At 36.9% G+C, this 72089-nt stretch overlaps 2 protein-coding genes and 1 long non-coding RNA gene across 5 annotated transcripts; 1 reads left to right on the top strand and 2 right to left on the bottom strand.

Annotated features, from left to right (window-relative positions):
* Positions 1-32678: 32678 nt before the first annotated feature.
* On the bottom strand, positions 32679-33862 carry LOC108492188. The gene is made up of 2 exons (XM_017804232.1): positions 32972-33862; positions 32679-32861 (listed from the first exon to the last, which is right to left on the bottom strand). The coding sequence occupies exons 1-2, from the start codon at positions 33835-33837 to the stop codon at positions 32849-32851; spliced, it is 879 nt and encodes a 292-aa protein (XP_017659721.1). The 5' UTR covers positions 33838-33862; the 3' UTR covers positions 32679-32848.
* Positions 33863-33946: 84 nt separating this feature from the next.
* LOC108492189 lies at positions 33947-45783 on the top strand. 3 transcript variants are annotated; one of them, XR_001873032.1, is made up of 3 exons: positions 33947-34050; positions 37322-37533; positions 45623-45783. It is a non-coding gene; the product is annotated as an uncharacterized LOC108492189 (long non-coding RNA). The 3 variants fall into 3 exon arrangements; XR_001873030.1 differs by lacking the exon at positions 45623-45783 and adding an exon at positions 37958-39443; XR_001873031.1 differs by lacking the exons at positions 33947-34050; positions 45623-45783 and adding exons at positions 35214-35363; positions 37958-39443.
* On the bottom strand, positions 35777-55909 carry EPYC (epiphycan). Its single transcript, XM_017804231.1, has 6 exons — positions 55742-55909; positions 42850-43003; positions 40047-40205; positions 39100-39302; positions 37418-37513; positions 35777-35947 (listed from the first exon to the last, which is right to left on the bottom strand). Exons 1-6 carry the CDS (start codon positions 55907-55909, stop codon positions 35777-35779), a joined length of 951 nt encoding a protein of 316 aa, XP_017659720.1.
* Positions 55910-72089: the final 16180 nt, after the last annotated feature.

A 72089-nucleotide genomic window follows, 5' to 3' on the forward strand; every position in this document is an offset into this window, starting at 1 on the left:
TTAATAGCAAAATTTTTATGCACCACATACATACACAGAAAAAAAAAAGCCCATCCTCTTTGCAATTAAAATTGGCCACTACTTTGCATAAAGAGCTGTAGATCTTCAGGTGGGTTTTCAAATGAACTTCTAAAGTTTCTGCTCTTTTTTTTTCCTTAATCATTAGTGTCTGAAACAATACATTGAAAGATGGGAGAGAAAAAAGGGAACAGCTAAATTTTACCTGCTCCTTTCATTCACTTTTTATCATCTAATTTAACAATCACATGTAGCAGAGCTATGCCAGTCATGAAAAACAATGTAATAAATAACTGAAATGACAAGAACCCTCCTGGAAAAGGTCTTGGTCCTTTAGGGAAAAATAGGGCTTAAGTGTGACTTCAGGTGAGGTTGATTGGAGTTTTGGGACCCAGCATTTTAAAATCCTAAAGAAGAATATAGAAGTCTAACAACTGGCTTTTAATTTTGAAAATTTTGCTTTTAACAATACAATCTTCTCTTATGTCTTTTCAAAGGAAATGTTGTGACATCTTACTGTGTCTTTGGCATAGGTTTTATAGTGTATTGTATGGCATCTATTTCAGGCACAGCTAAATATGAAAGAATAGCAGAGACCACAACCTTATTAATGCATTTCTTTTGAAGAAAACCATAGTTTGATGAAGAAAATAAGGAAAATTAACAGTCCTATAAATCACATATTATGATGCAGCCCTGTAAGTCATGTTGGATGACAGAAGACAGTGTCTGGCAATTCAGTAATATCTTTTTTTTTTGCTTTCCCTATCAAGCAGGGACTCAGGAAAGACTTGCTCCTCACAACTTTTCTGGTTGGCTTTGATGCTCTTACTTTTAGCTCTCCAGTCTTGTAAAACATGATCAAATGTATAGGAGGAATTATTTCCCATTGAATGTTCATAAAACAGTAACCATTGGTGTTGTACAGTATATATTCCAGGTTGACCTGTATTTCTTGAAAGTTAAAGATTCCATTATAAGAATGTGCGTGATATATAAAAGAGCTTTTCACAAGTGACTGGGTGAGGACACTGAGAGGAAAGGTTGTGTCATAAAAGAATGTGAAGTGAAAAAATAAAAGGGACTATAGATTGTATTTCTTCAGTAGAATTTGTTTGGAGCATTGACCTGATGAACTGCAGTGATAGCATACAAATGAATGCCAGAAAAAATACAACAAATCCTTAAAGAATATCTGTATCTGTGCGGCAGATTTTAAATATTCTAGAAACTGATGCTCTGGAAGTTGAGTTTAGGAGAGTTTCACATTAGAAAAGCAAATCGTTCTATGAGTTTACAAATGTGTTCTAATTTTCAGTGGATTTTTTATTAATTGGTTATTTTTTATAATTACGAATGCAGCTATTGTTTCAATCTATTAATCCCTAACTAGGTATTAGAAAATGTACATAAGGATAATAATAAAATTATTTTCTTCCTTATAAGAAAAATGTGGTTGTATTTTGGATCTCTAAATCTTAAACAATTTTATACATAGGAACTCTGTTCATCCCAGACATCCTTATATCTACTTCCTTCAAGAGAGGGAGCCCATCAACTCTTATAATAAGCTAGTGCTGCCACCTATAGCAAAAGAGTCCTTGCCTTTTAGCCTATGTCAAGGATAGTGGAAATTGAATTATATTAGGAAGAAAAGAATTTACAAAATTACAATTGGGAAGCAGAAAATGGATGAAAATGGATGACAATTCACTGAAAACTGTAAATGAAATCTATGTGTAACAAGATTATTTTTATACATTACTCTTCTTCAATTCATTTCCTGTCTGTGTCACAGAAGTAATAATAGTTGGCAAAGTCATAAATTACATTCCTCAACACAGTGGTTTTTTAATATCTGATCTTGATCATGTCAAAAATATCCTTAACATTGAGCTAAACCTTACTTTTTTAACTACATATTTCAGATGTTTTCTTATTTACACAAAAAAGACTTTTGTCATGGTCAGTCCTTCAAATTAGCAGGCACCAGGCAGCTAGTAGATTTAGAGTGTTTATTTGGAAAACCACTCTTGCTTTCACACTCGTGCTGTAGAATGTCACCTACCCCCGCAGATCCTAAGTTACTGAGCTACAGGACTGTCCTGTTAATGATTGTTTCAACAACAAGCTAACAGGTAGCCTGTTGCCAAAAGCAACTGGCAACTAGGAAAACACACTGAAATATGGAATTCTTCCATGCTTCTGGAAACTTCAGAGATTTTAGTGATTCTTTAAAAGAAAAATTTGTAGAAAAAGTGCATCAGTAGCACTGTGAGATAGAAGCGTTCTTGGCATAAGCCAAGCAATGAGTCATGGAATAGTTTCTCACCTGGTTTTGTAACTTATGATGCGACAATTTATTGGTCGGACATTTCCTTCAGAGATGTGACTTCTCTTCACAAAAGGAAACAGAAAAAGAGGGATGAGAGCTCATATTAATGACCCAGTAACTGTAGCTAATGCCAATGAGAAGATTAAGAAATAGCACTTCCTATTGCAGAATAATAATAAGGAACACAGGCTGGAGTTGAAAAGAATCAGTCTCGAATGCAGTAAGAATATATACATGCTTTATAGGGAAGATGCAAATGACTAGTCTTCAGTTATGTGACATTATTCCAAAGCCCACAATAGTTTTTATGAGGCTTTAAATGAATTGTATAATTTCTGAATTTTATAGCAAATAAAAGAAAAATATCCAGAAAATATGCAGGTTACTAATGAGCACTCACTAATTAATATGTATGTATTTTGCAGGGTAAATATTATATTTATTTATACAATTGAAATAGATAACTATATTTTATATATATATAATTATGTATCAAAAATTAGCAATGTTCCCTGTTCCAATGCTCACACTTATTTTAAAAATAAGGACTCTTAAAGTAAAAACAAAGAGAATTACGATTGTTACTAACAGTAGTAATAATAGAAATACTAGCATTTGATGCATATTAATTTTTTTCTCTATATTTCCATGAAGCGAAAGATAATCATAGGAGTAGATTACTTACTCCAATCTCTACTATTTTGAGTCTTTAAAAATAAGCTAGACAAACATCTGTCAGCATGATCCTATGTTGAAGAAAGGAATAGACTCTGTAACATTTCTAGGTTTTCTGTAGCCTTAGTTTATGATTTCACAAAATTACCACCAGCAATATCAACTCAATACCCTTCAGTTCTGCTCCTCTGCCTCTTCCCTTCCTTTCTCTTTCGTGTTCCTTAGCCACAGCTTACTCTGCTCAAGTGTTTGTATGATCATACTCTGAACAAACACAAAAAGCCCTGAAACAAAAATAAATCTAAAAAAAATTAATTTTTTTTTAAAGGAGATGCACTTTAGACTGCTACTGTTATTGAATACTTTTTCTTTCAAAATCCTGGCCTTATTTTCTGTGATATTGTGATTTTCTATAACAATTTCATAGGAGTATAGGCATTTTGAATTTCTGAAATGTATTCTGAGCCATCACATTGTCCTAGCACGTGGTTCTCACAGAGCTATTTACTCTGAAAACATCATGGCTATTAACAACAAAATCCAGCCTATATCCAGCCATAAAACAGAAACTATAGCTTGTCATTTGTACAAAGAACATTTATTATATAGTTCTTCTTACAAACTGAAAAGATAAGCAAAATGAGACAGCAAGTCTTGTTCAATAAGACCTTTCAGCAGATGTCTAATTTAAAGCATATGAGCAATTCCAAAGTCAAAGCACCTGCTTGTATGCATAAGGATTTTGTTGAATCTCCTGCAGTTGTGGGAATGAAGTAAGTGAAGTAACATAGCAACAGTAACTCAGAAAACTCTTTCTGAGGAAGGGGGAATTCACAGAACTTTTCCATACTTAATGAAGGTCTCTATGTTTATTTTGCAAACAAAATTTGCAAGAAATTGACTGTCTTTTAATTAGTGCATTCAAAAGTAGTGTTCCCCAACACTGGAAACGGGAGGTCATAATCATTCCATTGATTTTGTGCATTAGTTATAAAGCAAGAGAATAAAGAGGGGTTTTGTCTGAGTAAGTAAGCAAGGTACATCATCTGACCAGTAACTGCCATATTAATAGGTGTTTATCTTATCTGGTTACAAGAAGAAAAAGCACAGAATATTCCTTGGAAATTTGCAAAATCTGGGAAGACAAGATACTCAATGTATCTTTTAACAGTGACTGAAAGAGCACCATGCATATATATCTCTCTCACTATAATTTTGTGTATATTTATGTGGGAATAGAAAGATACTTATCTTGTACACTTGTTCACTACAACATTCTTATAACTCTTGAAGTCAGTAACAGATACTTTGCTTTCTTTTGGTAAAAGCATAGAAGAAAAAATATTTATCTGTAACATATATTGCTGATCATACATTGAACCTGAATCATCCCTCTATAATAAGTGGAGAGGGATGGGAAATTTCAGTCCATCTATATATGTGTCTTAGATGGGATGATATCTTCTATCTGTTCCTCTGCACAGACTGTTGAAGAAAACTAGATAACTGCCTAAAAATAGATTACTAAATTTTAGGCCTAGGCAAAAAAAATGGATTTCAATTAACAAAAATTTCTTAATAAGTAAGCAATAAGGACCATGAGGTATAACTTTGTCTTCACTAACAAAGAAACTGACAACACACCTCTGTGAAACAAGATGCTATTTATCTGTAAACGTCTGAGTGTGTCAAAGGCGTGAAAACAGCACTACCACTGTTCAAAAAATTAATGGAAGAAAGCTCTCACAATGTATTTTTGTTTGATTTTTCCACTTCAATCAATGTGTTATTTTCAAGATTTATTTCCTCTTGAAGCAGTTACCCACACAATTAAGTAAGAAATATAGGTGAAAAAGTGTTAATTTACTAACAATAGATGTGAAGTTCAAATAAAAATTTCATTCTGTTGAAATTAACACTGGAATTGTAGACAATATGATAAAATAAACTTAATGACATTATATTGCAGGAAAAAGGAGTGAAAAAAAAGGCAGCCACATTTAGCTGAATGTAACTAAACCCAGACCTGCAGAGACTTATGTGCCCACTTCTTGTCAGACGTGTGAGAGTACTTTGACTGTCCATGTGAGTTGAGTGAGCCTATGAGCAGCTTCAGAACATTAAAGAGTGCCTTAGTTAAATATTTACAAGTGCTGTTCATTCTTCAGGTTAGCACTCGCACCACTTAAGTCTTCAAAATCTATCTCAAATGCTGTGTGGAGCTAGGCAGGATTTTATTTGAGAAGAGCTGGAATTTAGCTTTTTTCTTCTGCATTAGTATCAGAAGAATGATTTGCCCCACATTTCTAAAAACGGGCGTTGCCATGCCATTTCCATTTCTGCTGAGCAGAATTTTCTTCTAAAGCCCCCTCCACTAGTTCCTTGTAGATAATTTTGTTACAGTTTTGAAAATGCAATAGATACAACTTCTTAAAATGAAACAGAAACTCAAAATTAGCCAAGCTTAACACTGATTTGACAAGCGTTGCTCTTGAAACAGATGAGTGACGCAGAAAAATGCCTGCTTGTATGTCTTACCATAGATCTTGTCTTGCAAAACCTGCAGTTTTTTTATTTATTTTAAGAACTGACTTAAGTGGTCAGCATTTCTCCTTTCATAAAAGCATTTTCATTTTGTACCAAGGTGTGGGATCTCTGTCTCTCTAGTTCCTTTTATCTTTGTCAAACAAGGTTTGACAGTGCTTATGTGAAGGTGTAACATGGAATGATATCAATTAGTCTGCATTCTAAGACTGGAGACACGAACTGTGATTAATCTGTGTCAGAGATTAAGTTTACAAACACAAGTAAATACATTAACCACAGGTAAATACTGGTTACTGTGTCCCTGTATGGACTTACTAACAATAGTGCTCATTTAATAGAGAAAATGAAGTGTATTACAGCAAAGTTGTCCTGAATCACACAAGTCAAACATAGTGATGTTCTGATCATAAAATGAAAAGAACTCTTTTTTGAAAAGTTTCTCCACAAATACATCTTCCTGATATGTTACATGTGCAGATGTTCTCCCTAAAAATCACACTGTCAAGTAGTATCTGAGTCTGTTGGAACTTCTGGAGTCCAGTTAGAAATTTTTTGAACCAGCTTTGCCATTGTGTAAAGGACACGTGACAGGTATTTGCAGAACTGTCTGCTCTGAGGGGAGATTACTGTTATTTTTAAATAAAGTCAATTTTCTCAATGGAATCATAATTTGGAAGCACTCTTTCAAGTTACAAGTCCTGTGCGGAACAACTTGTCTACTCAAAGATGATACGCATTCAATTTTATGTGTGCTGATATTCCCCCTCCATTCTCTTTATAATGATTATGCCAGTTTCTGAGACAGATCAATTAGATGTGCAAAGTTAGATTGGATGAAAAAGAGTGTGTTTAAATAATTTGATGCAAAGCACTCTTAGACAGTTTCGCTTCTTTTGTCTTTGATAGTTTCTGATTGACTATCTATTTTTTAATAATAATAATAATAATAATAATAATAATAATAATAATAATAATAATAAATTTTGTCAGAAATATGCTTCAGTGGTGGATGAGTTAAACCTTAAGACTGTCAGAATTATCACACTAAGAAAAAACAATACTGCAAGTTTTCTGACATTTATTCCACATGGTTAAGTGAACGTATTCAAATCTTCTCTGTGTATCCAGAGAACAACATTTTTCTTCTAAAAAGAGAAAAATAAGAGACTGTCATGGTTTAGTGTCTTAAAAACTCTTTTCTAGAAACTTGGCTTTATATTTTCACATCAGCACAGTGTGAAAACAAAATATGAATCATATTACTCTTAGCAGACATATCTTAAGATCATAAAATCACCATATAAACCATTTGTGAGGAAAGATCTGATAAAACAGGGAGTCAGAAATACACAGAGGACAACTTGCAACACCATCTGCCCTAAATGTGAATGAGAATTCTCTATGTAATAAGATTTACTATTTCTCTTCTTAGCTCTATGAATTTACTATAAAATAAAATCTAAAAAAAAATGTGAGATGAAACCCCACAATTTTTTTTCTTGCTCACAAATAGTCAGAATGTTGTTCAAAATGTTCTGTTTACGACATTGAGGTTTTTAAGATTCTGTGCATTTTTTATGAATGCAATACTATATTTTTGTGTACATCCTACTTTAATTCATTTTTGTCTATTAGCTTGTGAATGCAGACCTCAGTTTCAAATCTATTGCCTAGTTTGGGTGCGGACTGGCACTCATTCTAGTAGTTAGGTTTATTTGAGCAAATACATGACAACACATGAGAATTGCATATTCAGCATTTGTATGCTGCATAAATGAAGTACAGCATACATTTTAATGATATATTATTTTATCTTTAGGTTAATTTATCTCCACAAAAACAGCAAAATAAAATTAGTAAGATATACAACTATTATCCAGATCCATCCAGACTCAATCCTGCAAACATTGCTTTCATAGCATTTAACTTAACTCTCACATAATTTAATTGAGATGTGAGCTCAAAAGTTGTTGACAAGTCAAGTTAAAAACTGCTATATGCAAGTTTGAAGACTGAAACACTGTGTGTTGGCAGGGTCAGCATGGTACTTTCACTATGTAGACCTGTGACTATATGCTGTTGACTATGTCTCAAAAACACACACATTTTCCAGTCAGAGCAATGGTAAGGGCAGGAAAGACAGGGATCAAAGTTGTCTGATGAGTGCCTGTATGAAGGAAACCACCAACGTAAAAACCTCCTTCCCTGCACTGAGTCAAGAGATGCTGTTCTGGATCCTTTCCACCTACTATGTAGGGGCCTTCTCCTCCATGCTTAGGCTTTTGGTAAAATGCTTGATTCAGAGAAATAAAGTCTTTTCTGCTTTCTGATGGACTTCTAATATCCCAAGACCTACAGTCCCTGCCCCGAGGGTCCTCAAAGCCAGATCTCATCCCTCCAAGTTGCACGATCTCTGCTCATTCAAAGCACACAGACCCTACTCCTTATTACACCTTGTGTCCTTACCCTTTGTGCACCCCTTCCAACTTATTACCTTGTACGTTCTTTCTGCTCCGGTCAGTGCTTTTACCTGATACTTCGACTTCTGCAATGTTCAATAGGATATCAAATCTATTTCTCTTCTCATGTTGTCCAAAAAAGGGGATTTGCACTAACTCATAAGACTGATCTGTCAAAATTATTTATTGCTTTGATTTTATTGCAAACACAATCAGAGAACTGTCTTTTAATGATGCTGGTGAGGTCTTTGTTCCATTTCTAAACTACTGATGGAATATGCCTGTTAATACTAGTTAGATGTATTTATAACTCTTCACACTTGAAACGCTCATGATGGATCATCAGTTAGAATTTTCATTTCTCAGTTCTTTTGGCTTGTGGCATTGATGCTGCTGATACTTCTGCCATTTTTATTATTATTATTAAAGCAAGCTTCTGCCACAGGAATGAAATTCTGTGATCAAAACGTCTCTAGAAGAATATCTAATGAATTCAGCTGATGACTGAGAGTAGGTGAGCTATAGATGTGTCAAAGGAAGGCAACAGTGCTTGATTCTCCTGATTCATTCAGTGACAGATGTTAAATTCAAGGAGGAGGGAGATGTTAGAAATAAGCATTTATTTATTCATTCCACAGTCTCCTGCAGCAAAAACCTACAGTAGTGACAGTGTTCACCCACACTGAACAGATTAGAACTGCCAATTCATGATTAAAAAAAAGCTGATTGTTCTGTTAACATGGTAACCTTTCAGAACACAACAAAGCAAAAAATAATATACCTTCAGGCCCTTACTGGCACAGTGTGATGTGTTTGATAGCACATTACTGCAAGTTTTATTTATTCCAACATGAAGGTCAGGATGTCAGACATTTTTTCAGAACTGTAAGCCTAGAACTCATGCTGGCCCTTTTCAAAGAGCTGATTGGGGCCCAGTATATGAAAATTCTTTACAAATAAAACCTAGGGTTTCTTGGCAAAGGGGTTCATTTCATCCTGAATATGGACATTACTTCTAGATGAATGACACTCTCACCCCTCCAGACTCTTCCTGGAATAAAAGCTGCCACAGGAGGGTGTCACTAATAAAATTACATCAGTGAAAGGTCAATTATAGTTCTCTCTCTCTCCTCAGTCTCTGAAGAGCCAAGAAAGGATGGTCACACAGCTTTAGCATTCAATAGCTCCTTTCCTTTGTATATTTTGGGATATCAAAGTTCCATTTCCACTGTGATACTGTAAAATTTATGATCTTTGGGAAGGATGGGGGAGAGAATGGTACATTTGAGAGAAAGCCTAACCACCATGATCATTCTTTTTTTTTCCCCAGGATTTTTTTCAAAAGATGAACAAATGTTTGGCAGAGAGAAAGGATCTAAAATCTCACATATCAGAGCTTTCAGGAACCTTTTCTTTGCTGGTCAGTCTTGCCTTCACCCTCATCTGAAGCTCTAGACACTCTGCTGGTGTTGGCATGGCACATGAGCTGTGACTGCATATGTGGCTTCCACTGTAGCTCTTAGCCATAGACAGACAGCGTTATCCAATCTTCTGCTTCCAACAGTTGTGAGAAATCTATTATCTGTTAGATATAATCTATTACCTGTTTAGATCATTACACTACCTATAAGCTACGTTATAGTTGATAATGACAACTGACTGTGACCTCCTTTGCTCTTCCTTCCCAGGCCTTACCTGACTTCCTTCACCAGCCACGAATGTGTAGTAGCATCCTTTCTAGTGGTATCCTTTCAGTGTGTAGTGATATCCTTTGGGTGTGTATCCCCAAACCATAATCTGCTGGGGAGTTGTGAATGTGTTCCCAAAGCAATAGCGTCCTGTTTGTATTTAAAAAATCTAAAACCTTTTTCTTCCTGTGCTTTTCAAAATCAGTCACTTGATCCATATGAAAGTACCCATCTTTAAATAGGTCATTATGAGTGTGACTTTATTGTGTTTTAGGAATGGTACTCCCCAGTTCAGTGTTCCCACTGAAATCCCCAACAACAGGCTGCTTGCTTGCTCCTCCACTTTTCCAGTCCCCCTCCCCACTGCAGCTGATTGGAGAAGCTAATCGGAGGCACAAAAGGCGAAGATCACAAGTTGAGATAAGAACAATTTACTGGAAAACAGCAATGAGATAGATAAGGAAACTAACAGTAACAGCAACTACATTAATAATAGAGTGCACAAAAGAAAGAGTGCTGAGCTCAACCTGACCACAGCCACTTCACCTTGATCACTCCTTCTGGCTTGGCACCAATGTTACCCCATTGCTCTGTCCACCATGCTTGCTCAACCTGAAAGTATCCTTGCTCCCTGGAACAGAGTCCTTTTACTGTCCCCTTGGCAATGAAGTGAGGTGGTATAGAATAGCCTCTGTGTCCTAGTAGGAATGCCCCCTCTTGAGTACTGCAAAAAAATTAACCCTGTCCTGGCCAGAACCAGGACAGAATTCTTACAGAAAATCACTATTTTTAAATCTAGGCAACATCCCTTTGTATATCTGAGTATTTCTTTCTATTATTGTTGGAGGGCATATACAATGGCTGTATCCTGTTAGCTATGTAGCTTTATTCCTCTGTTATTTGCTCTGTAGCTTTATATATTAATTAAACATCTGTGAACCATGTCAAAATGTCAAGCCCCTTGCAGATCTGATTCACATCTGCTCAGAATTCAGGAATTAGCTCCAGCAAACCCTCTGTGAACTTTTAATTGCTGCTGGTACAAACTTTGTGCTCTCCTGCCTGTCTCCAAACGTCTTTTGATACTGTTCTGTGGTGAATTTGAAAGCTGGAACTTTTCCTATAGAAAATCAACATTATTCTTTCCATTTCCCTGACTGGCTGAAAGTGCTGTCAGTGCCTCAGAGGATCAATTAGAAACTATTTCACTTCTGTGACTAAAGAAAGATAATCTGAGCTCTTTTTCCAATGTAAAAAAACCCCAAACTAATCAACCAAACAAAAAATTTAAAATATTAATTTCTCTGAGTCTTTCTTTCTGCACTAACCAGAGTGATGAACTAGTAGAGTTCTATTTTCAGTCTCTCAGTGAGCCCACATGCAGTCATTGCGGTATGACAGTAGGGCCACAAATGGTCTATCCTTTAGATCACCAGTCTAAATAATGCTCCACAGTTGGTTTGCAATAGTAACCCTAAACCATGTCTGATCTCAATACACAAGCAACAAAACATCACTTACTATATATGACTATGTGACATACTGCCATTGGTGTACAAGTGAAAAATCCCATGTCTCTTATCCCTTAACATGGCTTTTTGGTTTTAAACTCATTGTGTCCCATCATCTACATCTACCTTTTGTGAGGAAAAAAATATCTGATTTGTGTAACGGTCCGATAAAGCTATCACGATCCCAGATATAGAGGCAAAAACTGGAATACTGTCCTAGTTAGAACAGCTGGGACCAGTTCATCACTGTATGGATGTAACCCAAAACTGTGTATTCTGTAGCCTTCCGTGCCATTTCCCAGAAACTGTTATCAATAGACTATTTACACCCTCTGCCCAGAACAAACTGACTCCTCAGGCTACAAACTAGGTGTTAAGAGGCCTGAGAGATAGGAGGGTGCCCCCTGTCCTCACACCTCACATCCATTGTGGAACTCCTTGCCCTGAGGGAAGTACTGGGCATTCCTGCCTAAACTGGAGAATATATAATCTTGGAGTCTTGGAACTTTTTTAACCACTCGTGGGATCCAGAGGAAGACTGCAGATCACTGCTCTCAACCAAACTGCAGACCACCACTCTCAACCAGACTGCAGACCACCACTTTTCAACCGGACTGCAACCACCACCTTCGACCAGACTGCAATCACCACTCTTGACCAGACTGCAAGAGCACTCTCACCAACAGGTTTTCCCCTCTCCTTTTACTTTGGACTCAGGGGGCCCAATGAACACCACTCTGTTCATGCCTCAGGGTGCTGGGTTATACATTTGGGTTTAGTGGGTTAAAACTAATTGTTTGTCTGTATAATCATATTTATTGTATTATTTTATTAAATTGTTATTCTGACTTATGATCTCTTTTTTGAGTTGGATTCATTTCCCCTGCCGGTTTACCTTTAAACCAGTACAAATATCTTTACTGAACACGCAAACCACTATTTAAGGGTCTCAGGGGCTTAACATGCTAATAAGGAGGCAGGATTATGCCAAATAGAAGATTCCACAATCTATTAGCATTTCCAGTAACAGGGGTGACATAAGGGAAAAAGGGGATTTACATTTCTCGGATACAGTATTTACATTTTGGGAAAAAAGATTTGATATTTCCAGTAAGCAGGGTTACATTGTGGAAGGGTGATCAGCTTTTACCTGAAAGAAGGATATACACAGGGAGGGAGAAAAAAATGGGGTATCTAATAGAATCATGCAAAGTCTCTCTACATCTTGCTGGGGGAGATCAGGACAGTGGATCTTGTCTGGTCTTTTAGATATTTTTTGTTCCCCAGCCTCTGTGGTCCAAGGTTTCCTGTTTAATCCTAGCAGTTCCTTTTCTGCTGGTATTCAAATTTTGGACTGCATCAGATTTGTACTTGGTTGCCATGTTCTTTGCTGTCCAGTTCTGGTCCATCCAGATCTCCTTGCTACAGTACCACTGCATAGCAGAAACTCAAAATGTGTGTTTGTCTCAGGTAGGTAGCTATGACGCTGTATCACCAAACTCCATCTTCAAACTTCCCATTGCTCCCAGATCTGTCATATACAAAGTATCTATGTTAGTGACAGGCTTTGTGTATCCTCAAGCATTTAACTCACCCTGGCCATGACTGCAAGAATCCTGGGACTGCCATACACTTGCAGACATAACTCCTCAGAGCTTTGGACATTAGTCTTCAAAAAGGAAAATAATTTCCCACCTCACAGCAATACTGAGTTAGCCTCTTCTTGTAGTTTCTCAAATGAAGTGTCTCAAACTGAAGGTCTAATTACATAGCTTCTCTTTCCATGAATCTACCTTTATTTTTGTTTGCATGAAAGCAGAAATTTAACTATGTCTAAGAATCATCAGATCTAGGTGAAGCAAAAACCCCTCTGTAGTCGACTGCTACTTTGAAAAGGTCTTCTTACACATAAAGCATTTAGAGTGAAATCCAAGCCTTGGCAAGTCTCCTACTGGAGATTTATTTCAGATGAATATGCTAATCAAAAAAATCCACTTTCAATGAGGAAGGAAGTGAACTAGAAATGTAACTTTATGAATAAAAGTATTACATATTCTTGCTACAAGATTTCCCTTCTGTATTTCAGGTTTTAGATGGAAATTTTTTTTCTTCTCCAAGGAAAAACGTATTTATTTCACCAATGCCACTTTATGGCACTTTCTTCAAAGCTAGCTTCTATATTGGAAAGAGTCTCCCTGCAGACATTTTAAGTTCTAACCTGATTAATTTGGTCCTTTTGATTTATTTTTTGATTGCCTACAGGTACCTGACCTATTCCAATTAAATACTACAGATGATAAAAATAATCATCTTATTAGCTGGCAGCCACAGCTACCACAGTAGTAGTATGCCACAGTAGTATACTAGAAGAAAGTCATGCAGAAATCAAAAACTTTAGAGAAGTTTTAAACATACACAAATTTTCAGAAATATGAGATTAACTCCCAGCTCTACAAAATCTCTTTTATAACTAACTTGAGCACTAGGATCTCCCAGGGTAGATCAGAATTTGGAAAGGAGATGTGCTACTGTATTTCATTGTTATGAGTAAAAAAGCCTAGAACAAAAAAACCCTACAGCTAAAAGTAGAAAGTCAGACAAGTTAGAGTACTTTTGAACCACCATGTGCCACCTAAGTGTACTGAAGAGTACCTGTGTTACTTCTACTATTATTAGAAAAACTTAAACTGCAAAAGACTCATTTGTATATGATATTTCTACAAAACATATTTTTTAGTTCAAAAGTAAATTTGTAAGACATTAAAGTTGAGTTCTTCATATGTTTCCATTTAATTTGGGGAATGGCTTGGAAAAGGAGGTAGGTATATCCTCTCCATCGGACTGGGGGAAAATTACAAGGTCTCTCAGACAATGAACATCACTCTATTTCAGAATCAGCTAAAAAAAGAATTGATCTATATAAAAATTTGGAAATGTCGTAGCCTTTTTGTTGTTGTTGTTATCTTTGGAATGAGTCAGTTCTGAAGGTTTTTCATTTACAATTGAAAATGTGAGAGAAAAGGTGAGAAAAGTTTTGAGAAGTGTCAAACACTTTGAATACTAAGAGAAATCATTTTCGTTTGACTACACAACATTTACAAAAATATTTTCACCAACTAGAAATATCAACTATTCCCAAAGCCTTTTGTGCAGCAGAAAAAAAAAGGTAGTTAGAAAGTCAGGGTAATGCTCCTGAAGTGGGAGATAGTGTCTGTCAAAGAGCTCTCTCAGTGCTGCTGGAGAATTGCTGCCTGTTCACTGGAAGTACATGCCTGTCTAAAAATACAGGCAGCCATAAAGGAGATGCTTTTCAAAGTTCTAAAGCTATTCACTTTTTCCCTATATATACAAGTTGAAACTGTCGCCTCTTGTTTGTTTTGAAGGAACTATAAATCTATCTATTAAGCAAACTATCAGTTCTGCTTTAACTTAATTTCCTTTTTCTAATCATAATACGTATCAAGATGACAACAAGTATTCCTCAAAAAAGCAGGGACCAAATCCTTCATCCTCTGAGGAAAACTGCTTGACATTTGTGACATTTAAACCCCACTGTTAAATGTAGTCTAGGGATGTGGTGAGACATGATAGCTCTCAGTTAAGCAACACAGCATATCACAGAAATGTCTGTAAGACAGTGCAGGGATGTTCTATCTCACACAGTGTGTCTTGTATTGCTGATAGTCACATTTTGCACTGGTGAAAGACTATAAACTCTTCCCCTTTTTTTTCCCTTTTAATCATTAACAGCTCAGAACACAGTAACCTAAGGGTGTTCCTCTCTTGCATAGACTGAGGATGATGCTGTTTTCCACTTTTCACAGGTCTTCTGAGGGAACCTGTAATGAAATAAATCTGAATTTAGATGCATATCTGTAGGTTTGGGGCTGCAGTTGCTACAGGCTTGCTTCACAACGACAGTGCAATATCGAAAATTATGTCAGTTTTAGCAGTTTCTTGAAAAGCCTAGCCTTCTTAAGCCATATGACTACAACAGGAGATAGCAGCAGATTTTTAGAGAAGTGAATTCTGTCTTGTGTGCAAAGAGACAGTGAAGGGGCATGTCTCTTCTTGAGGGCTGGAAGTGGTTACACCGGTGATGTGATTTCAAAAACGGTACATGGAAATTTTCAGATCTCTTGGCCAAGAATGCATGCTATGACTGCTGGACCACCTTAGATAAATACCTCTCCTTCTTGACAGGCTTAAAAGATCAGTTGATTGCTGTCAATTCTAGGAATAAATATCTACATCCATCATGTAGATATCTACATCTATCATGTAGATATCTACATCTATCATGTAGATATCTACATCTATCATGTAGATATTTTTCCTATTTACAATCATAGATTTAATTATGTTACATTTAATTACACTGAAGTACAGTCATGCTGTTTTATAGAGGTTACTGATCTTGAAGCTGAATGTGATCTTTTGAGATGGTCATGCAAAAAGTCTCTGGTTCATTTAAGGAGGGGTAAATAAAAGATTGCATGAGATTCTTGTGCTGATCTCTCTGAGGCTGAATTTAATAATATTTGGCTGTAATGAGATTGCCTACTTCATTTTTTTCTATGACCAAGAAAAAAGTAATTGACAAAGTGCTTGTGTATTGATGGAAGGACTGGCTTTCAGGCTCTATATCAGACTTTCAAACTACAGCTATTGAAAGACTATAGACAGTATCGATCTGGAGTAATGAGTTGAATGTATTTGAGCTTTTTCCCCAGACTATTAAACTCTTCTAATGAGAGTAGCCTAGTATTCAACCCATGCTAGCCCCTGAATAGCACTCAGGTGATGTTTGGAGCAGTGCTAGCTGAGTTGGACCAAATCTCCACAGGACCTATTCTAACAATTTAGCTTTATAAACTGATTGCTTCAGGGCTTGGGAATAGATCTTTGTACTCTACAGTTTATTACTATAAATATAGCTTATATATTTCTCTAGCAATGTATTTATAGCGATGTATAAAATCATGAGTTTTCCTATGCTATGGTTGAAGACATGTATTTGGATGTAATAAAACGAGCACACCAATAGACATTTCAGATATTCTTTAAAGAAAATGAGCAAGTTTGAGACCCTATTAAGATGTAAAAGATTAAATATTGTAGAAAAAATGCTGCAGATGAGGATTAAAGTTACAGAGAGACCAGGGAACAAAGTTTTGAAGGAAAGTGTTGGGAGAGCAGGATTGTGTGAACAATTTCTCCTGCATTTTTGTAGGCCTTGCCTTGACATGGCCAGGCACAGGCAGTAAAAAGAACTGCATAGTAAACATGGCTTCAGGCTCTGAGGCTGAAACAAAAAAGGATCTGTGCCAAGATTAAGGAGGAGTCCCAAAAGTTAAACAAATGTTCTCATCTGGTATGAACACCTGCCATAGTCCAATTAGAAGTGGTCAATAGGGCATATTTACATCATGAACACTTTCATGTAACCAATAATGTGGAAGAGAAATCACGCGCCGGGGTGTAGAAACAGTATTTAAACAGCATCTTTGTAAATAAATGCAGACATTTTGTGGATCACATTGATCGTGTGCAGTTTGTCCCAAGCCTCTCTGCTGATAGGAAAGATCTTGGAAAATATCTAATATTCAGTTACTTCAGCAAAGTCAGGATAGCACTGCTATCCTGCACAGTTCTTTCCATAGTCCTAAACTGATGAGAAATAGAAGATGCCTGATATGTGCATACTTCTGAATTGAATTTTCCTTTTAAAATATCCAGTAATGTCAGGAATTTAATTTATCAAATTTTTCACATTGGTTATTTTTTTTATCCTCATGTGTCTCCTCATTTGATTGGTTTGAATTATCTTTTTTAGTCTTTTAGTACTTTCTTTTTCAAGTTGTACTTAGTTGGAAGGATAACATACTTCGTAATGTCTATTTCTGTTCTCCTGAACTAAAGTAATTAAAACTTGCTGCACTTTCAGTTTGTGTGTTGAGTAGATATCTGTCAACATTCCCTACCCACATTTTCTTTTTCTCTCCTGCATATTTTCAGTGTATATTTGCACTTCTGCAGAAATTTGAGCAAGACCTTAATGTTAAGGGGGGAGAATGTCTGTCACAAAATCAGGGTAATGGAATGGTTGAAGTTGGAAGGGATCTCTGGAGGTCATCTTGTCCACACTCCCTTCTCAAGCAGAGTCACCTAAAGCCAGTTGCCTAGGACCATGTCTAGATGGCTATTAAATATCTCCAATGTAAAAGACTCCACTACCTCCCTGGGCAACTTGTGCCAGTGCTCTGTCACCCAAGTGTTTCCTTGAAGTTCAGAGAAACCTCCTGTTTTTAAGTTTGTGCCCATTGCTTCTGGTCCTATCTTGGCTCACAGCACTGAATAAAGGGGAAGGATCCCCTCCCTTGGCCTGCTGACAATACTATCTAATGCAGGTGGGGAAACATTTGCCTTCTTTGCCACAAGGACACATGACTGGCTCACATTCAACCTGGTGTCCACCAGGACTCCTAGGTCATTTTCTACCAGGCTGCATTTCTGCTGTGTGACCCATGGCACATATGGGTACATGGGGTGGTTCTTCCTTAGCTGCAGGCCTTCAAAATTCCCTTTGTTGAACTTCAGGTGGTTCCTGGCAGCCCATTTCTCCAGCCTGTCAAGGTCCCTCCAGATGGCAGCACAACCCTTTGGCATATTGGCCACTTCTCCCAGTTTGGCATTTGAAAAGTTGCACTCTGCCCCGTTATCCAGATCATCACTGAAGAATGTTAAACAGGATCGGACGCAGTATTGATCCTAGGGGTACACCGCTAGTCACTGGGTTCCAACAAGACTTTATGCCACTGTCCATTATCCTCTGGGGCCATTATGGCAGTTTTCAATCCATACTGTCTGCTCATCCATCTGTGACTTCACCTTGGTGAAGCCACATTGATTACTTCTGATTACTTTCTCCTTCTTAAGGTGCTTGAAAATAATTTCCAGAATTACCTCCCCAGAGATCGAAGTGAAATTAACTAGCTGTAGTTCTTCAGGTCCTACCTCTTACCCTTCTGGAAGATGTTGGGGACATTTGCTTTCGTCCTTTCTTCATGTACTTCTCTCAGCCACCATGATCAATTCCCAGCTTCTTAAGTATTCCCTGACCTGATCTTTTTTCACCAAGGATCCAGCTTTCTAGCTGTAAACTTTCCCCCTGGGATTCCTGAAGGCTAGTCTTGCTAGTAAAGACTGAGACAAAGAAAGTATTCAGTACTTTCATCTTTTCCATGTCCTGAGTCACAAGTAACCAGACCCCCAACTCATTGATAAATGGGCCCACATTTCCCCTAGTCTTCCTTTTATCTTCTGTGTTTTTCAGGTTTCTGAATTCCAAATGGTGAAGGCTATACCTATAGGGCCCTCTTCACTATCATAAATCTTGTCTTAGGAAAGGTTTAACATGAAGGAATGTATTTTGGGTTATCAGAGTGATGGCTATAGCACAGCCCTGGAGTCCTGTTTCTTGCTTTCTAAAAACAGGTTCTAGATCCTGCTGCATCAGTTGTAATATCCTGCACAAGAACAGATTGTGGCATTGGAAATGGTTACATGTCCTGCTGTCTGAGGCCCAGAGCAAACTGGCAGACCTGTGGAAGTTGTGGGAGTTCTGGCAGTGATAAATGACCTCACCTCAACACACACAGGTCCTCATGTGAACCACTTGATAATACTCTACTGTAAGACTCAGCACCATCATGGATACTGGAAGGCTTAGTGGAGGACCAGACCAACAGGCTTCCTGGGTGGCAGGTCCTGGACATGTTTGTCTTCTCTACCCTAGTTTGGGGTCAGCTCTTGGCTGAGGCCAGACAGGACATACAGTTGGGAGGGATTACCCAAGACCTATAGCTTGTTCTGGAAAACTCCTGTATTATAAATACAGTGGCTTATGAGTAGTACAGACTTGAAAGAATAGCAGGAGAGGAGCTTAAAATAGAATGTTTCAAAGCATTTTACTTTGGTGAGCCTGTTGTGGCAGGAGGCTGGTGATGTCAATATATGGGTTTCTATAACCTGAATTTGACCAGAATTTATTTTATTTACATTCTTGACAAAAAAAAACAGTCAAAAAAGGATATCACAATTATGGTAGATATGATCAATGTTATATGTTGGTTTTTTGGGTGCTTTTTTTGGTTTTTCTTTCTTTTTTTGTTTGTTTGTTTGTTTGTTGATTATTTTTTTTTTTTCAGTGAGCTTGGTTGGTAGTTACAGAAAAAGCAGAAACCTCCATGGAACCCAGGTTCTCAGGTGAAAAAAATAGTTCTGGCAACACTGATTTGATTAGATATGACAGGTTGTATTAGCTAAAAAATATCCTTGATACACATGTTGGTAATGTATATGCCACCACTTGCAAAAATCGTTTGCTAGAGCAGGTGTTATTTTTCACATAATGTGTAACACAGTTTTCCCTTTAAGGTAATGAAAAAGTAAATTAAACTCCTTGGGGTGAAATGGAATACAGGCTTTAAATTAGCATGAAAATAATTCTTAATAGCTTTGATAACTCAAACAGTGGTTCCAATTCACAAAATCTAACACTTTCAAGGAAAAATACTTACATATGATTCCATTAGTTCTTTATTTTTGCCTTTATTAAAAAAAAATTAAAAATATCTAATCATTTGTTCCAATCTAATCATTTGTTACCTCCAAGTAACAGTATTTATTAGATGAAGATTGCTTGATTCATTAAGGTAAGGAAACTGCAGACACTTTCAGTGATTATTACTTGTATTTCTTTTAAAATATGTTAGTCAATGATGTGATCTTTAAATTTAAAGTTTTAATTTTCTGACACTTTTTACTGAAGAGCAAGTTTCATGTAAAAAAAAAAAAAAGACTCTTTCCTTATAATTTTTCCCCAAAATTACCTTCCAAAGAGAGTAGAAAAAGTGGTCATGGGTTTTCTTTAGTCATATTCATTGGGTCCTGCCACATGGCTCAAGAGTGTGATTTCAGAGGAAAAAATATTGCCTGATTCAACTACTATCTCTGGGGAAAAAATGTTTATTTTTCATGAAATTACAAGTTTTTAGTTCTGAAAATTGACAAAAAAATATTTAGCTTGTTTTTAGTAGTATTGTAAACTAAGACATTCATTAGAGTGCAAGGATGTTCTCCAGGAGTTTTGTATCAAGAAAAGATTTAATATTCTAATTCCAAAGTCTCCTATTCTTAGTTCCTTAAAATTGTAGAATTTATATCTGTCCTCCTTGTAAAGCAGTAGCAAAAAAAATATTGCAAAAAGAGCTGGAAGGATTGCAAAATCTTCTTAAATTATAAGTCTCTTTAAACTGAACTTCAAGTTAATTCTATTTGTGAGTTTAAAGTGTTTTATGAACTGATTTTAAAAGCAAAGTTATTGGTATTAAAATTAACTGTTGAATTGCAGGTTATGCTAACTGAATTGTCTGAGAACTATGAAATTTATTTTTCTTGAAAGAAATGCACATACAGTGACAACAAAATGTCTAAAAATAACAATTGTCCTGAGATTAGGAACAGTTTCTTCTTTATGCTGTTATGCAGTCCTCAGCCTTTCTGTCATAACACCTCAAAATTAACATTTTGTGATCATATCCTGGTCTGATGCAATATTATCACAGTGGAAAAAGAATGAATAAAACTGATTTTGGAAAAAAGCACTCTGTGACACAACCAGATAGATGGTCCTACTAATATGAAGTTTGATCAACTCTTCAAAACTTGACTGCACTTCCTTTTTTTTTTAGAAATAGTTATTGTTTAAATGTTACACACAAGGTGAAGATTTCATTTAAGTTTGAAAAACAAACAAACAAAAAAAAACAAACAAAGCCAGTATTGGCCATTAGGATCTCAGCATTTTCTGACAGCTCTGGGGTAGTACCTTAGAATTCTTTCCAGAAAATCCACAAAATCTTATTTTCCACATTAATTATATCTTACCAGTTTTGTGAATAAAGGACAAAATATATGCTAAGTTTTACCCAGTGTTGCAGAGAAATTTACACAATAAGAAAACACTTCTAGGGGTTTTGTTTGTTAAACTAAGAAGCATTCTTATTAAAACTAAAACAGGTATTTTGAGAATACCTGATATTTTGAAACAGGTTAAACATTTGCCTCTAGCAAACAGACCAGTTTATGAGGCATGGCCTCACGCAGAGGTGTGGGTTTAAGAAAACCTGGCATATCTACACTGGAGTCTCAGCTTTACTGTATTTATGTTCACAAGTGCAGTATAGATGGGCTCCAGCGTATATTGGCCTGACCTCCGACCATCTGCCCTCAGTGATATCCCCAGGGTTGTGTCCAACAGGAAAATTACAGTGGCTAGTGTACTTCATTAGGCTCTTTTCAAAAGAGAATTAGGATTTTGCAACATCCTAACTTAAACAGCAAAGAAAAATTAGATCAATATTGAGGTGAGGGCTACATTTGGGAGTGTCCCAGGTTTTGGTCTGCCTCTAGCTAGGTCAAGGACGTTATAGATATTGTCTTAATTTCTGGTAGTTCAGCACATCTTTGAGTTTTAGCCTGAAGGCAAATGCTGTTTTCAGAAGGTTTTTTTTAGAGTTAGGAATACAGATTACAAACTTGCTGTATGTAGATTTGTATTTACTTCACAAAAAAATGCTGGTATGCAAAAAATGCTATACATCTACATAGTAAATACTGTTAGACTTGTGGCAAATATTTTGATTTTTATTTAAAGTGCATATTTGAATCATGGCTTCCTTCCTTAACATATTAAGAACAAAATTTTTGTGGCATAGCACTCCACTAACCTTTCTCTGAAACATAATGTGCTCATTTTCATGTTCTCCTCAAAAATCTGTCAAAATAGAAATTTCAGCCATGTTCCAGAAAGCCATCTTTTAACCTAGAACAAGCACACACGAACACCTGCTCTTCCACATATTAAAAGGCTCAAAGTCAAGCAAAGAAGCTCTTGTGTGAATCCAAGGATTACTCAGCAATGGCTGTTGGTGTCTTGAGCAAACACATTTGTCTCTTGCTTAAAAAAGATGCAGGTCACGTTCTCTAGGCCAACAGGCACAGACAAGACTGTTGAATTGCCATCTGTGTTTAATCTGTCACTAAAGAGCAAACAAGAGTGTTCCAGCCTTTCAAAGGAAATGCTGACTGGTAGGAACATGTGACACATTAGAAAGCCCTCCAGTCACAGGGCTTTCTTCACTTGTGCCTTCAGTTTGATTGCTTTCTTAATTAATTATTTGGCCAAGATAGCTATCTTAATCAGTATAGGCATTTATTTAAAAGATTAATTGCTAAAAAAGAAGGACAGAAAATTCCTCTTGAAGATTTCTTTTTTCAGTATATTACAGCAGCTATATGAATTCTGGTCATGTCTGTTCTAATTAACCATCTTCTTGTTAAAGAAGACTTTTTTTTAAAACATCATTCTCTGAAAGTATGTGGTTAGGGATATAAAAATGCACAAGAAGTACTTTCAAGCTACTTTAATATATTAGCTGAGGGCGTTTTTTAGAGACAATTCACACTGAAGCATGTTTTCAGAAGTGTTCTGTCAAAACCATTAGTTTGCCAGTGGGTTTTTTAGTCCTCTTTTCTACAGTAGGGATACTTCTGTGGATTAAAAGCAGACTTCACCTTGCCAAAATCCATCTCTTCTCTGAAACTCTTCTATGTATATACTAATTCATGCAGCTCCCTCTATCTTATTGGCATCACTAAAGAAAGGATGTAATTTCATAAACCATGTATTATGACTCAGCTTCTGCAGCAACTAGAAAAACATATCAATTTACTTTCTCTCTAGGGACAAGACATCACTGTGATAATTAAGCAAGACAGAAAAAGTTGGTGAAAACAAGATCAAGACAAATCTCCCAGCATTTTAAATAACATGGATGACACGTATATCTTGTATGAAATGATAGAGTTTCACTGATATAAATGATATCTTTATTAATACAGCCTGAAAATTAAGCTTGATGTGCTTTGGGTTATTGTAATTTATCTAGCAATCTACTTAGCTACCTGCTATCATGAACCAAGTGCTGGAGGCAGAGAGAGAAGATAAAATATAGTCAGGCGATTCAGTTCCCCAAGTAGTTAGAGGGTTTTCCCACAGAGTCACTGAAAGAATAGAATAATTTTGTTGCGCTTTCCATTATGCTGAAAATCTACAGCAAACTGGACAATTTGTGAGCCTTTAAAAAGTCTACATAAGCTTGATTACCTACAAAAGAAGTAAAATTATGAAGAGACAGACTTCTGAGGAGAACATCTATTTTTTTTTAACTCTGCCAGAGCATGAAATCCTCACAAATCTTCCTGAATTTCAGACATTTTCTGGCCAAGCATCCCCTTTTCTGAAAGTTACTCATATTTTGATATGCATCTGTCTCAGATAATTATAAGCAGGTTTTCTTCTACATTTAAGAGCAACAGCCTCCCTAGCCTTTATTTTGCTGAGCCTAAAAGGAAGAAGAATCATCCCTAGAACAGTAAAACTCTTTTTTTTGTTTGGAACATTGCCAAATTCAGTGGCATATCGCACCAGCTATGGGCACCGCTATAAAAAAAATCTCTCATTGTTTCAGACTATGGACATAAAATATATTTCATGAATTCAGGATTTTTTCGTGATCTCAAATCTATTCTATAGAGGCAATGACATTAAAAAAATCACTGTGTGGATATTTTTTTTTTAAGTATCCAAACCATTTCTAAAGTAGCTTTTATGCATCCTTCGTGGTGTATCCAGAAAACATGGCAGTGGAATATAATGGCCATTTTGAGCAGTCTTTCAGGGTGTATGATGCAACTTGATCCTGCTCTTATCATGTATAGATAATTCCGTTTCCCCAAACTCATGCTAACAGAAATGAAAAATTATTTGGAAACAAAACCATAGCATATTTCATTTTGCTTTTAGAAGAATCTTCCCTCTGTCACTGTTGTTACTTTCCAAACAATGACAATTTTCCGCTGTGACCCTGAACTATGCTTTAATTTTGACAAATTGTGTTTTCAAGGAGGAAAATGCTCTGTTAGACTCTGACTAGTTCTGCATACTAGAGATAAGCAGATGGAAGGCTACTTGTACTACTCCCACCAGCAGTGAGATTCAGGGGGTTGATGCTTTTCACTTCCCAGGAATTTTTACTGGCTTCAAATTTTTCTCCTCCCACTCTCAACCCTCAATCCTCATTGGGGCTGAAACCAGCCTTCCCTCCTGTTTTTCAGTTCTTGTTTCTCACTAATAGTTAAAAATACTCCCCACCTGAAATAAGAGCTAGGATTGACCCCAGGATACACAGATGCTTGTATTTCTTTTGTAGTGTGCATCCAGAGCTTTCTAAACAGCTTATGAATGGATTAAAGACATTGACATAGGAATATCAAGTAAAAGACTGCTATTTTACCTGTAGAAAAATCAAATTTTAAAGTAGTTTGGCAACTTACTTATGACCATCAGCATGCCAAGACTGGAGTGGAGATTGAAATCCAAATTTTACATGGCTGAGGGCAGATTATTCATGCTTGCTTGAAGTATTTTCTCTCTTAAGTATTAAGGCTATTAAAGTATTATGGACTTGTCCTAAGATGACTGTCTCTTCCATGACCAAATAATGTAGTGCCTTAGTGCCCAGGTGTCATTTGTTAGGGAAATTGAAAGGATATTTTGAGCTGCAATCTGTTCTTTTCAGGCTGCAGGCATTCGCTGCTAAAAGCCCTGCTGAACAGGCAAGTGCTTCAGTGAAAGGAATAAAGCCTGGATCTCACAAAAAGCTACAATCATAAATAAAACCTTTTTCTACAAAGAGCCTGCCACTTTCTCGTGAGAAATACCCGTTGCGCTGACAACGCTTAAATGCCGCTGCTCCCCTGTTTTGCAGCTTCCTGAATGCACTGAAATCATGCCTCTGCTGGAAAGGACCGGCGGCCTGGCTGTAAGGGAGCGGCAGGCGCGGCGGTGCTGCTGGAGCTGGCAGAAGGAGCAGCAGCAGTCTCCCTCCCAGCGCCGCCTCCGCCTCCCTGCCTCCCCGTGCGCGCAGCGCCGCCGGCCGGGAGCAGCCCGGCTGGCCAGCTCTTTGCCTAAGGAATCCGGCACAACTCTTTCCGAGAAGCAAGAGCAAAATGTAGGGCCTGGAAATTATTCATATACAGAAGAAAAACAAACAAACAAACAACTCCCCCTCCAAAACAAAAAACCAACACCACAACACCACAACAACCTGTCCCCCAAACATGCTACATTTAATTCAGTAAATGCACCCTCCCTTGTGTCATCATACTGGCTCCACAATTACTTATGGATTCCCATCCAAGTTTTTCACATTCAAAAGGAGTTTAAAAGATAAGTAGGTAATTTAAGCTACAGTTTTGAAGAAACAATACAGTACTGGGATCTCAAATTTGTCACAGCTGAGTACCACAACCCATCCAGCCCTCTAACTGAAAACATCATGACTCACAGCTCTGGACAGCTTGTTCTTACCTAGAAGACAAGAGTTTTCCATGGGCATCTGAAGTAGTAGATAAGTAAATACTGTATCCTGCTAATATTTCCAATATTAGCTAATATTGCTATTTTGAACTCCGTAATGCCTCAGAAACCACCTTTTGCTCCTGAGGTTAAAGCTAGCCATGCTGATGATGAGGCATGGAGCTGAGCTCAGTGTGATCTAAAGCTGAGCTCAGTCTTTCAGGACTGAAGATTATTTTTGTTTTCTTTTGTATCTGGACCATGTTTTTAAAGCCCTTGCAGTGACTGGGTGTCAGGTATCCACTAAAGCTGCTCTCTCACTCCCCTCTGGACCTGGATAGAGGAGAGAAAATATAATGAAGGGCTCATGAGTTGAGATAAGGACCAGGAGAGATCACTTACTGATCACCATCATGGGCAAAACAGACTCAAAGTGGGGATATTAATTTATTATTAACAGAATCAGAGCAGAAGAATGAGAAGTAAAATATATCTTAAAAACACCTTTTCCCTACCATTCCCTCCTTCTAAGTCGTACCTCCTTCTCCCCAGTAGTGCAGGTAGGCAGGGAATGGGGGTTATAGTCAGTTGTTTCCACTGCAGCTCAGGGAGAGAAGTTCTTCCCCTGCTCCCCATGGGGTTCCTCCCCTGGGAGACAGTTCTTCACAAACCTCTCCAGCCTGAGTCCATCCCAAGGGCAACAGTTCTTCACAAACTGCTGCAATGTGGGTCACTTTTCCATAGGGTACAGTCCTTCAGGCACAGGCTGCTCCAGCGTGGGTCCCCCACCGGGCCACAAGTCTTATCAGGAGAACCTGCTCCAGCGTGTTCTCCTCTCTCCATGGTCATCAGGTCCCTGCCAGGACCCCCATGGACCTCCCACGGGGCACAGCCTCCTTCAAGCATCCCCCTGCTTCAGCATGGGTCTCCTCCACAGGATGTAGGTGGACCTCCGAACCTCTGTGGTCCTCCGTGGGCTGCAGGGGCACAGCTGCTCCACCATGGTCTGGACCATGGGCTGCAGGGGAACCTCAGCTCGGGTGCCTGGAGCACATCCTCTCTCTCCTTCTCCACTGACCTTTGTGTCTGCGGACTTGTTCATGTGTTCTCACTCTGCTCTTCTCTGGCTGCAATTCTCATCTGAACAATAGCTTTTTTTATTATTATTTCCTTCTTAAATATGTTACCCCAGAGGCATTACTATCATTCCTGATTGGCTCGGCCTTGGCCAGTGGCAAGTCCATTCTGGAGCTGACTGGCATTGGCTCTACCAGACATGGCAGCTTCTCACAGAAGTCACCCCTGTAGCCCCCCCGCTACCAAAACCTGGCCACAGAGACCCAATACAGCCCTGTAGGGGATGTCTAAAGTTAGGTGGGATGATTCCCATCTCAGGTTTGGGTACGAAAACTTTAGCACAGACCAAAACTGTTTATTTTATCTGGTATCCTGTTGTGTTCTTAGAATATGTTTTTATTCAGTTGTAATTTCATGGGGGAACAATTGCTTCATATATGTGCAGTTTTTGTTGGTATTTCACTAGTTTGTAATTTTAAGCATTGCCTATTATCAGAGGTAATTCTCACTATAGTACCCTCTCTTCAGGTGTTTGTAATTGTTTGAGCATGGGACTGAAATTTTCCCTCTTGGATATATTCTTCAGTTTTAACTTTTGGGAAACTGATAACTAAATTTATTTTAGCTGTTTCAGAGAATAACGCTATGAAAAGGTGTCACGTGCCTGTAAAAAGTCTACGTACTCCTTCTTTTTCAACCTTCTGTACTTCCTCTAAAGAGCAGAAACTCAATGTTGAACTGAAGAATGGCTTTTATTTTAGGGCACACCACTTCTGTTGTGAACAAAAAAACCCACTAGTTTGTCTTCCATTTACGAATCTTGGAAGCACAGTTTAGTTATGATTATAGGGGGCTTGCAAAGGTTTTACAGTTTGATTGAGGATCCCACTTACTCTGAGTACACAAGTGCTATCCACATGAACTAATATACTATCCCATGTTCCAGAGCAGGGTTGGAAGGTGTTCAAAAGGTTTTGAGCTGAGTTGAGGCTGTGGACCAATATCATAATAGGAAGCTTACTACTGTGCTGTAACCAAGGAGCAAATGTCAACCTAGAGGAGAGAAAAGGGAGCTCAAACAAGAAAGGGAAGGGCATGCATATCACAACAAAGTCTCTGAGTCTGCATTTAGCCTTGAGGCCAACTGACATAGCATAGCTTATTTCTGTATAGCTCCCCTTCCCACCCAGAATAGGATGACCTCATCCAGATTGCTTACTTTGAGTGGTCTCCAGCCATTGCTAAGTGCAGGTTAATTCATTCAGGATAAAAATAATGCTAAGCCTTGTTCTGATGGTATACAGAGCTGCACAACAGTGTTTTCTCACGTAGATGAAGCTTCTGGTGGTAGTGACGTGGCAACAGGGAAAACATTCAATGGCTTAATCTGGGAATGTTAGAGAAAATGACCAAGGAAAGGGTCTAAATAGAAAACATAAGACTGGGAGAGAGCACTTAGAGAAATTGCTTACTGTGGATGAAGAGCTTCTGGATGGGGAAGGTTGGAATCAGAAAGTAATTTAATTGCAGTCTTTGTAAACAACAATATAATTTTAAAATGCTGTATACTCATCTCCTAAACATCTATCAAAGAAAGGGTCCCAGATCTCTGTTCTGATACAGCAATAACAACAGTCAGACAGAATGATAATCAGTCTGGGGCTTTGCAGTCCCAGATCAGTTTTCATGGATTTTGAAGGACATTACATTCTTGTATTTTTGTAATGATATCAATACATAATGAAACATAAATCTTGTGGATATCTCATTTGCAAAAAAAAAAATCAAAAAAAAATCAAAATTACATTGTTTGGATTTCTTTTAAGCATATCCTTAGCCTTGCATGTCTTAAATCTATGTGGCATAATTTGTTAACAATTAGAAGTATTGTTAATGTTTACATTTCAGATGTGTATTTTAAGCCCCACCTCCCACTTAAACTACAATTCCTGCAGGAATTTTGTTGCATTTTGAAAAGTTCATTCATGATCTCTAGGAGGGTAAATGCAAGGGAGCATTACCATGCTATCAGTAATGGTGTGGAGCTGTCCTTTTAGCAGACTCAAAGGTTTACTAAAGTAGTGATTAACAACTTCTCTGTTTTGCCAAAGGAGAAAAATACAACTAAGACAAAGTGCTTACAGAATCACACAATAGCTAAGGCTTAGATGTTGCGTTGGAGATTGTTGAGACAAACTCTGATGCTCAGAGCAAGGTCTGCTAGAACAGGTTGCCCAGGACTATACCCAATCAGGTCTTGAAGATCCAAAGGTGGAGAGTTTGCAGCCTCTCTAGGTAATCTGTCTCAGTGTTTGACCACTTCCACTAAAGTGGTCAGTATTTCTCATATTTACATGGAATTGCTTGTATTCCAATTTGTGCCCATTGCTTCTATTCTGTTCACTGGGCACCATTAAGAAGAACCTCTGACTCTCTTCTGAACTGCCCTCATTGGACATTCATGCACATTTATAAGGTTGCCCTCAGCCTTCTCTTCTCCCAGCTGAGCTGTCCCAGCGCTCTCAGCCACTCATCATATGTCAAATGCTCCAATACCCTAAGCATCTTCCTGTCCCTTCCTTGCACTCTCTCCCGACATAGCTTAGTCTCCTGACATAGCTTAGTCTGACTCTCTCAAAAGATTTTTGTTTCAGAGTAACATGAAAGTGGAATAGGGATGGGTGCATCCCAATGCCTTTCTTTAAAAGTCTTTCTCAATAATTCTGTTCCATTTTCTCTAGTAGATTTCTCAAGGAACCTGAATTGTCCTTCACATGCCCATCCTCACACCCAGTATAGAGTCATTCTCTTAACACAGTGCAGTATTTAAGAGATCAGCCCAATAGCAGCAATGAGATTTCAGGAGTCACTGTGATATCAGAGCTGTAGGATAAATTATCTGTAGAGGAGACATGGACACATCGTGCTTAGTTGAATTATCCCTGGTGATGTAGCAACCATATTTAAGAGTTAATTAACTAGCACTCTGAACCTATGAGGTCATAGGTATTTCATATCAATATATCTGTTACCAACACTGCCTTGGAGACAGTGTGTGCAAAATTTCTATTCTAGTTACACCACAAGGATTCAAAGAAGAGATTCTCAAAGTTTCTGAAGGTGGGGCTGATACTGTTCTCTCACCATTTAACAGCTCAATGACTTAAATACTTAGGATTCAGGAGACGTGAGTGTTGATTCTTCAGTGTGACCTTAATCTGTTCTCTTGACTATATACAACTTTGTAGTACCATAAATTGCAAAATGAGGCACAGATGAAAAACCAAATCTCTTATCTTTTGAGGCAAAATGCTGAATTAGTGGCTGCAAAGCTCTTAGCTTATATTTGGACACTGTTTGCATGTAATACCTAAAGTGAAACACTGATCAGTCTGATCCCTTGCCTCTAGCACATAAGACAATTAAAAGGAAGGGAGACCATGTTTGAAATGCTTGAATAGAACAGAATAGAATAGAACAGAATGGAATATTTTCAGTTGGAAGGGACCTGCGATGATCACTTAGTCCAGCTGCGTGACCACTTCAGGGTTGACTAGAAGTTAAGGCATGTGGTTAAGACCATTGTCCAAATGCCTCTTAAACACTGAAAGGCCTGGAGCATCAACTACCTCACTAGGAAGCCTCTTTTAGTGTTTGACTGCCCTCTTAGTAAAGAAATGTTTCCCACTGTCCAGACTAAGCCTCCCTGGCACAGATTTGACCTATTCTCATGCATCCTGTCACTGGACACCTGGGAAAAGAGACCAGACCCTCTTCATTTCCCCTCCTTGGGAAGCTGTAGAGAGCAATGAGACAGCATCTCAGCCTCCTCTTCTCTGAAACAAGCCCAAAGCCCTCAGCTGCTCCTTACAAGATGTGCCCTCCAGCCTTTTCATCAGCCTTGTTGTCCTCCTCTGGATGTATTCAAGGATCTTCACATCCTTCTCAAATTGTGGGGCTCAGGATGGCCCACAGTGCTCAAGGTGAGATAACAACACGAAGTAAAATGGGATAATCCCCTCTTCTGCCCAGCTGATCATGACATGTTTGATGCACCCCAGGATGCAGTTGGCTTCTACGGTCTGGTCTGCCAGGGCCCACTGCTGGCTTGTGTCAAGCTTGCTGCTGACCAGCACCCTCAGGTCCCTTCCTGTGGGGCTGCTTTCTAGCAACTCCTCTCTGAATTTATAGTGTCCAGCATTACGTTGTCCTAGTTGCAGAATCTTGCATTTATTCTTGTTAAACTTTATCCCTTTAACAACTGCCCAATGCTGAAATCTATTGAGATCCCTTTTGATAAGCCAAAGTTTTATTAAGATTTTATTGCCTTTCAAAGACGGAAACATACCAAAAGGGGATGTTATAATGAGGGTATAAACCTTACACTTCCTCAAATTGTTTTGTTTGTGATTAGCAAATTTGAAATCATTCTTAAAGGCACTAAAAAGATAGAAAATGACACTGATTTAGGAATAAATTTAGGAACATGGTTTTCAATAAGGAGATGTTTGAAAAGTCTGATATGAATTAACAGTTTCTGCTAGTTAGTTGATGGCATATAAAACCTTTTCTTGCTTTACTGCCTCTCTTACTGCCTCTCTCTCTACACCACCCTATCCTATTACAGTCCATGATACCATCTTGTGTGCTATGCCAAGATATGGGAGCTAAAAATGAGGCTTTCTGCCAAATAAGAGATTTGCATCATGCTAAATATTAGAGTTCTAATGGTTTAAGAAGGTTTTTATTAGCTATTAGGGAAGAAGACCGTGAAGGAGGAAGAGCAAAAAGTATTAAAGTGTTACAAAGTGAATTTCAGGAAGAGTATTTAGGTTTTTTAAATAATTAGTTGGAGAAAAAAACCCAAAGAAAAGAAATAGATCCACAAATCTAAGTGGCCACTCAATTTTACATAAGGTATTCAAGAAACTTAAAATATGTATATTTATATATACAACTATATACTTATATATAATTGTTTTGCCTATCAACATCTAAAGAAAAATTGTATTTATTATTGGTTTTATTTTTATTTTCTAGTGGCTTATTTTACTAGAAACATGAAAAATTGAACACTTGTATAAGGAGTTGAGTTTTAGACCTTGTCTTAACTTGACCATAATTAGAAAAGACTTATGGCACCTTATTTTATCTTTGACTACAAATATAAAGGTAAGATCCTAAGCCTTTCCTGCTAATATTCTTCATTCTCCCTATTTTAAGTCCATAGCCCACATCAGCATCATTCTCTCTTAAGCAGCCTCTTAAGCCAAGAGTTTTGATTATTGCTTTTCTCTTATGATGGCTAATAGACAAACACGATTTTTTCACCTCGAGATGGAAACACTACTATATTTGTGATAGTTTCCATGTCTATAGTTTCAACCACCTTATAAAGTGAAGGTAGGGCATATGACCAAGCGTCCTTCTCTTCTCAATATTTGGTAAAAGGAAAATGAGCATTTATGACAAGTCAAGGTGAATGATCTGTGACCCAAATGGGATTTTTTTGTTCTTTTCCTTCTATTTTTGAGCTTCATTTATTTTGCTTACATGATATGTAAATATACAGTTTAGCCATTGATAAACAGGGTGTAGTGTCTGTTTATATAGGAAAGTATATTTATCTAAGTACTCTTTCTTTTTTCTAATGTTCAAAAAAACATCCATTCTAATGTGTGCTGAAATATATGTTGGTTTTAATATACCTAAAAATGTTCCTGAATGGGACATATGTACCTGAGGGGAACAGAAAGTCTCTAAAGTCTCTGGGGTAGCAGTTGTGACCACTTTGGCATATTTCTTTTTCTCGTTCTTATTCTGCCAGGCCTCTCTTAGTGTATGTGAATCATTAGACAGTAGCCAGCAAGGTTAGAAGTGCATATATATATTTATTTAGGAAGCTGAATTTTAAGAGATTCCTTGCTCTTAATAGCTGATGCTTTCCTTGTGCTGTCACTCCAGTTTAGGTTTCACAGTAGATATCGTCTTGGCACTTGCAATCTTGATGGGCAGGCTATGTGCTCTCCTTTTCCTCTTCTGTTCATGTGCCTTCAACCTATTGGGCTGTGGAAGGAAAAGAGGTAATGAGAGGGAAATCCTTACCTGCAGTGCTGCAGTTACCCCTTCCTCCAGACATCGCCACTGCCTCTTCCTTTTTGTCTCCCTGCACGTACTCGTGCTGGTCCATGATGTACTGGCTGGTGTTGTGGGGTGTGCACATCCCTGGTGGGCGGTGTCCTGCCATGTTCATGGGGCGGAGGCGCGCTCTTGCCTCTCGCCAGGTTGCTGCTGGCACACGCAAGGTTGGGACCCAGCAGCGCTTCTTCGCATTCCAGAACAGGACTCCCTTTTGACCACTGCTGCTCTGCCCACCCGCCTGGTCTTGATGGCTGGGCTCGGTGCATTGTAGTTGTTGTTGCTGTTTCCAATTCCTCCTCCGGCTGTGACTCCACCAGTGTGCCTTCCCAGGCCGCTTCCACTGTGGCCTATGCACAGGACCCCTGTGCTGGCCACCCTGGCTCCCACAGCCATTTGAGGAAGATGCACAGGGGTCCTGCTCCATGAGGTCCTTCTCTCTCTCCTGTTGCCCTTGTTCATTGTCTCTGTTAATGTGCATTCTGCCCCTGAGCTTCCATTGCTCCTGTCGTCTTGTGCCCCTGCCAGCCCTGTTGCTACACAGGAGCATGATTAGCATGTCGTCTGCCTGCACTTGCTGCCACTGTCTTTGCCTCTTGCCCCTGCCCTCACCTCGCCATGCCTTCTTGTGCTGCCCAGGAGTGACAGCAGCCAGTGGCATGGCACTTCTGGGGGGACTGTGCTGGGGGTAGTCTTCCCTTCGGCTGAGGCCTGGCCCTGCAGCACTGGCAGTGCCTCTGGCTCCATATGGAGTGTTTAGCTTGGAGGCTTGTGAGGGAGCCTTGTATCTTGCCCTCCCCATACTGACACCCTGCTGTCCCAGAGAGGCTCTTCTCATGGGGACAGAGTGACAGATTGCCTTCCCACCCTGCCTGGAGGAGCCAGTGGCCCGTGGCAGCAACATGGCGGTGTAACAAGGACACCAGCTATCGGTCAACAGGGGGCTCCCTCCCAGGTGGGGCCCTGCAGGCCCTAGGCCAGGCCTCGCTTTAACGAATGCCGGACCTGATTCCTGCTTCCCTCAGAACACCTTGTGAGAGGGAGGGAAAGTTGTCCTGGACACCTGGCAGAGAAGGATGTAGAGGGACTAAGTAGCTGTCACAAACTGGCACAGAAAGTCAGCACCTTCAAAAAGCCTTTGCTGCTCTCCTGACTCAAAATCTTGAATTCAGCCCTTTATGTCAACTGTTGAAATGAATTCCTGCCTTTTTAGTGTGGAAGGTGGAAAGATAGATAGCAGGCCTATCTCAGAATTAATTTTCTATACATAGTATATTTACATAACACCAGATGTTATTTGTAGCATCCCTCTTGTTGGCTTTTTGTAGTACAGAATAAAAACTAATAAATTACAGAATCATAGAGTGGTTTAGGTTGGAAGGGACCTTAAAGATCACGTAGTTCCAATCCTACTGTAGGAACACCTTCCCCTAGACCAGGTTGCTCAAAAGGCCCACCAAAACTGGCCTTGAACACTTCCAGGGATGGGAATAAATAAATAAATAAATTTGTCTTCTGTGATGAGATAAAAGGCTTTATAGAAGACAGCTAGGTTGAAGGGTTCAAGACAAGCGTGTCCTCATTCTGACCACACAAATAAGGGTGGGAGTTTTGTGGCTGTGCTTGTCTCTGGAAGTTTCCACAGCCTGTATAACTGGGAATGTGGGTGTTTATTGTTTAGGCTCCCTCTCCATACACTGATACTGTCAGATCAGGCTTATCATTTCATAGTAAATGATGCATATCCACAATTAGACCAGAATCTCTGTCTCTCTTTTGCTGAGAGATATCATTGAGAACTCTGAATTTTCATACTTGATGATTAGAGCATCTTTATAGTATCATGACCTGAGACATAAATTGTACTGATGGCATTTATAGTCTACTTATTTAAATACAAAAGGACAAAAAAAGTAGAATATTTTAAAAAAGAAAAATTTTTTAAAATTTTCTATGCTGATTAAAAAAAAAAAAAAGAACAAAACAAACAAAAAAGCAGAAGCAAACCCAAATCCAAACAAACAATTCTCCCCCCCAACCAAAACCAAAAAAATCAACATGATGTTCCCTTGGTTTTATCTTGAAAGAGTTTTCCATTCCTTCAGCTTTCATTAGAGAGAAAGGGAAAAAAAAATTGCATAGGATTAAGTTTAACAAACAAATAAAAACAAGTCACATATATCCTTAGTGTTGGGCTTTGGTATGATACCAGGTGTCACTATTTATCAACACACGATGGCAGTAGTGGTCCATAAAATGATTAACTGAGGCTGTACATTAGTAAGGAGTCTTTCTGCTGTGCCTTTTGCAGCCGGATGTGCCTATCTCGTGTTGGCCTTTTTAACCACCAGCGCGCTTGTAACAAACGTGGGTAGAGCCCTCCCCAAATCTTCGTTCATGAAGCCTAGCCATGATGATGATGATGATGATGTTAGTAAAACAACATCTGTCCTAGGCCTTTTTTTCTAGAGACAACTACATTTAATTGTGTACACAAATTTTATTTTTATTTCTTTATTTATCAGGTAATAGTTAAACGTTAATATATAAAATTATTTAATTTTAGAAGTCATCCATAATTCAGCATAAAAATTGGCATTTACATTGTTTTTGTAGTAAAATATTTGTCTTGATATTGCTAAATAACTTGCAGTTGGGTAAATAATGGATTTGTCTTCTTGCATTTAATAATCTTCTTTGTATCATAATAATTAATTTAAATATTAACAGAAATATTTCCCAAATTAATGAGATTTGAAAAAATCATCTTGGTTTAGCAGCAAGTTAATGATTTGTCTTTTGAGATTCTGATAGCATATGACAGTATAGGCTGCTGTCAAAGCTCAGATGAGGTTACCAACTGGCAAACGGGGTAGACACGTATATGCATAAGGTGTTTTGCTCAAGTTGATGGGATTACCATCCAGTCTGATGTCTTCAAGAGCCTTACGTACATAAGTAAAATCTCTCATTTTGCAGAAAGTATCTTCATGCATCTCTTGAATATTGTTGTTCTAAAAGAAAAAAAAAAAGAAGCTATCAAAATAGTTACCTGAAAGTAATTTTTAACTCTTTGAAGAACCATTTATGGATGTATTTTTGGTGCCTAGAGAGATACTTATTTGAACTCAATGACCCAGATTGTGGTGGCAAGTCATCAACAAAGAAATCTTCCAAGTGGGGAAAATTTCTTGGCCAATGCAAAGCTTCAAAACTAGGTAACTCATACCAGGCTTTGCAGGAGAGGCCTGGTAGAAGTATAAGGATTTTCCTTTCTAGATTATATTGAAGAGACTTATTAAGACAAATTGGAACCAGCATAAGCCAGTCCAAAAATCACAGAAACGGAATTATCATCCTGATGCGTGATGTGCCTGCAAAGGCACAAATTAGAAATTTGATCTGTGACAAATTTCTTTCCTGCAGGCCCTCTCACATTAGTTTACTTCATATCTGTATATATACTGGGAAAATTGAATGCTTTAGGTTTTATTCTTTTGATTTAAATTCCTCTCATATGCCTTACATTCACTGATCTTTTGTTCTTGAAGAGAACTATTTTCAACAATGAATTGCTAGAATACAATATTATCAGGAAATTGGGCCTAAAAGGTTCATCTCCAAAAATAAGGGCTGTCTGAAAGTTCTTCTCCTCTTCATTCCTTTGCTAGCCAGAAATTAGTGTGGAAAAAGTACAGCTCACTAACTTTTTTCTGTAGCACATATCACTGAATATTTAATTTACAGGCACAAACAGGTGAAAAAAAAGATCAGCTAACAGGCAGAGAGTTTCTATAGATTTACTTATTGAAAAAGATAGGGTTTAAATTATATGTGGTGTATTAGTTTCCTTATTAAAAAGGGTTTTTTCTGTATTATGTAACATCTGATAATCCAAACTGTGCATTGATACAATAGGAGATAAAGGGAAAGAAGCAGAGCTGGAAAAGGTAAAAAGGAAGAATTCAGAAAGAAAGTCTTAGATAAAAGAATTGGAGAAGGGTGATGGATGGGATCTTCCAACATAGTCAAATGAAAACATTTGGCTGAAAATGTTAACTGGGAATTACCTTTATTAAGAATGAAATGCACTGAGTATAGATACAATAAATATGTAAAATTACTTCCTCTGTGTGTCTGAAAGTATGCCCTTTGGAAGATTTGTATAAGCAGTGTGAGGGATTTCTGTCATTGAAGTCTCTTAGACTAATGATGGTCTTGGCAGCTATGAACATAAGTTTGACTTGTACTAATAATAAGTCTAGAATTTAATGTTTGAAAAATATTGTATTACAAATTCTAAAAATTAATGCTTAGCTGAGCTAAATTTTACTTGTTTGAAAGACCGCATTCACTAATTAATTTTATGTTTTCCATATCTTGTTTAGTTAAGTAAGAACACTTCTGGATAAACAGAAGAAACAGTACATAGCAATAATTGCCTTTCCAGTTTCACTATTTGAGCCACTACTTTTGTAGCCTACCTGAAGATGAAGAGCTTGGAGGCTTTCAGGGAGCGGCAAGGGAATATGATCCAAGTTATTGTCAGTGATGTAAAGATGCTGCAGTTCATTCAGATCCTAGAGGATGAAGGAAAAAGGTAGGGGGAAATGACAGACATATTTGAAAATCTCTAGCAACTAAGTTTGAAATCTATCACTGCAATGAATATGGCTGAATAGTAACACATTTTGTTTTAACATGATACGGGTGAAACAGCATAAATTCAAAGATAGTAATGAATTTAATTTGCACATGCTGAGAATGTTTCTGTTAAGAATTGTGTGTCTGGATTAAAATGAAGGGGGAAAATGTTTTTGAAATATCTATAGAAAATTATTAGAAATGTAATTTCAATGATTACGTTTTGAAGAGATAATACTGCCTTTTATGGTCATTATATAGAAGGGCTTCTTGTTCTGTCTGCTTACTCAATTTTGCAGAAGTGTTTTGGTGTTGAAGCAAACAAAAACTGCAAAAGAAATTCCTGAGCTAAAAATACATTTCTCATTCCATTTCAAAAGGTAAATAATATTCTCCCTTGACTTAGTGGATTACCAAGTGGCAGGCACCATAGCTAGGCTGCTCACAATCATCTTTAAAAGGTCTTTGAAAGGAGAGGTGCCTGAGGACTGGAGGTAAGCCAGTGCTACCCTCATCTTCAAAAAGGGCAAGAAGGATAATCTGGAGAATTACCAGCCAATCAACCTCATCTCAAGCCCTGGAGACGTGATGGACCACTTCATTCTAGAGGCCATCTCTATCCACGTGGATGATGAGAAGGTGATCAGGAGTAGTCAGCATGGATTCCCTAAAGGTAAATCATGCTTAACCAACCTGATTGCCTTCTAAAATGAAACAACTACCAGGATAGATGAGGGGAGAGCACTGGATAATGTATACCTTGACTTCAGTAAGGCTTTCGACGTCTCTCACAACAGACCCATAGGCAAACTTAGGAAGTACAGACTGGATGAGTGAATAGGGAGGTGGATTGATAACTGACTGAATGGCAGATCTTAAAGGGTCATAATCAATAGCATAGGGTCTAGTGGAAGGCCTGTCTAACTTATTCATCAATGACTTGGATGGAGGAGCAGATGCCTTCTCAGCAAGTTCATTGACAACAAAAATCTGGAAAGGGTGACCATCACCCCAGAGTGCTGTGCAGTCATTCAAAAGGACCTCAACAGGCTGGAGAGATGGGCAGAGAGGAACCACTTGCAAAGGCAAGTGCAAGCTCCTGTACGTGGTGAAGAATAACCCCACACACCAGCACAGGTTGGGGGACAACTTGCTGGAAAGCAGCTCTGTGAAAAAGGAACTGGGGGTCCTGGTGGACAACAAGCTGTCCATGAGCCAACAGTGTGCCCCTGTGGCCAAGCAGGGCAATGGTATTGTTGGGTACATGAGGAAAAGCATTGCAAACAGGTCAAAGGAGGTCATCCTGCCCCTCTACTCAGCCCTAGTGTGGCCACATCTGGAGTGCTACATCCAGTTCTGGGCTCCTCAGTACCAGAGAGACATGGAGCTTCTGGAGCGGGTCCAGTGGAGTGTTACAAAGATGATTAAGAGACTGGAGCATCACTCTTATGAGGACAGGCTGCTCTTCTGACCACATCCTGGAGACAGGAAAAAAAGATTTTCCCTTTCAATCCAGACTTACTTTAAATGCCTCATTACGTATTCCTTTGTGACCAAGCCTGTTCTTACTAACATCAAGGAATGTTAAGGTAGATGGTAACTCAGGGAGTTGCCTTATCCTGTTGTCACGGAGCACCAGCTCCTGAAGTTGGAGCAATCTTCGGAAGGCATCCTTGTGAATATCCGATATAAAGTTTGCAGTCAAATCAATTCTTTTTAAGTTGTCTGGCAGAGAAATAAGATACAAGAAGCATGTAAGAATGTATTTCCTGAAATTTCAGAAAAAGAAAAAAGCAAATGGGTCATTTAAATTACATGTGAAGTGTCTTGAATCATATTCGTTCCTGGCCCACTATGTGACAGTGTTCTCACTATATAATGCAATAATACATATTTGAACAGTTCTCCTAAGGAGGGTAACCTGTGTCTCCTTCTCATCTTGTTTCGAACTTCCTGTGCATACTTTATATATTTTGCAGTGAAAGACTTCAAAGTTAACAGTTTCAAGGTTTCTGTGTGCTCTGGAAATCTTTTAAATTACTATATTTTGAAAAAAATAACACTTAAGGAGAAATAAACATATTCCCTACTGCCTTGTTCCACATTTCTTTATTTTAACATTTTCCTATATGTACGATATTTGTGCACTCAAGCATTTTTCTAATTAAAAAAAACCCAAACAAAATTAAATTGAACATTTGGGCTTTTTTTCCTACCTATCTAAAGATGATTGTAGTAACAACTGATGACCATTGCTATTTCTAAAAATTCAAAAATTTGACAGAGAATCTGTGTCTAAAGTATTGACCTTTGTGCTCCAAAGTGGCAAACTGCTTTTCTGTGTGTGCATTTGTGTGTAAAATTCTACCATCATCAAACATTATAGAAAACCTATCACTGTGTTTTAGATTAGCATAAGCCAGAAATAATAGAAATTAAAGCTAGTTGCAACAATACTACTGTCCATACTTAAGTTAGCAAAGTCATTTCTGCTGATCTTCCTGATTCTGTTGTAGCGTGAATAGAAATATGTGGTTTTCTTAGGCAATGGTGGAACAGCATCAAGCTCACGATCATCACAGTAGACTGTAGTTCCTAAGCATGTACACAAAAGGCAAGTGGGAAGACCTGTGAAGGAATTTGAAAGAAAACAGCTTGTTAGAAAGGAAATGTACAAAAATGATATGTAAATTACTGCAATGAAATGCTCACCTAAGCACATAACAATTAGATTTTGTCTATAGTAAAGTTCACTCCCTTTACGTTTTGATCATAATTGCAAGATCATATAATTGCAAGAAGGAAGTGATTAAATTCTTAAAATTTATTTTTATGATTATGCCTAGAAGAAAAATTAACTTGTTCTAATCCAGTGTTTCTCAGACTATAACCATAGAATGTTTGGTGACAGCAACCAGCCAAAGGTCAGTTTCCCCCTAAGATGGCAAGTGTGTACTTCCCTCTAGACAGAGGACTCAGAGCTAACAAGTGAAACTTGTTACGATTCCTGTTTTGTTCTCTAAATAGCACTTCTGAATATTTTATAGGGAAATTAGTATTTTTCCTGCAGAGCTATAGAGAAGAACCTCAGTTTCCTTTGCATGTTGTTTAATTATGTTTTCTGATTCAGAAATTTTCAGTCATGAAATATCTCTCTATCAGTCTGAGTTAAGGGAACTTGGAGACCCTGTTAACAAAATATTTGGTTACCACCACGAGTTTGTGAAAATGAAAAATGGAGCCATTTCATCTCAGTCACAACACTGCATGAATACTATGAATTCAGAAGTTTCTTTTGATGGTATTATTCAAATTTTGTGAGACCTGTGAGACTCAGTTTTTGATACATCTTTTCTTTGATTATGGTTATAAAACAGCATATCTGTTTATCAGCTTTTAATCCCATAGAAATACTTTTCTGTTTCATGTTTTCCTCCTCCTTGTAGCAGATGGCTGGTTTTTTTTTGGTGTTTACTTACAGAATAGTAGCATAATTCATGAGTATGAAAATGTTTCTCTTCCGTATTAGTTTTTTCTCTGGATCAGTTGTGGCTACATGACAGATGTGCCTTCTTAATCCATATTGATTACCAATAGCTGTTTGAGGTGCCTCTTCAGGCAAGATTAAAGAATGAATAACCAGAGTACTCTTTTATTTGAGAATCTCTACTTGGACATCCAGGAATAACATTTATGGAGAGATAAGACTCTTTTCATGCTTTCCCTAACTTTCTCCACAGGACAGCTTACATTGGCTACAAGGAGCAAGCCTGACACAGGGAAAAAAAATAAATTATCACATGTTGAAATATTCCAGCAAATCTCTGCCTAAATGAATGTAGAATTAAGGATGGTTGACATTTTTTCATAATATTGTAACATAGTACAGGAAAAGGGTTTCCTCTTCTGTCCTATTTTTGATCTTGGAGGAGTGGTATTTGTCACCTATGGATGGTGCAACTGAAAAAGAACAGAAGTAGGGGAAGGATTCAAAAAGACATCAAAAAGAAAAATGAACTTGGCTTGGTGTTCCTGAGCCTTGTAGTCTTCTATTCAGTATTAGGCCAATAACAGCAACAACATCTGACAGGAAAATATGTTGCTGAAAAAAAAGAAAGACACAAAAGCAATCTGTTTTGACATGTTACAGCCTTGAGCCTCCCATGTGTGTCTTCAGTTAAAACACTAGCTGGTTTGCATCCAGTGCTTGAAAATGTTGACACATACAGAATTCATCCTATATAATATTTACATGACATTTTGTAACATCCTGTAGTTTTCAAAATTGAAAAAAAAAAAAAAGGGGCCTTTTTTTTTTATTTTTCTGAAATCTCCTGGGAAATTCTCATTCCATTTTTATTTGTTTTGACCTCACTGAATTTTTTGCCTGTTCAAGGCTTACTTGTAATATGTATAAAAATAAGACTATGAATTATTAAATCCACTGAACACACAATTTTGGAAATATGATCTCTGGGGTTTTGGTTTGGGGTTTTTTTGCAGTTTGTTTGTCTGTTTGTTTTAAAATTTCATTTTTCTTCTATTGCACTCAGCTGCAGTGTTAGGTATAGTAAAAAGTGGGATTTTCCTGTCTTTGTATGTTGATCACCACACAACACAAAAATCCATCATAGCAATGGACAACTTAGTGGGCTTCAGCTACAAGAGTTTAGAGGACCTTCTGACAAATGCCAGTTATTAGCATTGCAAAGTTTGTGTGGGAGAAGGACAGATTATGTTTTGGAATTTTAATTCCCCTGAAAGATGTATGAGGTTCTTATTTTATTATACATAGTCAGAAGAAATGAAAATCATTTTCACCCCAAATTTCTAAATAGTTCCCTTCCTTAAGTTTAACAGTTTCTAGTTTTTACAGTAAAAAATTCTTCAACATTTTAATTAAACATTGTATGACCATATTTATAAAAAACATGTAAAAATCATCATAAAACAAAGATAGTTGATAATGACATTGAAATCTAAGACAGAAAACCAAGTACAGGTAGAATTTGCTAACCATCAGCAAATTTTTAAGTTGTAAATTCTCATTGAGACAGTTGTTTTCATAGTGAAATAGTATGGAAACGTTTTGACTAGGCACTATAAGACTTAGAGCATTCAAGATAGGCATGTTATATCTTTCTTCAGTAAGAGAAGTACAGAAATTATGAACTTCCTCTTCAGTAAAAAAGGTAGACATTCATAAGCAAATAAAGTGTGTTTACTCAAAATCAAAGCTACAAACAAAAACTCATTGCTCTTTCTTACTAACCATCTTGAGTTTGGAGTCCAAGAACCCCAGATCCCTGTGCTGAAGACCCATCAATTAATTTTGGTGTTGATGCTTCGTCCTCAGTTTCTTCAGTCAATGGAGCAGAAGAATAAATCTCTTGAATTATAGAAGGTAGTGCTGTCCCAATCTTGGCCTAGAAAAAATGAAGAGAAAATGTTAGTATTTACTTCCACTGGCAACTGTTTCTCTTCCGGTTATCCATATTCTCCATTAGAGGTCACATATTTTCTGAGATTTAGTGCTTGAGCAGCATTTTATTCAGCAGCTTTAATGAATTCTGATTATGTATAAACAATTCATGAAAATCCAACATACTTATTTACTTTTTAGCTCAGTGTTTGGAATGCTTATTTTATGCACATACGCATATACTTCATTAGTGTGAATATAGTGAAAATATATACTAACAAAATTATTTTTCCACACTTAAAGACAAATTAGATTTGTGATAAAAATTGATATATTTTATGTGACAAATGAAAATTTGCTGTGAAACATCAAAAAGATGCAAGTCATTTATCATAAAATTGTAAATTGTACCAGCATAAATCTAAATCTGATATAGCTGCGCAGGCTCTCTTTTAATAACACTAACATGCTTTAAAAATCTTATTATTGAAGATTTTTCCACTCTGACTTCTCATGTTACTTTTAATATGTTGGCAGTGGTTTTTTCACTTTTTTTTTCTAAATCTGAATACCTAAAGGCTCCAACTAGTTTCAGTCATCATTAGCTGTATTATGTGGTATGAAAAATTAAATATATATAAAAATATTAGATAAAATCTTAATTTAAAAAAACCTACAAAAGTTGTAAGATCCTTGCATGGAACTACAAATCTTTTTATTTTGTCCTGAATTCAAAATAATTAGTTAAACCAGTAAATTTTGTCATTCTGTTGACTTTCTTATGTGAAAAATTCAGGATAAAAATTAAGATGTAACAATTTTCTTGCATCACATCACTGCTCATAAAAAGATTATTGCAGACTTGCCAGGCTTGTTGCAAAGGGGCCTATGTGTGCAAAGAGACAGAATGGTTTTCAATAATCACCCAGACATCGAGAACCCACTCTAGTTGTGTGACCTTTGCAAGTTGCTTTACCTCTGTATCTGTATTTCCCCATGTGTAATAATATTGTTTGACCATGCCAGGGCCTCTTTAGAAAATCCACTTTATTCTTTAAATACAAGACAGTGAATTAGTGTCCTTATAGGGCTTTGTACTGTTTAAAATTTAGGTAATATATCTACCCCTGTGGGTGCTGCACCCCTGCACTTTGCTTAACACTCCTTACCTTTTTCTAAGGCAAGACCAAATATAGGAATCTTGTCACAGCATCATTATCCCAACTGAGAAGGAACCAAAGCTTAAAATTCTGCTTCAATAAAGATTTTCCTCCACTGCAACTTTCTAGCACAACACCACGACAAAAATATTGAATCCTGAGTCTTTCAGCTAACCAAGCATCTCCTTTTTTGAGAACATCCTGCATCTACTGTGGGATTTGCTGTGTCCATGGAGAACAAGTTTTTGAAACCAATCACAGTACTGTTTTTAATTCTAATTTTAAAAGATAGGTAAAAAGTAATTGTATCCAAACTGGCCAAGTGGTTAGGATTTTTTTAAATTGTATTTTCTATGTCAACTATACAAATTAAAGGAACTAACACATCTGAGATCTGTGTCCCAAGCACAAGCAAAGCTTTTGCTGTATTCTGATCCCTATTTGAATCTCCTTGTATGTGTATATATACCTCAGATGTGACCAGCAGGTCAAGGAGGTGATGCTGTCCCTCCTTCATGAGACCCCACCTGGAGTACTGCATCCAGCTCTGGGGTCCCCAGCACAGGATATGGGCCTGTGGGAGTAAGTCCAGAGAAGGGCCAAGAAGATGAATACAGGCTGAGAGAGTTAGAGTTGTTCTGCTTGGAGAAGAGAAGGCTCCACCAAGATCTTGTAGCAGCTTTCCAGTATCTAAAGGGGGCTTACAAAGAAGCTGGAGAGAGGCTTTATACAAGGACATGTAGTGACAGGACAAGGGGGAATGGCTTGAAGCTGAATGTTTTAGATATTATGAAGAAATTCTTTATTGTGAGAGTGGTGAGGCAATGGAAATGGTTGCCCAGAGAAGTTGTGGATGCCCCATCCCTGGAAGAGTTCAAGTCCAGGTTGGGTGGGGCTTTGATCCACCTGGTCTAGCGAAAGGTGTCCCTGACAATGGGATCCTTTGAACTCCCTTTCAACACAAACCATTCTATGATCTGTGAAAGTTTTTGGAAGAAAACACTTCATACTTTATAATAGACTCACTGGATCTTGCACTGTAGCTATATATTCATTACAAGCAGTATTAAACATTATGATCACGGACTGCCTGAGAACATCCAAACAACTACCTAAAATAAAATTTTTTGCACAGGAACAATTTGGTTTAAGTTATATAATGGCCATAGTTTCAAATATTTTCCATCAATGAGTTTCACTGAAGACAGAGAATTTTGAACCTCACAGGCTCAGATTTTGACTAAGCACAATTCAGGTTCTCTTATATTCTTTAGTTGTATTCCAATACACCACAAATACTATTACTAGTTAGTGTTCTGGATAAAAATGCCCTGATACAGTTCAAGGGTCATAACTTTGCAAAATGCAAGGTGATCAAGTGAGCAAAATGACCTTCAGATGAACTATGACTGTGTAACTTGAGTTGATGTAAGTAAGATAAGGATGCATCTTGTTTCGTGCAGATAAATACACAGTGTTCCCATCTGCAGCACTGACAGTAGACAGCTTAACCAGGAATGGACTTGGGGACAAATCAAAAGAAGACTTTAGGAACAAAGGAAATGGGACAGCTGTTCTCTGAATGGAGGAAGTCCAGAGGGAGAGAGATGCATTCCAGGCTTTTATTGACCCAGGTTAGTACTGCACTACAGTTCTTGCGTATGGTGTCTACTTCACCAGCTTTGTAGAAATCAGATAATTGTCCCTCTCCTGAACTTTGGAATAAAATCTGGAGATTTTGAGATCTGTTATTGGCTTTATATTCAGCTTTTGTGGCAGTTCTACCGAAAATAATATTTTGGAGAAGAGTATTTTCAAGATAGAGTTTGTAAATAGGTTTCAGACCATAGATAATTTTCACTTGTTATGGGATTTGGGTTATCTACTGCCATCTCTCTGAATATTTGTGGGCATACTTTATGGAACTTACTATTTTGGGATTGGTGATTTACTTTATACTTTCTGAGGTGTTCTTTGTTGATTAATCACTGTAGCTGTTGGGTACCAAGGCAGAGGTATTAAATCCTAGTATTTCTGTTTCTAGACTGTTATCTCTCTCTTACTGTAGGATGTTATCTAGTTTTGCAGATGCACAGTTGAAAGTCTACCAGTAGTTTCCTTGCCATTGCACTAAGTCTGGGTTCTAGGGAAATTTTTCCAAGTAGTTAGTATTATCTATTCAGTCTCCTGCAGCAGTTGTGACAGTTATAAAAAAATAAAAATTATTGCAGTTAACTTAATGATGTTGTCATTTTTATACTGGTAACAGAGTAGGAGTTCACTGATATGTGTATTACATACCAGCCCCAGAGCATGAGAAGTATTCTCTTGCTATTTACATATCTTGGACTTGAACCAGTAACCTAAAGGTAAAAGTCTGTTTCCCATTATTGGTTATCTGATCCATGCAGCTTTCTATCTTTTAAAATCTTGATAAATCATGCAAGACTGTAACAAGACAAAGATGTCTCTTGAACTGCACACTGTACGGAATGATTCCTCATCTTCCAGATGTTTGTTTATTTTTGGCAACATGCACTTTAGTAAAAAAAAATTGAAACAGAAATGATTAAGTATCACTTAATGGCATTATTTTCCATAGGGGTTTTGGAGGGGTGGAGTTGTGTTTCCTTTGTTACTTCAAGTAATATTCTTTATGAAAAATCACAAAGCAGGAAGAACTTTGTTGAGAAATACAATGAAGTATCTTTCTCTTTGACAATAGTTGCAAGTCTTTAAATAATAATCTGCCTTTCAAGACAGATTTAATACAGAGCACAAGAAAAAAATGAAAGAGTATGATATCACCAGTCTTTCGCCCTCTAACTGTGTGGTTAATAGTTACCCTACTCTGTCTTTGCAGAGTCTTGGATAATACCAGTGCAGAATATTAGCTACAGAGCATGCCAAACGAGAATGATATCTTTCTAAGTTTGCATGGAGTATCTATTTTTTCCCCATCCTATATTTATCCAGTGTGACTCCAGTTTCAAATGAAATGCTTAGTGTGAATGGCCAATTTAGAGGCACTTTCAGACCTGGAAGTTCTGAAAGTCAAGAACACAGAAATCAGAATGTATCAGTGGGCAATAAAATGCAATTGGTAAAAGGCAACTCCCAACTTGCCATCCATAGGCTGAACAATAAGTCTGTGCTATCATCCTTTCACAGACAGTACAGAATGAGATAAAACTTCTGAAAAGCAGCTCCAGTTTCTGGCCACAGATGCTCCTTTTAGGGTGAGGCCTTTAGGTATCTATCTCTCACCACTGACTGTAAAGAAGACGAGGCAAATGAAAGGTTAGAAATGGCTCAAGAGTCTGAGCTGTGGGGAAAAAAAAAGTAATATGAAAGAATACCTGTAGGCTAGGAGTCAGTAGGACTGGAACAGAACAGAAATGTAGATAAGAGTAACCTATGAGGATTATAGACCCACATAATCTATGCAAAGAAATAAAATAGAGAAAATAAAAAAAGATGTAAGCAACAAGACTGGAAACCATTAGATGCTACATTTTTCTTCTGAGGTGCTGTAATTCCATTGGCACATGTTTTGTCTGTTTAATGTCTACATCTTTAGGATCAAAGTTGATGTATTACCTGTGAGAAGTTTAAATCCACAGGAGAATCTGAAGTGTATGCTGTTTCAGACTTTCTTTTACTGCAAAAAATACACTTGAAAACACAAATAAAAATTCAAAACTTAAAAAGAATCATGAACTTGAAGGGACAGTTGTTTCACACACTGACCCATTAAAAGGAACTAGTTTCCCCCACAGCTATTCTAAAGCTACCAAAAGCTTACAAGCATATATCTAATTATGGTAGAGGTTATTCATAGAATCACAAAGTGGTTTGGGTTGGAAGGGACCATAAAGACCATATCGTTCCAACTTCCCTGCCTGTTTTCCTTTGCAAAAGTGGCTTATACTTGCTTGAATATTGCATTTAAAGAGTTTTTTTTCTCCTATTGTTCTATCTTAAAGAGAAATAGATCTGCTAGCCACTGTATGCTAATGCAATAATTACTTATACTGCAAATTACGCAGCTCAGATAAATTGTCATTTTTTTATTACAGAGCTACATAAATAAGTTGTGTGCAGAAATTTGTGCAATAAAACTCAGTGAGATCTTGAGGAAGGTGATAGTTGGTTATAAAATTTCTAATTATACTGATTTTACCTACTCACACTCTCTCAGATTTTAAACACTTGCACATTTATACCCACACACTCCCACATGCCTAAATGTGTATGATCAAGTGATCTGGCCAGGATCACCTGTGTTCCACACCTAAGACAAGGGACAGAAGCTACTGAGTCCTTTTAGTGTCTCTGGAGATCTTGACAGACTGAAAATTAACATTTGGACAGTTTTCTATTTCCTTTAAGTTTCCCCCAGCTGTTACGGGACAGTCTTTTTGCTCAGAGTCTTGGATACTTCAGCATCCATTATTCTTATGCTAGGTTGCTGTCCATTACCTCCTTTTACTCAACGGGAATATGATTTCCTGATGGCTCATGTGGAAAGAAATGGTATATATTGTATTCTACAACCTATTTCCTGTCTGCTGGTAGGAGGATGAATAGTCTTCACTGAGAAGTTATCTGTGCTGCAATGTTATCAGGGTGCAGGAACTTTGATTTTCACATAAACAACACATTCCTCAGTTTTGCTCCTGGAAACAGTGTTCTGGAAGTGGTGCAGTCGAGTACAATATCCTTTGTTACAAATGCAGACCATTCTTTCAACCCTTTCATCCTTCTAAATTTTTTAATTTACCTTGTTGTTTCTGCTGGGTCTTACACACACATACATGCATAAATTTCCATTCATACTTCAGTCACACCAACCTTAATATTTAAGTTTCAGAGGTCTGGAGTTGTGGCCCAGTTCTCTAGGACTGTGGTTTCTCCCTTGGAAAATATAAGTAGATTATAAGGGTTTTCTAAAGAGTCTTAGAAAAATAAACAGTCTTTTTAGCACCTTGACCTTAGAATATCCTAGAGCTTCATGTTTCAAAACAAGTGTATTTATGTCATGTCTGATTTTAGCTGAGTAAAAAATTTGTGCTGCACTGCATTACTGTAGAGGTTTTATTTACTAATTCTGTTTTCAGAAAATGAAGAAAAACTCAAAGGCTCATTCCAGCACTGCATTTGAAAGTACAGATTTTATTTCTAACATTCTACTTTGAAGGATATGTAATATCCAAGTCAGATTTTTTTTTTTTTTTTGTGGGACATAAATTTAATTAAAAACTGGTTTACTCAGTTCAGGTGAAACAGAGGTGCTGGTTCTCCACACATCCAAGCAAGAGGGCTGAGATGCAAGTTGCTACCCAGAGGAGGCTGGTCCCCCAAAGACCCCTGTTCCAGATGTCCTAATCATCAGGTGGGGCCCAAAGGGAAGTTTGGATGAGATGTTGAAACAAAACTGGAATACATCTAAAGAGGCAAAACTCATGGCATGAGAGGAAAACAAGACATAGGAAATGTTATTTTGTAGCTGAATATGAAAGTAACTGAGACCCACGACTTTTTCCAAACAATTATTAATGTTCCATGCATTAGATAATCACTAACCGTGAACAAAGGTAGAAATTACTCAGAGCAGAACCATAGCACTTCTGCCTTTGATCTGTGTACCAAACCATGCTCTGGATTGTGTTTTGATTGGCTCTAAATTTATTCTTATCTTAAATGATTTTTAAAGGGAACAGAAACGCACGATATTTAACTTCAGTGTTCAAAAAATATAGCCATGGGTACAATTTAAGAATCTGTGATAATTTTCTAAAATATCTGTATCTTTGTTTCATACCCCACATCAGTAGAAGCAACCACAAAACTGGAAGTCTGGGGGGAAAAGAAAAAAGAGTTTAAGGGACCAGGGAAATCAAAGTAGCAAGCATCTACTGTAAAAGGTGTATGTAAGCTCACTGGAGTTCAGCTGCCTCCTCTTTCACAGGTTTTTCAAACATTGTGGTAGTTATTCCTAAGCAATGAGCTCCAGATGGGCCAATTCAGGTGGTTTTGAACCAGGGTAACAACTTACAGAATCTCATCCAGTCTGAGGCAAGAGAAAAGATGTAGTTACTCTGCTATTATGCTTGGTATCAGTTTTAGTTGCTCAAGAGTGCCTTAGCCAGTACACTTAGCCTTTAAAACATTTCAGATAACTAAGTGGGTTGTACTAGAATTTAGGGATTAACTGCTGTTTCAAATTCTTCTTCTTGTCTTGTGGTATTTACTTTTGCTATATGACAAAGTAGTTAAAACATCACTCAGATATTTCATGATGACTTTTTAAGTCACAGAAATGTTCACCTTTTGTGAAGACATCTGTACAGAAGCAAATGGAATCAGTTATGAACCAAATTCAGAATCCAGTGAATATGCAGAGCTGTAGTCAAAGCCTGTCTGAAAAAGTAGAAAATTTTCTTTTTGGGGATAAAGCTTCAAATCATAAATTTAATTCTCTTACCAACCATGAAGCTATCTGACTTCTACATTACTCATACCAATTAATAAGTATTTTAAAAATGTATATGTCATGTTCTGCAAAGTCATTGTATATCCACCTTGAAGTCCTTATTCAATTGGATACCTGTCACAAAGATAGAAACAGCAGTGTAAACCTCTCTCAACTGTGTAGAATGGCAGGAGGGAATTCTTGAATGTATGTGTTACAGCAACAGCAGATATGGTTTATGTGTACCTGCACACACATATGAGTGAATGTGTGTGTGTGTAGCTGAAGTTTTGAGCTTTGTGCAGGCACCCGAATTTCCTATTATCACTTTGATTCAAATTCAACAAGGTAATGCAGCATCAAATATTAGCCTTTCACAGTGCTTCTTTGTGATTATTTTGTGGATCATACTTTACAGCTCACCTCTTTTGTGTACACAGGCCAATCTGTATTTAACTCTCTTGTTTTGCTGCTTATTCAGTGCTAGGATAACCACTGTCAAGTGCTCCTTTGTTTCTCAGCCTCACTGGTAACCTATCTTAGCAACGAAAATATTTTTCTGATGCTCCTATATTTTCATTTATTTTTCTAACTTAGCTTTTCCTACCTGAAGGAAAATGGACTGATTATGTTTAACAGGCACTGTAATAAAATTTCAATGTCATTTTGTTAAACATTACTAGTTGATATATGTGAGAATCTCTCTCCACAATTTGTTTTTCTCAGTTTCCAAACAAAGTTTTAGTTTCAAAGAGGAAAAAAGTGAGAAGCTTACACAAGAATGCATTTGAAAGTCTGGTTTGATTGTATCCATTTTGAAGATGTAAATCTGTCTTTGTATATGTTTGCAGAGCAGTGGGGACAATGGAGACCCAGTCCTGACTGGAGCCTCTAGACCCTATCATGATATAAATAATAATTGAAAATACTAATGAATATACTGTGAATAAAAAGGAAGATACAGCAGCTCAAGTTTACACTGCTGTTACTGTCAGTTTCAGAAGAGAAGTCCAACACAAAGCTTGTGCACTTACAGTGACATTCCTTTGCAGTATCTTTCTCCTTCAGAACCCTGGAATTAATTCCTTGGAAACTGACTTTTCTTTTACATTGCCTTTTTATAGTCACTGTCTGTGAAAGAGTTTATACTGCTCTCTGTAATTGTCTCTATGCACATTTTATTTCTGAGTGATATATTACTTAAGGTTTTTCCAGTAACAATTTCCCTTTGGATGCAAAGCTTTGGCTGCATCTTCCATGTCTCACTAACTGGCAATCTTGAAAACCACAGAATTTATAGCCCAAATTTGACCCACCTAAAACATGACAATGCAGAGCTTTAACTGAAGATTCAGTGCAATTCTCACAAGTTATTCCCAGCTATAGTTACTTTCCCCATGCAAAATATTTGCATTATAAAATGTACTCCATGTATACATTGTTAAGTACCTTTTTCAACACTTAAAGTTATCCTAGAACCTATGAGAAAAATACACTTCAAGTGGAAAAATATCAACAGTCATTATCTAGATAAAATGTTTTCAGAAAAGCGTTCATAAGCCAATGAAGTCTATGCGTATATACCTGCATACACACTTCACAAGAAAAAATACTTCCAGAGTATGAGAAGTCACAAAGAAGTCATGAACTTGGAATTAGTCACTCTTGATTAACTATATTAAGATGCAATTTTGGTACTAAGTGTGAGACAGGTGCCTAGGGTTCATTGAAAGTTACTTGAGGTAGATAGGTTTATGGGGTCAGGCTGGGATGGACTTAGTTTTCCCATGGCATCCCTCATAGTGCTGTGTTTTGTGTTGGTATCTACAAAGGTGTTGATAACACACCAGTGTTTTGGCTACTGGTGGGGGGTGCTGGCACAGCACCAAGGCTGTCTCTCCAACATTACTCCCTCACCAGTAGGCATGGGGTGGGTAAGATCTCAGGAGGGGACACAGCCAGGATAGCTGACCCAAGCTAAGCAGAGGGATGTTCCAGTGGCATCTACTCAGCAATAAAAGGTAAGAGAAAGGAGGTAGTGAAGGTAGGGGAGTGGCTTTATTATTAAGTTTATTATCCTGTTTGTCTTCAGGAGCAACCGCTATGCACACTCAAGCCCTACTTCCCTGGAAGTGTTTGGACATCACCTATTGATGGGAAGTAGAGAATAAATCTTTTTTTTTTCCTTTGCTTCTGCATGCAACTTTTGCTTTTCTTCATTAAACTGCCTATACGTCAGCTCATGAGTTTTTAATCTTAATTTCTTCCCCTGTCTCTCTGAGAAAGGGGAGTAAGAAAGCATCTTGATGGTCATCTGGCAACCAGCCAAGGTCAACTCCCCTCAGCAGATATTCCAAGAGAATGATTCATACTTGTCTTGGAGGATGGTTGTGGGATGCAAAGAATAATTTTATCCAGGTAGAGTGAGTGGGAGAAATCCCTCCCTAATTACCTCTAGGTCTTTCCTCATTTTGGTGATACACATTGAATGAGTGATTATAGTACCTAATGGGTAATATTCTGGAAAGGACATACTACAGGGAAAGGATATACTACATAGGTGCTTTAGCTTAACTCTTTAAGTTGCACATATGCTTTAATTCCCGTTGAAATTAGCAGGGACAGCACACCGAATGCATCTGAAGTCCTAGAACCAGCTGGTCTCCTGACCTGCTGAAAATCAGTTGGACACACAACCTGGGTAAAGTTTGCATTTTGTCAATGACTCTAAAAATGTGATAAACAGAATGATTTCTATTTGCACTTAACTGAATTTTAAGATCTTAAATTGAAGAAACAGAAAATGCTGGTTTTGTTTTTTTCTCCACTATTTAAGAAGTCTAAAGACATGATTCAAAGCTCTCTAAAAGGAAATGCAGGCCTTAAACAGTTACTGTACAGAGGCTAGGCCTTCAATCTCTTTGGTATTGCTCATTTGTAAGCTATGCATAATAAAAACTAACCTGTGACCTTGCATAAATACTGGGTTTTACACATAGACCCATTCGTGTATTTCACATCTTTATGAAAACAAGATTGTAGGCAGGAAAATCATAACCATGATCAAGAAATCAAATGTATTCTGTTTAAAACTTGAGTAACATCAATAACATTCAGTGACTAAAATATAACTTGCAAGACTGACATGCACTATCAAGTAATGCACTGACATGTCTATAAAAGCTGCTTGATTTCTACAGCACTGACCACTCATCTCTCCTGGGATATGGGGAATTGTGAATGTTTAGGTTTCTCTTGGGTGGTACATGGTATGAGGAATGCAAGCCAAAACCAACCCCAACTGCCTAAACATTTAGGAAAAAAAGGTTCTCACAGAGAAGTCCATCCATATGCAAAGTAAAATTCTGTTCGACTGCTATGATAGATGACCTTCACCTGATGAATTTTAAGAAGGCTGACTGAAGAGCTCAGTAATGGGAAATAATCCTGCACTGGAAAAGAAGCTTACCAGACAATATGAACAATCTCTCTGGGCTCTGCTTATTCCATGCTTACTTAAAAAAAGCAACCTGTGATGATACCTCTTGTATTTTTTCCTGTTGGAAAGGATCATCCTGAATTTCCTTTCAGTTGGAAAAGAACACAGAAACCTTGCCTTGTCTCTATACTTCATTCAGAAACTTGGAAAAGGGCACCTCATATTTTGGTGTCCTAGGACCACACAGAGAGAACACAGCACAGGAGAATCCCACCTACCATTCAATGCATTACTTAGAAATCTACTGTTCGAATGAGAAAAACCTCAGTGGTGAGGCGTATGCACATTTCTGGGAAGGAAGCTGTTTCTGTAGGAATGGTAAAGGCTTCATTTTTAAGAGAAAAAAGAGACAGAATCTGTGATTTCTTAGTCAATGTGAAATAGAGAGGGCACAGCAACTAAAATTGGTAGGGACTTCATCAAGGACAAGAGCTCAAGCACATAAGTAAATAAAGAGCTTTGAATCTGTGTGGCAAAAAAGAAAGAAAGCCAAAGGCAAAGTAATTTCTTTACAGCAAAGTTTTTCTCAGTCCTTCTTAGATTGAAAATGTATTTCCTACAAACTGTAAAGTTCTGATTTCGTGCAAACTTTGAGATTATTTTTATCTCTTCAGTTCTCCAGTTTTGGGATATATTTATTCTTAAATTGTCTCTGTCCTTTGATTTCAAATCTGCTATCCAATTTCAGTCTCACATTGATGAAAGACTAGCTCCTGTCCCTCCTGCTGTAATTATGAATATTTCAAAGGAATGTATTTTTATGAATTATGTATTATTATGTGGAAAAGTACTAAAAATGTATAAAAATAAAAACTCCATATTATTATTTAAATGTTATATTTTCCACTCAACTCCTATGGCACTCAATCCTGAATCACAGAGTGCATATATTACCTTCAGGGAAGTTGTGTCCATGTCTAATCAGCAGTGAGAATAAAACTAATGTAGCCTTTTAGTAATTGTAGAGACATAAAGGAGTGTAGGAGGGGAAGGAAGCATTGAAGTCAACAAGTGGAGTCCCTTACTTGTACAGGCAACACATCTTAACTCATACTATAAAAGAATTTCAAGCGTTTTTCTTCAGTAATTTTTCTTACTTTCCTGGTTTAAAATTCAAGTGCTTTCCCTTTCTTTTTTCTTCCTTCTGCTCACTTTCCTAAGGGAAATAGAAAACATTAGCATTTATAGACTAAAATACTTGTACTGAGCGTATCTATTACAATAAGAAATAACCTAAGGAAATAGCATTTTACTACTTCATTTAATGGGAAATGATGGATGTCCTGTCTCAGCAACCTCCATCTGTCATCCAGATAGATAAATCACAACAACAATCTTGAACAGAATTTTTGGCAAAGCATGGAGACCTGAGGAAAGGATGATGCCTTTCACCTTCTCTCAAGGATTGCCACAAAAAATCACCAAAAAAGATCAGGATATATTTTAGCTGTGTTTGAAGATTAGGGGGAAAAGTGAATGAACTGAAAAAGCAATAGAAACCACATGAGTAGATTTGTGTGATAAATGTTTTCATGGTGAGAAAAAACTGATCAATTGCCACTGCATTTGTGCACTTTGGAAAGACAGAATAAATGAAGTTCTAATTACCTTTACTTGGTCAAACTGCTTGTTTTCATCATAGACAAATGGGTGAGGCAGCTCTTCAAGTGGTATGTCATAGAAATCAGAATCATAAGTTATTGTATCAGTGATAGGTGCAGCTCCAACAGACTCAAAGATAAAGAATCCCAGAAAAATATTTATAAAGGTCTGCATTCTGTTTTTTTTCTGAAAGAGAAGAAAACGGACAGATTATAGGTAATCTGGTATTCGTAAGAAATCCATGAAAATTTAATGTCACAAATACAGTACTTATATGTATAACACAATATTTCTGATGAATAACTCATGTTTATTCATGATGACTCAGTGGTTTAGTCTGGTTTGCTTCATGAAGAGTCCCTGAGTCTGAGAATTTCTGCAGATTGCTTTGGCCATGTTAATATTTAGAGAATTTAGAAAAGACCTATTGAATTTTATTGGTATAAAAATAAATTGATCTCAATGAGAAAGTATCTGACTGTGGTTTTCCCTTTTCTTCTAGCTTTATCTACTTCCACTGCACCATTCGGAAAGACTTTTGAGAAACTAGAGAAAAGGTAAAGTATTATTATATTTATCTCTATCACAATAAATACTCTTTTGAAATGTACAACAAAGTAATTTTATCTTTCTCCTCCACCACAAGAGAATCAAAAGAAAACAAAAAAAAAATATTAGAAAATATTAGAAACTTTCTTTGTTGTCTCTGGATGAGCATAACCAAAACACTTTATGTCCACTTGTTTTGTCAGAATGTAATTTTAATTGATTAAATGGTGGGGCATATTTGGACCATATTTTTGCAAAGTTCTGGGGAGCAAACTAAAAACTGTGTCCTCTATAGCCCCATAAGTGACAGTGCTCTGAATTCCTTCGTTATTCAATCAACACCATTTTTAAAGTAGTGAGAAATGGTAGTGTAGTACAGTCACCTGTTCTCCTTGGAGAATAGAACTGTAAAATTGAATTCTCACCCATTTAGAGTTCCAGAATTTTGTAAAATAGTAGAAAATCCATGCTAAGCTTGAATACTAGTGTTTATGAATTCCTTTTTCCTTGTAAGTGATGCATTCACTATTATCATATAAGATGCCTGACACAAGGCTCTATTCAGAATTCTTTACTTACATCCTGATTTAGTTACAGCTCACATTAATTTCATCAAAAGCACAGTGATAATGCGCAGTGCATATGTCTAAAAAGTTGTATTACTGATGCGATACCATAAGACACACACTTAAATATTTAATTTAAAAACTATAGCTACTTGTAATAGATTAAATATAAGAAGTATATGACTCATTTTTTTGAATGTATGTGCTGAGAAACAGGCTGAATTTTAGCTTCATGAAAAGAGGTCTTTATGAAGCTGGTTTATGCATGAGGATATGAAATTCCTCTGGGGATGGTCAGTAATACAAGGCATTCATTTTTCTCTCATTTGCTTTATTCAGAAGGACTTCAGCTGCTTCAGGGAGAAGCTAGAATCACTGGGGCTTCTCTTTGAGAAGGCTTACATGAATTGCACCTTTCGGTATTAGCTTTCAATATTACTAAGATATTCTGCTTCATTACAAAAATGAAACAAAATAAAATAAAAATGTAATCACTCTCTGTGATAAACAAGTATATTAGAACTTGGGGCTTTTTTCCGTCTTTATGTTTTATTCTGCCTATTTTTGACAACAGTGGTTTTGGTCTTACTTTTCTTTTGTGTGTCATTTATCCCAGATGATTGAGCTATGAAGGATATTATCTATTAACCCAAAATGTAGTACTAACATATCTGGTGTACTTTTTCCTCCAAATAAACAATTCTTAAATAAAAAATTGCTCATTATTCAAAATTATTTTCATATCAAATTGCATAGTAAAAAAGGTTTTCAAAGGGTATATAGCTTGATAAGTATTAAATTGTGTATATGTATATAGACAAAACCGGCAAACATAACATCTGTGAAAAAAAATTGTTTACTTATGGCTATAGTATCTGCACTTATTTGCAGGGTTTGCATATCTCTATTTCCCTTACGTGTAATATATTGAAACACATTGTAATGATATTGGCATCTGCAGTAGCTGTAAGATCAAATATTTTGAGAAGGTTATGTACACCTCTCATAGGAAGGAACTAAGATATATCCAGGGAAAAATAAATAGTCTCCACAATCTGCAAGACTTTGAAACAGTATTATGCATGATAAAATAAAACAAACACTATAAAAATATTTCCAGCGATAAAAATTCGATTAAGACAGAAGTACCAAAACTTACCTTTAGCTTCCACTCTCTCAAATGGGATGGAGTTACTTGGAATGCAGAGCCAGTGGTATTAGATCTCGACGAATGGCAGTTGCATTCTGGGGTTGTGGGAGGTAGTACAGCTTCCACCCTCAACTGGAGACCTCAGCTCAGGGAGTTTCTCAGACTTCAAACACCTTTATATGTGATTTTTCTGAACTGAATTTTAGGAAGGTCAAACAAAGCTTTGTTGTAAGAAAATGGCATTTATTTCACGTCACAATTTTTTACCCCTTCCCCTCAAATTTCTTACTGCTAATACCAGTATACCAGTAACATTTTCAGTTGCATTCTGGAAACAACTTTTTGGGTGACCTGATAGCCTAGAAATGCAAATTTTTCAGTGTCCAAAATCAAGGCTTAAACAAATTTGGTTATATATTAAAATTTTTCCCATGTATAACATTTCTATTTTGTGGCTTATAATATGTAATGATGTTTAATGAATTTCCATCTATTGTGGGTATTATCTAGTATGCATTCAGAGGTATTTTTTTCCCCTTTATTTTTCTATAAATACTTATGAGGCAATACTCATAGGATACACTCTATTCAGTATGTTTTTCTTCTAGAGGAAATACCAGTTCCTTAATAGATATGAACATTTATCATATGCTGCAAATGATAAGCATAAACTGTAGTATCATGTGCTCTACTACAGCAGAAATAGGTTTATTGACTTATTAGCATAAGTCAAGCTAGCTCTTTTCTTAATTGATCATATTCTCTTTACTATCAATTCCTACTTAACTCTGTGCTTACCTTTACATTACCAGTATCTGTACAACATGCAGCTATTCCTCTGAATGTTTTCATCATTTTTCCAGCTCTTCAATGGAATATGCCTCCTAATAATGTCAACATCCTATATTAACAGTTAGGAAACAACATAACTGATTCTGTATCTATGGAGGTAATATAAGATTAATGTATAAGCTTAAAATGTGCTAAGGACACTTTATTCCCTTTGCTTTATGCAATTTACACATTAATTTTTTTTCAAATAAGAAGACTATCCTAGAAAGCCAAATTTGCATAAGACATTGAAAGCACATTAAGAATTTTAAGCCGCCTGTCAATAATTCGAATATCCAACATCAAATTTCTAGTGCTAGCCTAGGGAATTCAAGATGCTTGACTGGGTTTGGCAGATAAGTCAATGGGTGGAAGAACAGCTCTGTTAGCAGATAGGTAGAGGATAGGGTATTGTGGGACATATCAGGTGGCACTAGATATCATGTACTATTTTGGCAGTTAAGTGTGCAGTGACTACTCCTGGATGACATACTTCTTTCTAAGGAAGGTTCAGCGTGAATTGCTTCTATAAAAACAGGCATCTTGAGTCCTTAAATCAGATATTTTTAATTTCCTTATTCTATGTCTTTTCCCATTGCAAAATGCATCCTCTTCCATGAAGAATCAGGGCAGTAAGTACAGTGGAAACACCAAACTATTATGTCCTGTTGCTATTCATTTTCTTCAGGTCAGTATCCTCAGTTTACTCCCTAAGTTAGTGATCTAGTTGCTTGCAATGCCTGTGTATGCTCCTTCATGACAAGAAAGCAAATAGCTGTGTCTTCTGCAGCAAAATTCATCATTTCACTTTCTTACTGCTATTGGTAATTGTTATGCTGCTTCATTTGTAAGTAATTAACATTATTCCACTTTTAGGTATATTATTTTCTGCTGTACTTGCTAATTTAGGATTTACTGTGCTAAATCCTCACTGTCAACAAGTCTCCTTTATTTACAAAACATATTGTCTCTAGGCATGTCTAGTATTCATTGCTTTCTCCTGTAGAAAAGACCCCAATTTTCAATTCTTTATTTAAGGAAAACTCTTATCTACAACAACTTATTCATATATCTATTAATGTTGTTCTTCATTCTTACACAACTAACTTGATTTAGATGTACCAAGACCTAGGGCCTGAAACTTTTCTATCTTTTTTTCTATGGGTTGGCTTTTCTTGTTTTATAAGACCAATGAAGTTCAAACCACTTTGTGTCTAGATCTTAATCTTGATGTTAATGGTTTACTGTATTCCTGTCAGACTACAATATGCTTTGCTGGTCCTGTTTTCCAGAAATAATAAACAAGTAAAATTAATTGAAGGAAAATGTTGACTTAAAAACATTCAAATGTCTTCTATTTTTTGTTAGGGCTGTGGAAACTTATCTGAAAAGAATATGTTTTACACAAAGAATTTTACAAGCTTATGAGCATGATGTTTTATATAGCACACAAATAAGAAAACAGTTTTGTTTGTTTCAGTTTATGCTTTAAAGAACCAGAACTTGGAGATTGAGTGGTATATCTGTAGGGGATAGGCCTTAGTTGATGCTTAAATTAACGTTTGGCATTTTGTTTGATCTTGGATGCTAGAAGGCCTGATGCTAGCAATGCTAGACTAGCTAGAAACCCAAGAGACACAAAAAAAAAATAGATAAAAGAAAAAAAAGACTACTTATAGGCCTTGTGGTATTGCTGAGAAAAAAACACAAGCATTTAAAAAAAGCTCACAGAAAACCTGTGCTTGAGCTAGAACCTTATTCAGATCACTGCTTGTGCTTTCTGAATCCTGTTATCACAGAAGATAATGAAATTCCTGAGTCTGACTAAAGAACACTTGGGAGTGAATTTCTTATGTCCTCTAATTAGTCCCTTCACTGACATTTGGGTTTTTTCCAGATCCTCTGGCCTTGTGCAGTTTAAGTTACTGTCTTGTGAACTTCCTCAATTGCCTCTAAATCTTGCTGTCTTACTTACTCAGTCTTGATTAAAAGCTCACTAGAGTTAATGGAGAGTTCTATCTTATTCGGTGGTTTTTGGAGCACTACATCTGGAAGCATATCCAGCTGTTGACCATTGCCTAACACATTCCTAGCTAAAATGCATTCCCACTGCATAATTTCTGGCAGCAGTAAATGAATTAATTTATTTCCCTGTTTTCTGAGACAGCTTTGTTTCCATTTCAGTTCTCCTAGTTCTTGGAGGTGCAGTGACTCCTAACTGTGTTCTTGAACTCAGTGCCAAAGCCTCAGGGTTGTCTTATTCTTGTTTTTCCAAAACCTTGATTATAAAGCACTGAGCCTTTGATTCAGACTGTCAGCATTCACTTGATATAAATATAAGTTTTTCTTTGCTTTCTTTTCTTTTGGTCCTCACAGATTCATCTCCAGGAACTTGTATAAGAAAGAATGTGTGGGATAAATGCTAGCTTTCCCATAAAATGAAAAATCCTGTCTGACCCTCTGTCATAGGTTCAGAAAGAATTTGGGTATAGTACCAGATTTCCCTCTTGTCAACTTCTCAGTCTGCCACCCTGAAGAGAAGTAGAGGTCTTCAGTGTGCTGTGTCAGCTCTGGGAAGTTCTAGTAGTGATTTTTATAAGAAGAGCAAGATAATATCCAGCTGTGGAAGGAGTGACAGGGGAGCCCCAAAATGACTCATTCATTTTGTTGTTTCACCTTGGCACCTGGCTAAAAGTTGTTCCTGGTCTGAAACTATAGACTAAGAGTAATAAAGCAAAATATTGAAGATGTTTATATATTTTCATACAAAACAGTAGTAACAAAATAAAAGATCACCTTCTCCTGGGCCAGGGGCCAGTCTACAGAAGAGGAAGTAATTCTACAAAAGGGGGTGTAATACATGAGCGTTCCAGTAATAGTGACATAGGAGTTCAGCTGCTTGGGCTACACAGTCTCTTAAAAAGTCACATTCAGTTTCCTCCAACTCTTCCATATTCTGTGATCAGAAATGCATCTGTCAGATGAACAAAACAGGGTCACTCACGTTGTGTGACGGGGACAGCTGTGTTTTATTCAGGAGAGGGAGGTCTGTGAGTATTCATTTCTCGAGATACGCTATACCTTATGAGCTCGTTAATGTTAGTATGAGGAAGCAAATGTAGGACACTTACAAAAGAAAATATCACAAAATAGTCAGGTTGAGCTGGTACCAAGCACTGGGCATAAACCAAAGACTACAGAATATGCTCACCAAGCAGATGCAAGAGCCATATATTACAAATAAAGTTGTTAAGAGAATGTCACCTCACTGGGTATAGAAAACATTGGTCTTAAATTTCAAAATTTATATTTTTGGCTGGTTCCCTATGTATTTTAATTTATGTAAAGATTATTTCCAGAAAAAGCAAGTCTGTATTGTTTCCCTAAAAGCCCTAAGGGAATGAACTAAGATGTAGTTCATTTTTCATATACTAGGAGAGAATTCATAGTTGAAGTAATAAAACATCATACACTATTTGGTTGCTAATTTATATATATTATTTATTTTTGAAATCTTTGCTTCTTTTCAAGTGCCTATAAACTCTTATCTATTTATTTTAGGTTTCAGATTATTTGGTGGCAAACGTATCATTTACTAAAAAAACCTCCTACGAAGAATGTTTGTTTTCTTTGACTTTGTTGTAGAGAATTGCTACAAAGTAGATGTAACTCCTTCAAAGGACATTCATAATTCTTTGGAAAGATATTTATTATTGTGAATTTTTTTTAAATTCTTTTCGAATTTAAAATATGATTCAAACAATATCTTCTAATCTCCACGTATGTACAACAACCTAATCCAAATGGATTGGGTTAAGTTTTCTAAATAAAAGTAGTATTTAGTATTCCAAACTATGGCCATTGAATGTTCATGAAGAATTTTACTAAGTTGCGTAACAAAGAGCGTTCCTTTTTTGCACTTGGATTAACCTTTGAAATCCTACTTCTCCCAGGCCTTTAATACTAGAATCCTCCAACATTTTCATGAATGTTGCATACTGTACCAGCAAGTCTGCTTCATGTCCAAATAAAAGTTTTTCTCACCTTGTTTTTGGTCTGTGACCATATTATTTCCTGAGTCATTATTTATTGTTTATTTTCCAATTTAAAATATGCTGTCAGAATTATATTGAACAAGGAGAAAGCATGATGTGGAATCCTGAAATCGTTGAAATTACTACAATGAGTTTCAGGGCTAAAACCCTGTGATACCAAACACTGACTCTTTTTGTTTGTTTGTTCTAAAGGCAGAGTGAGAGGATGGAAAGGTAGGAAACTGCTTTGATAGATCCCTTGCCTGTTTCAGTATCACTTGCTTTTCATGAATTGCTGGATTGTGGAACCTTGTTCATCCTAGGGCCCTGGGAAAAGGGGAGCATCCTAAGAACCTCGCTGGGACTAGGGAACAAAGGCTGGAGAACAGAAAAACAAACGTCTCAGAGAGAAGGAGAAAGGAAGAAAATCACGTGTCTGGAGAAGGGATTAGCATTTCCATTTTGCTCATCAAAGTTAGAAGAAGTACAAAAGAGGGATTTAGAGTGCTCCAACTGTTCCATCCCCTGTGCAAATCACCATAAACAGGAGGGAAAAGAGAGTTAAACAGAAAATGTGAAATAGCTGCATTTGTTTTTACTACCAAAGTCTTGTTTAGATTTAATTATTTCTGCATAAACAGTGATTACAAGGAATAAAAAAAGATTTTTAAAGAATCACAGAAATAACTACCCATTATGTGTACATAATGCATATGCAATCAATTCAAGTGTCTTATTTCTCACATTTGCCTGATTTTTGGTTTTTGATGGAGCATTCTCCTTTCAATTCACATACACTTAAATGTTGTTATTCTTTTCCTTTACATTTACTTTCATTGTCACTTCTTACTTCCATGGCGGATGTAGGCAGATTAAAGTGTCAAATTTTGTAGTATGATTTTTTCCCCCAATATCATTCAAATATTTTTTGGTTTTTTGGTACTTCCTGTCCAGCTGGTTGGTTTTGGGGGTTTGTGGGGTTGTTTTGGTTGTTTTGTTTGTTTGGTAAGGGTTTTTTAAATCTTCCAGAAAAAAAACACATGGCTATTTAAAATTTGTCAGGTATATTCTTGATCTGCTTAATACTGATTACTAATAGTGAAATTTCTGAATAATTTCATGCAGTCTGGTCTATCAGGCTATTGTGCTTTTCTAAATGAGCACCCCGAATATTGTTTTCTTACATATGTAAAAAAATATAAGAAAAATATACCATATGTATATAGTCTCTGGTTCACCATTGCATTTGGTCTACTTGGAATTTCGTAGCTTTCAAGAAAAAAGCATTAACTTTAACAGAGACCATTTACAGCCAAATCAAATAACAAATCTATAGTTACAGCAACAGGAATGGATAGATCCCAATTTTCTTTCAGAAAGGGTGATTTAGAATCTTCGATATCTGCTTCTGAAATTATTAAGCTTTGTTTTAAACTATGAGCAAGATCCAAACTTACTGCTTTTAATCATCTTAAGCTAGGCTTGCTGTCATGACTGTTTCGTAAAATGCAAAGATCCTCCTTAAATACGTTTCTAATTTTACATCTCTGACATTTGTTGGTGTAATCAGCCCAAAAGTTAAATCCATCAGTGCATACTGTTCACACTTTCTGTATGTTATAAATTTTAAAGCAGATGAAAACCTCATCAGATTGCTACTATATATACTATATGATCTTATTACTCAAAATTTGCTAAAACAGGTTTGAAATATCCTCTATAATAAATTATATTCCTTGCACTTCTTTTTATTTGATTAAAAAGTCTCAGGAGAATATGTTTTTTCTAAAGATATTTAGTAATTTTGATTTGGAAACAACTGACAGGTAGTACTGAAATATAATCTAAATTGAGTTTGGTGCCTACAATAAAAATTGTCCTTATTCTATGTAAACATGCATAGGAGTGAAAGAGATACAGACTTTCTGAAGATTTTGCTGGAGAAACCATAATGGGTCAGGTTTTTTCTACCTTTTTACTACTCTTTTCATAACTAATTGGATTACAACGAATGTGGATTGGTCTATCAGGTACATGCATGCACACACATCCAGGTTATACTACAGTTCATTAATGAAGGCAGTTTCAGGAATTCCCATTGAAGCCAAAGATGAGAGTCAGAGCTTCAGACTCACATACTTGGCTTACATTTCACTCACATTAGGCAGACTGTCATTCTTCTGAAACCAAATTTACAGTTTACTGTTTAAGAGGTATAATTTTCATCAGTTTTGAGAAGGAGCAGGGAAAGAAATCTCTGTTCTTTCTTTAAACATAGTTGAATATAAGATAGCACTGCTGAGTATGCAAGCATGTGGTATTGCAGAATGGTTTTTATTAGCATACAGAGCTATTGTCTGCTGTTCCAGCCCAGCCTGCGGACTGGTGGTGTTAGACCCTTTCAGGAAAAGGCAGTTCCTGGCCCGAGATGGAAGACTTCTGAGCAGTTTTGCTTAGCTAAGCAAGTACAGTTCAGGCCTAGGTTATCATATTTATGGCTAAAAGATGAATGATGTTCCTTGGGATTCAAAAATTAACCAGAAACAAAGTTCAATAAGACAAGGATTTGGAATTCACTAGAGCACAGGCTTTTTGTTGTGTGTTGATATACCCATTTATTCAAAAGAACACTCTTGTACTACACTTAATTTGTAGATAGAGACTATAAAAGATTTCATGTAACATAATTTCCTCATAATAGCCTGAACAAATTTGAAATTGAGGTCATGAATTAAAGTTATTTTTCTCATTAACATAAATTTTTCCCAATATCCTATGAATTTTGAATATGAAATTTTATGTGTGTTCTTAGGTTTGCTTTTGTATTTTGTATTGCACATATTGCAGTGTTTTATACCCTCTATATATGTTTACAAAATGTTAAAAATGTTTGTAAAGAAGATAGTATGACTATTTACATTTGAATCCCTTCCACTAATCCTACAGTTGCAACATAAAGACATTCTCTGCTCTCACTGAATTTGTTACAAAATGTATGCATATTAATTAGTTGTAGTAACTTAAATTTTACAACAGTACAACTCACTAGCAAGTACTTCTCACCTACAGTGATCCAAAGAATTATAATTACTCCAAACTGCAGAATATAATCTGGGAATTATTAGTGCAGTGTATAAACCAGTCATTTTCAGACTTTGCTCAGGCATCAGTGTGTCAGACACGCAGGTGGCATTTGTATTCTCATAATATCAGTTGCATCCTTCAATGGCATATATGCATTGTCTCCTTTTGATTGTTTCTTCTAGCAGTATCCAAGGTAGTGGCTCTGAGAGCACTGATCTCAAGGGAAGCTCTACTGATCTTAAACCAGATTGGTCTGGTCTAGTATTCTGGAAATATATTAATTCTCTTAATCTCTTATGGAATCAAGGATTGAATATAAGAGTGTTTTTCCCTGGAATAAAAAAAAGAAAAAAAAAGGAAAAATGCTCTTTGTAAAGGGTAAAATAACTCCCTTTTCCCCTCAACTATTTTTTCAGATGTTTTCAAAGAAATTGGGGGTTTCATATTAAAAGTTATTTTCAAATAGAAGTCATCCTATTACAAAAGCCAGGCATAAAATATGCATATATGCATAAAGTATTGGAATATATTACATATGATTTTATAAAATATTAAAATTGTAACCTTACATGTAGTGTTTTCAAAATATGAATGTCTAACAAGCAGTTTTTTTTTTTTAATTAATGTAGTCAAAGTACATACACTGCAAAATAGAGCTGCAAATTATCTGTCGCTGCTGATCCTCAGCAGGATTGCTATGGCCAGTACAACTGACTGTCCACAATTTGTTTTCTTCCCTTTACTCTAATAACAAGGTAATTTTTTTTTTAATTATAGATATTTTTATAGAGTAAGCTGTTAGGTTTTCTTTTAGCACAGATTTTTCCATAACAGTCTCCATTTTATAGGAAGTTTTCTTTCCTTTTAATAGCAGTTTCTGACTTTGAAATACTTGATATTCAAAAAAAAAAGGCTGTGGTAGAGCGTTACTGTGTAGTGGGTGGGATAGCACCAAGAATTTTGGACAAGCTGTAAAAGAGGGGAGCAGTTTCACCACCGTGGCCCATGAGGTGTCTCATGGCATGTGGGAGTGGGAAGATGGGGAAGGGAGAAGGTAAACCTGCTTTAGTAGGTACGATAGCTTTAGTAGCGCTCCGTACTTCCCCTTCTAGCAAAAGACAGCCTTCACAGGATTTTTCATGTGACAGAAGAAGGACTATCCTGCTTCACAGATGGATGCAGGCAGCTTGACTAATACAATGGCTATATCCACACCAGCGCTATGTCATCTGGTGGGGGACCCACCAGACCAAAACTAAAGGTGTATTTCCAAGCAGTGTGGGTATGAGTCTTGTTGGATGGTCCAACCCTGACTGCAACACAGAATTTGGGCTCTATCCAGCTTTTTGACAGCTGCCAACAAGCTTTGACTGACACAGCTGAGAGGTACAGAAGGAGCTGTGGCCCTCAGTGGGGAGCATGGGAAGTGGGTGCTGTAGTCAGGGAATTTGGGGCAGAAGTGAGTGAGCCAGTTGCACAGAGTGAGACAGACATAGCTGGTCTGTGCCAGAGCTAACCACAGCCTGACTCCAGGACCTCTGACACTGTAAATAAGAGACACACAATCCTTCAGCCAAAAGTTCTGTTTATTTGTTTTGAATTTCTTCTTTAAACTGTTTCTTTTCTGAATAGACTTGGGAACATGTCCTTTGAGACACAAATGCAGAAAGAATGTGAGAACTTTGATCTTTCTCATAGGCTTTAAGGAAAAATATTAATTTGCTTTAGCTCTTACAATGACTATGGATTTATCTATTACCTATAAAATGTGCCTGTGAACAAGAATTAAATGTGTTTTCAGCCAGATCTTTACTTATATCAATTAAATATTTGGAAAACATGTTTTAAAATTTTTAGAAAATATCAACACAGACAGCAGTTTGGCAAAAGTGCAGGTTCCTATTAGCATGACAATAAAAGAAACTATCATTGGTTGATGAGCAGCATGTGAATTCCTCCACTATTCTACAGGCCACATATTCCATATATTAGACATATTTTTAAATCCAAATATCCAAGAAAAATATCAAATTTAATACTCTGTGTTTATTTGTGGTTGAACAGAAGTATTAAAACATTGTTTTTAAGTTCTATTTGAAATATATATGTTTTCCAAAAGTGTTTTTCTAATTTATACACACACGCACAGAGATCCTAGTAGGTTCAAAGAATCTCGAGATAGTGTAATCAAATAGCCTTTAAACTTCTGATTTTCAGGATTGTCTTTTAGGGGGTTTTGTTTGTTTTTTCATTGCCTGCACAGTTTGTCATTGACCCTTATTGCTTAAAATTAAACTGCAATCAACATTTGCTTAGCTCACCATCTGCCTCAAATTACCATGTGGTCTCTGCTCTGCAATCTCTGTCATCTCTATGTTGCCACTAACAGAAACAGGATCAGGATAGGCTGATGAAAGCCCCTTTATCTAGCACATTCAACATAGCTAAAATACAGCTAAATTCGTTCATTGAGTGAAATTTCACTACTGTATATCACACAGAAGAGACAAACAAAGCAAAAATTGAGCACCTGATCTGACCAAGTGTTGGGAAAATACCCAAGGACTGGATGATACACAGAAGGGAAAAGGAAAATGTTAGTTAGGGTTCCACATAACTGCAAATGTACTGTCTTGGTGCCATTTCAAGATTGCTTATGTCCTGTTTTCACACAAAGCTGTGCTGGTGAATGTGTGAGGGAATCATTCATAGGGAAGTTTAAGTTTGTACAAGTTTCCTGAAGTTAGGAAACTCAGATTAATCCAGATTCACCCATCTTTAGACTTAGGGAATAACTACGGCTCTGGTGCAGAGAAAAATTTCCCACCCAGGCAGAAGCAACACAGTGTTAAATTTCATTATATAAATGTTGCTTTGTTTTTGTTTCTCTCCTTTGATGAGCTATGCAGTGATTATAGTGTTGTTTGCCCAGATGCCCACAGTTATTTTGCTGATTCCTTTTGGTAGTAAATTGGTCCACTGTAAGTAACCAGGGAAAAAATTATCTGCTGGCACCATGGCAAACGGTCTTATGTCAGCCACGTATAAATTCAGGTGGGGACTTAAAAGTTTTTTAACTGTAAGAGCAATAGAACAATTGTCCCATGAGGATGAACAGCCTTTGGTAGTTTTAGTGCAAAATCACAGAAATGCATGAATTAGATTATGTCAGAACAAGTAACGGAGATTTTTGCTCCAAATGAAGAAGATCAGAAGCTTGAGTTTTATCATCTGGGGAAATGGAGTAGGTAGAAATGTTCATCTATAGTCTGATGTGGTCAAGATGGTAGTCAAGGAGGAGTATTTGAAACTGCATTTTTAATGTATGGAGTGTATCTGAATGACCATGTGTGAGAAGAGAAGGAAAAAAAATAAGAATTTCTGTACTGGAGACCAGAAAGAAGATATTCTAATAACTGAGCTATATAAAAATATTGACAAAAGCCATGCACAGAAATAACATTTCAGGCATATGAAACAGCATAGCAGATAGTGACAAAATTTAGATCGCAGAAGGAAGAAGAAGTACAAAAGAAGAGTGAGTGAGAAATTAATATCAGTAAGAAAAACACATAGATTGCATCATGGAGAATTACAGAAGAAAAAGAGCAAGCTATATTTTTCCCATTCAAAATTCCAGTTTCTTTAATATAATCTTCAGCAGGAAAGTGGGGAATGCTTACCACAGAGGTTAAAGTAGTGTGAATCAATAAACTTGTCTAAGGAAAATGAGCAATGGGAGGTCAGCAGGGAGTGGAAAAAAAATGAGGGAAAGATTAAGAGCTACTGAAGAATGGCCTGAGATATAAGAGGACACCCAGCCACTGATGTTGCAGCTAAACCCACAAATAAGATGCTGAACCACCACTATTTCACACAATCCTGGAAGGAAAACAGACATTTCAGTTTATCTCTGTTATGCAGAGATTTAAGTGTGCCTCTCATTTGAAATCTCTAGTATTCATAAATTGTCTTTGCCTTAGTAAATTCTGAAGAACACAGCCTCAGCTGGTGAAAATCAACAGATTTTCCTGTCAGAGTGTAGATTAAATAAAAATTGAACCCTAAACATTTTATGGTGGCTTAATGATAGCTAATACACAAGCATGATATGCCAAAACTAAATATAAATTAAAGAGCAGTGCAGCATGACTTTTAAAACAGCATTACTGAACTAAAGCCATCTCTGAGGTAAATCACTTGAAGCCTGTGGTGAGCTTAGTCTTTTGAGAAAGTTCTTGCTTTCATTTACACCTCTGAAACACCATTAACAAAGGCAGATTTTATTCCACTTTAAATAGAATTCAAGGGCAGTGAATAAGTCAGACATTTTTATCATTAAAAAGAATCCTGCTGAGGAGACCGGTCAGCTTTGGTTGTTACTGTACAGTGCCAGTGACTGTTACTGTGTCAGCTGCTACAATCCTGTAGGACTTTCTGCAATAACATTCAAAATGGTTTCATTTCATTATGTCTGGAATTTTAAATCATTGCAAAAAGATAATGAAAGGGAGGAGACAAGAACTCCGTAATATATCGTCTGAGAAAAAGAATAACCAAAGGCAACAAAAACTTTCCCTTTGGCAGTTAGTTTTTTCCCTTTTACTCCATGAAACATGAGAACTTTTATTATATAAAACTGTGCTTTCTTGTGAATTTTTCCTTTAGGTTTGCCAATGAGAGATGATGATTTAATTCTTTCCAGATATTCAGTTGATTTAATATAATTTTTTCATGTGGAACAAAATGGGAGAAATGGGCACAGCTCCTAGAATATCTATTTTTTTTTCACAAATCCTTAAGGGTACATTTCATGGAGTCTCAACATATTTTTGGCATTCAGTTCTTGAAGTAATTACATGGTGTTTGGTTATAAGACTGTTTATCGAAGATCATATGGTGTTTGTTCTGTGTTCTTAGCCCTGTTTTTTCCTTTGTTTTAATGGACAGAGATGTGTGCTTGAATGAAAAATACCATTTAAAACAGACATATTTGAATAAGAAGCCCCCTTGTCCAGGTTCTCTAGACACAGCTGTTACTATTTCAAACCCAGAAGCTTTCATGTACCTCATTCTCATTTCATTTCTCTGGGATTATTTCCGGAATAGCTTGAAGCATTGATTATGGTTAAAAGTTTCATTTTTCTCTAACTAAAACCAGTTTCATGAAAACCTTCATTTCATAATATCTTTTATTCACTTTTGTGCCTCTTCTTCTACCCTGTGTCTTATACATGTATGCAATATGTTTCTTTTGTATGCTACATGTATGTAATTGGGAAAAACTTACTGAAAAGAGCAAATGTATCACTCAGTCATGAGCTATTGACAGAACAATCTTGACACTGTGGGATTCTGGAAAGAAGATGTGTAGGTGTGGAGAGGGATCCAGAACAACATTTTTTTCCCTAACTTGATTATATATTGAAATAGAAATGTGTTAAGGTTGAGCCAAAAAGCAATACTGTGGGTAGAGGGATTTGATATGAGAGCTATTGAGTACTTTCTTCTCAACTTTCCCTCCTCTTTGTCATGGAAATTCAACTTCAAAGTTAATAACTTTTTGTACTGTTCCATATATTGTTAAAGTAAAAAAGGACTTAGGGAAATTCACAGAGTTTGCCTTTTAACCATTCCTTTTCCTTTAATTTTTTAATAGGGACCCACAAGGTCACCTCCACTATCTGGAAATGACTGCTTCACTGACCTCACAGTCCAGGTTGAGGGAACAGCTGAATTTTGTTACTTTTGCTGTCATGGCCATTTCAAAACAGTGCTGCTGTTCTCACTGTTAAACTGTTGACCAAAATCTATTTGGGACCAATGTAACCCAATCTATCTCTGTAACAAGAAATTAACTTTTAGATTCCTGGAACCTCAGAGAGACTAAAACATGTTTAACTTGAAAGGCAAACCTATCTTCTGGTGAAAAAAAGTCTTGCAAGTTGGATTTCTGATCTTATAAAATCAGTATTTAAATTTAAATTTGGTCCATATTAATCAAGATTAAGTATTTAGTATCATGAGTAAGATGACTTTACAAAGCCATCCTATTTATAAATATATGGATGCTAAAGGTTTTATGATGAAGCAGTGTTTGGACTGCACTTAGAATTTCTTTAAAAATTTTTTATACAACC

The sequence above is a fragment of the Lepidothrix coronata genome, unplaced genomic scaffold, assembly GCF_001604755.1.
Source record: "Lepidothrix coronata isolate B3197 unplaced genomic scaffold, Lepidothrix_coronata-1.0 Scaffold9, whole genome shotgun sequence".
Classification (NCBI taxonomy): Eukaryota; Metazoa; Chordata; class Aves; order Passeriformes; family Pipridae; genus Lepidothrix; species Lepidothrix coronata.

What these genes read in the sequence shown, in the direction of transcription:
- LOC108492188 (XM_017804232.1), bottom strand. Translation starts at nt 33,837, where the DNA reads ATGTTGCTGCCACGGGCCACTGGCTCCTCCAGGCAGGGTGGGAAGGCA.
- EPYC (XM_017804231.1), bottom strand. Translation starts at nt 55,909, where the DNA reads ATGCAGACCTTTATAAATATTTTTCTGGGATTCTTTATCTTTGAGTCT. An exon ending in AGCAGTTTGACCAAGTAAAG is followed by an intron (nt 43,004 to 55,741) that starts GTAATTAGAACT and finishes CATTTTTTCTAG; the next exon opens with GCCAAGATTGGGACAGCACT. An exon ending in AAATGACTTTGCTAACTTAA is followed by an intron (nt 39,303 to 40,046) that starts GTATGGACAGTA and finishes TTTCTCTGCCAG; the next exon opens with ACAACTTAAAAAGAATTGAT.